The following is a 63,515-nucleotide window of genomic DNA, read 5'->3' as shown; positions in this document are numbered from 1 at the left end:
TGTGAGGGTGAGGGGTCCTTTTATAGAATAAGGACTATTCACTTATTACATATTTGCCCATTTCTTTATCACATAATTACATTTAAGTCCCCAAGTATTTGTACGAGATCTAAATACGAGGCCCTAAATATGATATAAACAGTAGTCCCCCAAGTCTTTAGTCAAAAGAGTCTTTTGGCTGGAGACTTGAAATTCAGTCCATGTGTGGGCCGAAGTAACTAGATGTTGTCTTGAACTGATGCTCGATATGAGGCAGTGCTCAATCTAAAATGATGCTTAATTAGAAGTAGCACATGCTGCAAGGCTGCTTAGCTCGTGGCTTATGTTACCTTGGTTGGCTCGGCTTGTGGCATTGAAGGTGAGGGAGTCCCTTTTTATAGAATAAGGGCTCGCTCCTCAGTACATAAGTGATGGGCTAGAGTTGATGCTCGCAGCGAGGCGGTTGCTCAGTAGGCGGCGATGCTCTCTAATGGTGGTGAGGAAGTCCCTTTTATAGAATAAGGGCTCGCTCCTCAATACATAAATAATGGGCTAAGTCCCCCAAGTATTTTTCATGAGGCCCAGTTGAGGCCCAATAGATGGTGTATAGTGTAGTCCCCCAAGTCTTCGGTCAATAGAGTCTGTTGGCTGGAGACTTCAAATTAAATCCGTGTATGGGCCGAAGTGGCGGTTGTTCGGAGGTGGTATTTGTATACCTTGTATTGAAGCTTTGTAGGTGAAGCTTTGCAAGTGAAGCTTTGAAGCTGGAGCTTTGTAAATGAAGCTTTTGAAGCTTTTGAAGCTGTAGTTCTGTGAATGAAGCTTTCGAAGCTAGAGCTTTTGTAAATGAAGCTTTTGAAGTTGATTGACATGAGTGATGCTCATGAATGTTTGATTGACATGAGTAATGTTCATGGATGTTGACATGAGTGATGCTTATGAATGTTGACATGAGTGATGCTCATGAATGTTTATGTATGATTGATATGAGTGATGCTCATAAATGTTTATGTATGAATGACATGAGTCATGCTCATGTATAATTTGGAGTATTGGGCGTACTTTTGATCACCTGGTTGGTGGCATGAAGGAGAGTACGGGTTGTACATTTCATCACCTGGTTGGTGGCATGAATGGCTAGTTGCCACATGATATTTAGAGTATGGGTTGTACATTTCATCACCTGGTTGGTGGTAATAGCGACGGGTTGCCGAATAATTGTGGAGTACTGGGCGTACTTTTGATCACCTGGTTGGTGACATGAAGATGAGTTCCTTCTTTACCTGGTTGGTGGCATGAGTGGCAAGTTGCCAAATGATATTAGAGTACGGGTTGTACATTTCATCACCTGGTTGGCAATAATAGCGGCGGGGTGCCGAATAATTTTTTGTGTTACTGGACGTACTTTGGTTCACTTGGTTGGTGCTATTTTGGGCTTATAAGCATTCGCTCTTTACACAACATTCCAGCCTATTTATTTTGGGCTTTGCCTTTTTCTTTTTTTTACCCTCTGATGGGGTTTATACAGATATCTCCAAAAGATAAGAAAAATAAATTACATCATACAAAAACAAGAAAAGCAAACCACATCACTCTGGTGGGGTGTTTATTCCTTGTTTTTGCAGTGCGGGTGTTTATTGCTTGTGTTTTTCTACTACACTCTCTTTGTCTCTTCATTTGGCAGACAAAAGGAATCGTAATAATAAGAACATTATAATTTTGCCCTTTTTCTTCTTTTCTCTTTTCCTTTTCTGCTTTACTTTCTCTTTTTCTTTTGCATTGTCCGCCATGTGCTCCCCCATGATTCTCCCTCTACTCCAGAGAGATAAGTCATACAATTATAGGACCCACCAGACTCTTCCAAAACCCATCAATTTCAATTCTTATCTGCGGCAGATTTCGAAAAACCCAGAAAACCACTAACAAAACCGGAGGTCCTTCCTGATTTCCAAAACCACTAACAAAGTCGAATCAATTTCCTGATTTTGAAAACCCAGAAGACCACAACGTCGTCGTCCAGGCTGATTGATTTGCGATCGCATTGAAGAGCAAGCTTCGTGACCTGTCTCCGGCACCAAACTGCTGAACCACTTAATTCCTGCCTAGTTTTGCAACGATAAACCTTGAACAAAATCTTCCTCAGACGGGAAATCTTCAGTATCGTCGTCAACATTACGACACGAAGTCGCTGGCGTAGGTTCCCGCTTCTCAGCCACCCCTCTCTTGAGCCGCTTGAGTGGTCGGCCGGGTTGGGACTCAGGATCTGGATTCGGTCCGTGATTTGAGGCTCGAACTCCTCATCTACCTCCACGGGTGTATGGGCATTGGAACCCTGCGAATAGTTTGGAGTTACGACAGGTATGGAGTGGTTCGCGGCAGCTGGTTGGAGTCTTGTTTGAGTAGACAAGGTTGAGCCTCCGTCTGAGCCTCGTGGGAAGTCTCGGAGGCGAAGAGAAGGACGACGCCGTCTCTTCGGTCAGAAAATCCATACCTATACCGCTGCCCCCACCATGTCTCGTCGTCGTCGTGAAAGTCGTTGATCAGTCAGCATGACGTCGTATAGATTATGAATTTCGATTTCGCGCGAATCAATCAATCAATCAATAATTTGATTAAATGAATGAATCCAATTATTGAGCCCATGAGAACAGCACATTAGTTTGTGGAGGAACCGATGAAGTAGGCCTGAAGTTAGAGGCATTTGGTCCAACCACAAGCTCAGATGATGAAAAAATGTGTCTGTTGCGTGACAGGTGGAGGTTTAAAACCGTATGCCTCCTGTCCACCCATGGGACCTGAAGATGAAAAAGGCATTATGTTTTGAGGAGGAGCCGCAAAAGGTGCAGTGGCAGGTCTTGCAATAAAATTTGGACGACTAGGGTTTTCAGTACCCATAACTTTGGTTACAAACACCTTTGCTTCCGCACATTTGTTCCTCTCTCTGAGGGTGTTGTTGCCGTGGCTTTTGCTGCTTCGGTGGAGAAGGTGCGGTGGAAGGCGGATGACTGGGCTGAGCTGGAGAAAGAGGTTAAGGCTCTCCTGGAGACGCGAGTTATGGCTGCCATTGGAAATGAGCAGAAAGAGATTGATCCAATCTTGAAGAAGAGCCGCCACCAGGCCATCCATGCTTCCTCATTTTTTCAGTTGGAATCCCTGTGTATGTGTCTCTATGTGGGTTTTGCAGATCCACGGCGGAGGTGAAAAAACGAAAGAGAACCGACATAGTTTTTCGTGTCGATTCCCACAGACGGCGCCAAATGTTGATACACAAAACCGGAGGTCTTGGAACAACGTAAATCCGACTGTGAATCTGCATGAAATGTAAATAACACAAGATGTATCGTGATTCACCCCAAGGTTTGGGCTACGTCCACACTGATTATTTATTTATCTGAGGGAGAGAGAGCTTTGAGAGTGAGAGCTTTGAGAGGGGGTGAAAGGGCTAGGAATTGGCCTCCTCTAATTGTGAGGGTGAGGGTGAGGGGTCCTTTTATAGAATAAGGACTCCTCACTTATTACATATTTGCCTTTTTCTTTATCACATAATTACATTTAAGTCCCCCGAGTATTTGTACGAGATCTAAATACGAGGCCTTAAATATGGTATAAACATAAGTCATTTTTTCTCACAAATGATCCTTAAAATTGACCTACGACATCAAAATGGTCTTTGAAATTGAAAATCGATCAATCTAGTTCCATAAGTGTCCCAAATCAATGTAGTCCATCAATCACAATTCTGTAAAAAAATTTGTTATGTGTTGATGTGACACATAAATGGATCACACAAGTCTAATTAAATTTAAAAAAAATTACAAATAGGTTTAATAATTTAATAGTATAAAATGTTGTGAATCCCAAAAACCTAGTCTTGCAATCACTTCCAATCTCAGTCCACATTCCTGTACCTCCTTTGTTGTCTATTCTCTAAAAAAAAATCTCAATACACTCATCTTTACACACATTGACACCTTCATCGAATTGAACCTAGATTGAGATCACCTTTGTTGACGGTTTGGCTGATTGGCAACGATTTTTGTGACATCATCGTTAGGCCTTGGTTAATGAGGTTATAATCGAGATGCGTCTATTGTTGGTTGAAAACTATTTCCAAACCCCTCTTAGGCTTGGTTAAGCTCTATTTAGACAACTTTTTAAATTAATTATTAAACCCACATCAGCACATAACAATATTTTTTTTTACAGAATTGTAGCGAAATGATCATATTGATTTGTGACACCTATTTTCAATGACTACATTCATCGATTTTCAATTTCAGGGATCATCTTGATGATGTGGGTCAATTTCAGGGACCGTCTTAATGGTGTGAGTCAATTTCAGGGACTATTTGTGATAAAAACTCGTAAATCTTGTGGGGCTCATTTATGTACCACATCAGCACTTAACATAATTGTGACGGAATGACTATATTGATTTGCAACACCTATTTTCAGAAAACCCTACGTTTTAAATAGTGTGTTATCTTCTCTTCACCCTTACCAATCTTACGATGAACGGTAATGCAAATATAAAAAAATAGGGATACTTTGGATGTGGTTCCTAGTCTCGAACACTCTTTGACTAAAACCTTAATGGTACAAATTAAAAATGGGTACACCTAAAAATAAAAATATATGATAAAAAATTTAGCCATAAATATAAATATACTAATTGTAACATTTTTAACACTAAATGAATATTTTTAGGTAAAAATACTTTATTATTGAAATAATTAATGATGTTATTAATACCCAAAAACCTTGATAAAAAATTAAAAAAAAAAGATTTTAATCAATAGAGTAGTAAAAGAAATGATGAGAAGCTAATTTCTCATAAAAAATAATACTATAGAGTACGTAAGTAGCACTCAATTTGAGCGCTGATACACCCACCATAAAATGTTAAGAAAACCGAACATTCTCTTATCACCCCATCACGTAAATTATCCTATCGCATGCAATGAATGAATGTTTATTAACGCACAAACCAACCCTAAGATTGCTAACATGGATGATGTGATGTGTAAATGCAGATACTAGTATGATATATATAGTTAAAAGAGAGGATGATATGTTAAGTTCTAACCCTAACCCTAAACCTAATCATCATCATCATCATCACCATCATGTTTTCGCCATTACTCCCGCAAAACACTGATACATGGGGGGCGCAATATAAGCGCTGAAATCGAGCGCCTCCGCCTCTCCCTCTGCCTTTCCACAACCGGCAGCAGCAGCAGTAACGCGGCAGCTTTTATGTGTTATAAATTTTAAATTGTCCTTGAGGCTGGCGACGGTTGTGGTGGAGCTCAGCAGTAAAAACCTTGCTTTTCTTTTCTTTTCTTTTTTCTATTTCTTCAAATTTAATTGTGTTATTTTAGGGAAATTAAATTTCCTAAATATGATAAAATAAAAAGGACGTCATGGGGCTGCTTTTGCCTCCTTGGCTCTCCATTCGCGTGCCCTTCTTTTACGCTCTCTGTCAGATTTCTCCCCTCCTCTTGTTCCGTCACATCCCATCTCTCTCTCTCTCTACACATATAAGTCTAGTCGCTTCTGTCCTTTTTTCTTCACTTCTCTCTCTAGCCAGGGATTTTTTTCTCTCTCTAGGTTGTTTTTGGAGTTTGAGCGCTCTCTCTCTCCCTTTTCTCTGTCTGCTTCATAAACACAGAAAGATCACATCTTTCTCTGTTTTATCATCCTCCCAATTCTCTCCGTTATCAGTTTTGGGCGGAGATGCGTCGTGGACGAAGGTTGGTTCCGTCGTACACTTAAGCAGATATGTAAGTCCCTCTCTCTCATCCTCCTAATTTCCACATTTCGTATAACTGTGCAAATATTTAAGAAAAAAAAAGCAAAAAGTTTCGTACTTTATAGCTTAAAAGTTCTGATTTTCACCAATTCTACAATTTAGGTTGTGGGTTTATGGGGAAAAACATAATCTTTTTTCAAAACAAGATTTTGGGTTGTTCTTAGTTTTGTCTGCAATTCCAGTCTCTGTTTTCTGCGGATAAGAATCTGCTGTATTAGAGTGATTTAGTGACGATTGGTTTGCATGGTTGGTTGTTGATTATAATTTACTAATTTCTATGCGTGTTGTCTCAATTCTGATATCGATTGTTGTACTTTGTTTTGTTAATTAGTTTAATGGTGTCGGTGAAAGTAAATGTGTGGTAAGATCTTATAATCTTTAGAGATGAAATTTTCATGTGAGTAAATTAGAAAATAGACCCCATAGCCCCACAAACCAAATTGCAGAGTAAGAGATGATCAAAACATTTAAAGCTATAAAGTACGGATTTTTTTACTTTTTTCTTAACTATGATAGTAAATTAGAAAACAAAATTACACTCGGACAATTATAAGTTTTGCTGCACTAAGTGATAATTAGTTGTCAAGTTAATTTGGTGTCATTCTTCCACAGTAACGTCAATCGTTTTTGAAGTGTTTTTCTCGAAAATGTGATATATTCCAAGGCTTGGTGTCTCTCTAGCATTACTCATTGTTAAATCATGGCGGTTGGTTGGCCTTTTTATTTGGTTCTTAATTGGTTGATCATTGACAATTTTTGGTTTATTAGTGGGCCGTTAATTAAGCATTGGAGCATATTTGTAAACATATTGGTAATCTGGCAGTGTTCTGTCACTTTTGAGTGTTTTTTGTTGTTGGCATTTTGGAAAGAAAAAAATAATGTACCATAAGATCAAAATTGGATAGCTAAGAAGGTCTATCCGCAGCCCAAACGTGAATATCAGTTTTATTTTCCACCTTGTTTTGTGACCAATCGGGTGTCTCGAATTAATTTCTGTATCCTAAGATGAACTTTTGAGCGTTTGTTGGTGAGATCAGTTTTCATTTTTCACCTTGTTTTGTGATCCTCGATTGAATTACCGTACCTAAAATCAATCAGTTGCTTCGATTAATTTCGGTATCTGATGTTTTTGTGTTTAATGTAATATTTTTACCTTTGTTGTGAGAAAGATAACTTTAGTTTATATAGGGGAGTGACTTCTGCACTCCGTTTTGACCTTACGCACTCCCTTCTTTCGTTATGGTTCTTTCTTTTTGGTCATTTAATGAAACGGAACAAAAAAAATCAAGGAACAAAATTAAGGGGTGAGTGCAAGAGGTGCAATGGAGAGTGGAAATCACACCCTATATAAAATTAAATCATCATATTATGCTGGCTATTCTGAATCATTACATATACCCTGAAGTAGGGAGTATTTAAGTTTATATTTTAATAAATACCTATTAGTTAATTACCAAATTAAAAATAAATAATACATATGTAAATAATTGAATTATTCAAACTTTGTGAAATATATTATGTGCTTGTTTGTTATCTTCCATTTACTGTATATAAGTACACCAGTTAATAAGTACAATGTATATTAAATTATGGAAATAATTGAATTATTCATCTCGAAATGTATCATGTTATAGTTTGTCATCGTCCCTTTTCCTGTCTAAAGTTAATAAGTTTGTATGGAAAGGATTTCTTACAAAGAGCTGCCCTGTTCTCAACTTTTTTATACGCATGCCAGACCCGATATGCTCTCTAAGTTTAATGATTTGGCTGAAGAAATAGCCATTGTGTTCGTTGTATGCCAATTGGAATATATTTGACCAGTTTTCAGGATTAAGCATTTCTCCTTTTGTTCATCAAAACTCTAACATAATCCTAGTTAAATCCAGCATTACTTGTCAGTTTGTTATTTTGCTGATGTCTCGACTGTTGAACTACAATGAGAATGCTCATCTTCTTAAATTTTTTCCGTTTCTGTATTTGACTATTAGTGGTTGAATGGCTGGTGAAGGCACCAGGAATTTATGGAGGTTCCTTTATTTTCTTGTCTTAAATGCATGCATGGGCGATGAAATTGTTATCCTGGTTTCAAAACAAGCATGCAACTGGTGGCCGCAATTTCATTCCATTAGAGGAAATTTACCGTTTGATGCACATATTAGCCTCATTGTTTCTATCATCTGGTAGCTGTATCTGCTTCTTTTGGTTTTCATAGTCTTAGCTAGTTAGTTCCTTCCTATCCAGTTGTTTATTTCCTTTTTGACATTAACATATCATAAAATCACAGTAGGAGATCGACTAATATAATGGCGTCTGGATCCCAGATACATTATGAAGAGTTTCGGTTTGAGGCAATGGACAATTGTGCGTGCTCCTGGAGATGAAGGAGAGACAGCGTTGGAGTGCTGAAGAGGACGCTTTGTTACGTGCATATGTGAAGCAATATGGACCAAGGGAGTGGAACCTTGTATCGCAGCGCATGAACACACCCCTAGACAGGGATGCTAAATCTTGCTTAGAAAGGTGGAAGAATTATCTCAAACCCGGCATTAAGAAAGGATCCCTAACTGAAGAGGAGCAGCGCCTTGTCATTTGTCTTCAAGCCAAACACGGTAATAAGTGGAAGAAAATTGCTGCTGAAGTCCCTGGTCGTACGGCTAAGAGATTGGGAAAGTGGTGGGAAGTGTTCAAAGAGAAGCAGCAAAGAGAACAGAAGAACAAGAAGATAACTGACCCTATTGTGGAGGGTAAATACGATACAATACTTGAAACTTTTGCCGAGAAGTTGGTGAAGGAGCGTGCGCCAACCTATCTCATGGCTACTTCAAACGGGGCCTATCTTCATACGGAAACATCTTCTCCAGCGCCAACGATTCTTCCTCCTTGGCTTTCTAATTCCAGTGTGTCCCCCAATGTGAGGCCACCATCTCCTTCTGTTACCCTGAGTCTGTCCCCGACAGTGGCACCCTCTCCGCCAATCCCTTGGCTGCAGCAGGATCGAGGATCAGATGGTAGTTTTGTTGTGGGAAATTTGCCACATCATGGTGTAGTTCCCGCTTGTGGGGAGAACCTAGTGATATCTGAGTTGGTGGAGTGCTCCAGAGAGTTGGAGGAAATGCACCGTGCTTGGGCAGTGCATAAGAAGGAAGCTTCGTGGAGGTTAAGAAGGGTGGAGTTGCAACTGGATTCGGAGAAGGCTTGTCGGAGGAGGGAGAAGATGGAAGAGATTGAAGCCAAGGTGAAGGCTCTAAGGGAAGAGCAGAAGGCTGCTCTAGACAGGATCGAAGCAGAATACAGGGAACAGTTAGCAGGGCTAAGGAGGGATGCAGAAGCAAAGGAGCAGAAGTTGGCTGAGCAATGGGCCGCGAAGCATTTGCGTCTCTCCCAGTTTCTCGAGCAGATGGGAGGCAGACCAAGGATTGTTGAGCCTAACGGCCGGTGAGAAATATGTGTTTTACATGGTCATTGTAGACGCATGAGGTCCGAATTTCTATTTCTATTTCTGTTTTCTGCTTTGTTTCTTTCCTTGCTTTTGATCTCGTGTGCATTCTGATCTGAAATGCTGTCATAGGTGTTTTATTACGTATACCGTCTGGCTATTGGCCTGGACCGAATGACTGTATTATCTTTTCGCAGTTCTTACAATTATATTTTTACCTGTTTCTGGAAAACTTATGCTTCCGTATTTGAACCTACTGAAAAATGATCCAACTCTTTGTTTTAAACTAATCTGACTACGAGGAAGGGGATTCGAACTCTTTGTATTACAAGTGCTAGTCCAATCCGGCATTGAGTATCCTTTTTTGGGCTCGAAACTGAGTAGGTTTCCACAAGTGACAGTTGCAAATGTTTGGACTCCACAGAGTCTAGCCTAGCCTGGAGTCCTACTCTTCTTTTGAATGTCTAATTAGAGGAGGGTTTTGATATATCTGAAGCTTGAATGGACATACAATTGCATCAATGATATTGAGGAATGTTAACGTTTTGCATGCAATCACCTAAAAAGTTCACATACATTAACGACGGATAACCATTCATGCAATCACTATTGCTCTTTTAGTCATCACATCGTGACATGCAACAAAAAACTTTCATCAACTTCCGGTAGATCGAAAACTCTACCATTTAGCGGCTCGAGTCCTTCGAACAAACCCTCATCAACCATTAGTTCCTCCTCATCGACCATTAGTTCCTCGGCATTTACTTGCGCCTCCCTTTTTGATGGTCTATCAGATGGGTATGCTTCATACAGTATGAAGGTAACCACTTCAACTGCCGATCTAAAGTTGACAGAGTTCTTGTGTGTACGTAACTGCAAAATAAACATTCATTTTCAGAAAAAACTACTCATAGAATTCTTTCTTTTCAACTTGCAAGATTTTACAGATACAAACAATTTATATCTTGCAAACACCACGTACATCTGGTGTTTGCTTTCCTATCTCTATCCATTTATATACTTATCCACACTAATGACCGGAGCAATCTAACGACGATCACAAAAAGCGACCGTTTTCGCTACCTAGGATCTATCTTGCAAGAGAACGGAGAATTAGATGGAGATCTCAACCATAGAATACAAGCTGGATGGATGAAGTGTAAGAGTGCATCCGGCGTGTTGTGTGATCGTCGTAGGTCACTGAAGCTCAAGGGAAAATTTTATAGGACGGCAATAAGGCCAGCGATGTTGTATGGCACAGAATGTTGGGCGGTGAAGCATCAACACGTACACAAAATGGGTGTAGCGGAGATAAGGATGCTTTGTGGGATGCTTTGTGGGATGTGTGGGCACACGAGAAAGGAGAAGATTGTGAATGAGGATATCCGAGGTAAAGTAGGAGTAGCCGAAGTTGAAGGAAATATGAGAGAAAATCGGTTACGGTGGTTTGGACATGTGCAAAGAAGGCCTACTGACGCTCCGGTTCGAAGATGTGACTACGGAACAGAGGTTCGGGGCCGAAGGGGTAGAGGAAGACCTAGGAAAACTTTGGAAGAGACCCTAAGAAAAGACTTAGAGTACTTGGATCTAACGGAAGACATGACACAAAACCGAGCGCAATGGCGTTCTAGGATTCATATAGCCGACCCCACTTAGTGGGAAAAGGCTTTGTTGTTGTTGTTGTTGTTGTTGTTGTTAAACAATTTATATATATGGAGTTCTCTAAGAAAAGATCACGGAGTTATGGTTCCATAATCACATAAAGGGACTTTGGGTAATTAGGGTTATTAGGATCTTCAACACTTTCTAAAAGAGTTCAGTGAGATCCAAACAAGAAACAAATTCAAAATCAAATTACCGTGTCTGTACGACTTCCTGATTTTCTTTTTGTGCACTTGATCTTCCAACCCTTGAGTCTTTCTGCAAAAGAAAATCTGCAAACTCTTCCAGCTATACTTTCACGGATCCCATTGTCCGTGGGCACTAACTGCAGCAATGAACAAAATACACAATGAGTCCCTCATCACATAACGTCCTACAGGAAATAGCATATATAAAGGTTTTTGCAGTTGACAAGTACAATTAGTTGGGGGAAAAATATGCATGTCATGGTACAGATCACTGTTTATAGGAATGGTACTTTACATTCTCAATGTCAAGACCAGCCCGAGGGAGATCTCCCGGAAGCTTGAACGAGTCGACAATATTTATCCCATCCAAATTGTGTTGGCTTTCTTTCCTTCCTTTAACATGAAAGGCAATGAAAGTTATGTGATAGTCACGAGAACATTTCTATACGAATCCTATATGTATATATATGTGTATGTATGTATATGTGCGCACAATGTGTCAACTGATAAAAAGATCAATTAAGTGGACAAGCCACCTCGCATGCAGGTTCAAATTCTTGTTTAATTCATAGAATTTTAATGTACAAAGCAGATCCTCTAAAACTCCACAGAGTCTGGCCTGGCCTGGAGTCTTAAATCTTCATTTGAATGTCTAATTAGAGGACGGTTTTGATATATCTTAAGCTTGAATGGACATACAATTGCATCAATGATATTGAAGAATGTTAGCGTTTTGCATGCAATCACCTAAAAAGTGAGTGTGGTGAACAAATAAGATAAAAAAAACCGAAAAGTTATATTTTAATCCTTGTCTAAGATTACTTTTTGAATAAAACCTTGTCTAAGATTACTTTTTGAATAAAACCTTGTCTAAGATTAAAAACTAATTCTAATCATTGACATTTAATTTTAATTTTTGAATATTAAATAGGTTGTAATAATTATTGAGTTTTTTGTTTGTAGTTTATACATTGATTTCTCATAAAAATTAAAAATGTTATTTATCATATATTTTTCATTGTGCGTAAATTTCTCCATATTTATGTATATGCATATTACGTATATATGTATGTTTAGATACCATAGTTACATATCAATACATTTGTACCGACACATTTATATCGATATATACATTCGTACCGAAAGTTATGTAGTGATACATTTGTACCGAAACTTACGTACTAATACTTCTACATCTATGAGTAAAATAAGGTACCTAAAGTTATGTATTGATACATTCGTACCGAAACTTATGTACCAATACTTCCGTACCTATGAATAAAATAAGGTACCGAAAATGTATAAATTGTTTTTGTTTTGTTGTTGTTTTTTTTTAATAATAAGAATATGAATTTATTAAATTTTTATCTATTAATATGATTGGAGAACAAAAAATATTCATTTATTATGGATGGGTAAAGAATTTCGAAGGGTAACATAAATAAAAAATGTGCTATAATTACTTATATGGTAAGTTTTAAAAATAAGGACTTATATTAGATTTTGAAAACCATTCATGTTAAAATCTAAAAACAATCTTATTGAAGCCCTAAAATCTAAAAACCCCATAAAAAAATGAAAAGGACCAAATGAATCTCCTTAAGGCCATCTCCAATTGGGCCATCATAGGGCCATAGGCCAAAGGATAGCCTTTTTGATACAAAACCCATCTTCAATGAAGGTCTGGGGCAAAAAATCTTGGGATCCATCGGGCCCAAATCCAGCGATATGGCCAATGGGCTGGCCATCTTTAACTAGTCAGCCATCCTTTTTAGTTGGGCCTAGCTGGATTTTTTTAAGAGAAATTAAAAAAAAAATCTATTTTTTTCCTATAAATACCTAAAACATTTCTACACCATTTCTCACATCCTTTTTCACTCTTCTATACTATCTTACCTCATTTTATTTGAATTCTTCACATTCTATTTACCTTAAACGCTCTTTTCATACAAACCCCTCTTTTACCTCTTCCAATAATTTTTCCTTTATTTTTTTTGATAAATTTCAAATGGCCACATCTTCAAGTGGCACTCAAAATATGTTCGGAGACTTATTCATTTAGTGACAAGTGACACTTAAAATATGTCCAGAGGCAAAAGAGATCCCAATTCCGTTTGTCCGGTTAAGCAATAACCTTATTTTAATATGATAGTTTAATTTAATTAACCAATAAAATTAAAGAACAAACTTAAAATAATAAATATTGAGGGGCTTAAAAACAGTTTCCTTCAGTTGGAGATGGTATATAAATATGGTCTAGCATTGTTAATTAAAAAATCATTTCTCGCAGGACTATAATCTGAACGGCGACTAAACATAGCTTTTTCATTTGGAGATGGCCTAAGTTTCATATGCAGTAAGCTTTCAGTATCACTATCCTTAAGTTTCATATGCAATAAGCTTTCAGTATCACTATAATACTTCTCTACTTTTTAATAATTTTTTAAGGAATTAATGCAATAATTAAAAAAAGAAAAAAAACTCTAAAAATACAAAATAAAATTACCTCAAGTACAAGAGGAAGAGGAAGTAGTTACTGACAATAAATACCTTTATTTTATTCTCTTAAACACATGTAAATTCAGTTCATTAAATAATAGAATAGTATGCAAAAGAGCAAAAAGAAACTGAAATAAAAAGAAAAACACTAATATCTCGGGAGTTTGCTCTCCATGAAACACCACCTGCTTGCTAAGCTCAAGAAAGAGGCCAAATTTTTTTCGTGATCCTTGTGGTGATATCCTACTTTTAAATAGACCCTTGTGGTGAAAAAGTTATTAATTGTAATCCTGTGATGAAATTCGTTATCAATCATAGTCCAAATTGGATTTTTCCTCATTCTTCCATCATTTGTAGGGGTAAAATTGTTATTTTCGTTTTTATTGATTCTATGAACCAATCATAAAGCATCATATGAACACAATTTTTTTTTTAAAAAACTTTTAGAACTACAATAAAAGAATAAATAAACAATAAAATGACAAGGTTCATATTATTAGATTTTCTCATTTCAAGAGAGCCAAGAGTCCAAATTCAAGATTTAAAAAATCACAAAGTACCTCACTGCGTTTATGTTAGAATATAAGTTATTATGCAAACATTGAATTTAGTTTTATTTTAATAACAATAGTGGATGGGATGGCTAGGGTTATGTGAGAGAGAGGGGGGAAGGTGGTGGGTGGTCGTCGTGGCTATGGCTGACAAGAGTAGGGATTGGGGAGGAATTTTTGTTTTCCTTTTATTTTTGTTGATTATAAAAAAAAGTGGAATTACCAAAAAGAAAAGAAAAAAGAATGGAATGACTTTTACCCCTTCATGTGGATGAGATTTTAACAGAAATTTCAATTTGGACTACAATTGATAACGAACTTCACCACAGGGTTAAGATTAACACTTTTTTCACTGTAGAGGTCGATTTAAAAGTAGTATCTCACTACAAGGATCAAGAAAAAAAATTTGCCCAAGAAAGATTCTTCCCAACTCAACCCACTCTACCCTTAAAATATAGCTCAATATCATGCGTTGTCGAGATCATCGGGCTATGACAGAGGCCGGATGGGGGTTATCCCGACTTCCTCCAACTTAGGGCACTCCCTTTGATTAATCAGCTCGGATAACTCAATATCGCCTGTTAAGTCCTGAAATATCTCAGTTGTAGCTATTGCTCCTGCTTTTACACTACCGCCGACATACAAAGAAGGAGCGGAGTGACTGTCAGCATCTCCTTCTCGAGAAGAACAAAAAGTGCGCAGAGGAGATTGGTTTTCCTTCGGAATATTTTGAAGTTCTGGTTTTGGTCCTGAGAAAATTCAACGGATTAAAGGAGAGTAAATCAGCCCATTAGAAATATCAAGAGATTTGATGTGCACTAGAAGGAAAGAGTAATGTAGATACACACACACACATACGTATACATATATATATATATATATAGGTACAAGGAGCAGGGAATAGGAAGAGTACTTTCGGTCTCCGTTTTATCAACAAATTTCAGGTTCACCAATCTTTCGTAGGCCGACTTAAAGAATTCTGTCACCCTTTCTTCCGTATAGGGTTCCCCATCAAAACCTTGCATATTTTCCTCCGAGATATCATTGCTGCTACAGCCAACATCCGAAGCTTTTCTCTTTCTTGGTGCTGATCTTGTCTTTCTTTCATCCTAAACATAAACCAAAAAATGTTGTATGGTGAACAAAATCAAATGCGTATTTATATATTTCAAAGTTTTACATGCCAAAGATATATGTACAGTATAGTGAACAAAATCAATTGCGTATATGAAATTGATTGATGTAACTCACCTCATCATTTAAGCTTGGGTATGTCTCATACATCATGAATCTAATTGCTTCGATAATCGATCTCATCAAACAGGAGTTTGATTTCTCATGTCTATAGTACTTCATGAAACATTTCAACTTTAGAAAATATATATATGTGATGAAATTACTTTACTCCAATGCATTTTAAAGATTTTAACGAAAAGTTTATAAATCTAGAATTTTGAGGGCAAAAAGAAACGAAAACTAGGTTTTCAAAATTGCTTAATCAATTTCTCCACCAAAAATCTCTATTATATATATTTGTATATAAATGACTGAGTTTGGCAAGGACCCTATAACCTGCACCACCTATCCTTACTAAGGCCTTTAGAAAAAGATGCCAGTTAGATGCTTAACACCGGTAGATTCATTTGGTTGTTTTTCCTTGGCTTATCGAACCAGCGTATGGAGCTTTCGATCAAGATGTTCTCGCCGACAGAGACGTTGTTGAGTATGTGGCTTTACTCCAAGACGACTCAAATCTCGATTCAATGACGATTTTAAAATATAACAACTGAACTAACGAGGGTTAGAAATTGATGTTTGTTTGCATCAAACCCACTACCCACACACATTTATTTCCAATTTTTTGCTTTTATTTTCTTTCTTTACTAGTTAAAACAATAAAATAAATAATGAAAAGTTAATATTAAAAAGTACAAAATTATAAAAATCAAATAATTTCCACGTAATTAATTAAAAAAAAAACTAGCTCGCGCATTAGCGGGTGCCAACAGACTAGCGAATAATTACCATGTCCTTCCCTCCATCGGATCGTTGTCTTCGACTAATCCTCCAGCCATCTAGTCTCTCAGAGAAGGAAAATCGGCGAGGAGGCCCTTCCGGTATCAGCTGTAGTCATTCACAAACACATGATATTAATATGAGACCTTTCACACTACATATAACTAGTACATAAAGTAGTAAAGCTATGTATATACCGTCTTTAAATCCTCAGAAAAATCTTCCGGTAATTCAAATGACACTATGTCATCTCCGATCAATACAGTTGTCGGCGATCTTGCTGGCTTTTCTTGAACTTGTGCGACCTCTGGCTGGATATGCAAAACAAATTAGGTGAGAATGAAAATCATATAACACTTCGCTAGAAAACCTAAAACCCATTACATATATACATATATATATGGTTAATTAAGCGAATGAAACTATACATGGATGTTCGCTGCCATATTCATGTAGTCAGCATGTTGAGGTGGTTGGTACACTACGATCTGCATATTTTCAGGGTTTCCCCACCTGGCCTTCAACTCTGCGGTTTTTTCCTGTGTTAAATGAAAATGTTCTGACAATTAACCATATAATCAAATTCCAAGTATACAAAGTACATTTTAATTGGAGATTGAGGGGCCGAAATATTAGTTAAGAGGCAGAGACTCACCCTAATCATTCTCCGAAGCAAGATTTTGATTTGTCGCAACTTTTCCTCTTGTATTGTACTACTCGAGCCAACAGTGGTTTGTATCTCATGGCTTTCCATGAAATCTGCTTCTGGGAATTCAGGGAAGTCATATTTAGATTCTGCCTCCTCGGAAGAGGCTAAGGCCACTACAGCCAATACATCAAGGGATGAGGGTTTAGAGGACATAGACATCATAATGAACAAAGAGCGAGAGCGAGAGAGAGAGAGAGAGAGAGAGAGAGAGAGCTTCAAAGAGACTGAGAGACAGAGAGATATAGGAGGCAGCAAAGCACAAGGGATGGGATGTGGAAGAGAAAGTGTTGCAGTTTTATAGGGATGAGAGAAGGTCGACTTTCATGTACCTTCGCCAAGCAGTGCCTGCAAAAAAGGTTAGGTGAGAGCTTTCAATTCGTTACCAATTACGAAAGGTGGTATTTGCAAATGGAGGGAAAGTGCCTGATAAAATCTGAACCAGATTCTCTCATCACACATTTACATTCATTGTCCCAAATCCAAATATGATAATTTTGCCATGCATACACCATATTACTCTTGACGGGATTTTCCTAAAGATTTTAACCCTAATCTAATTAAACCATTTATCGTTTGGGTGCGGCCACTACCAACAACCTAGACGGCACTAAACCTGCAAACCTTTAAATTTAAATTACCAAAATTATGTCTGAAAGTTGGTAGCATTTTTTTTAGAGCTAGGGTCAATTGAAAGTCAAAACTCATAAATTCACTACCTGATTAGGGCCATTACATATCATACATTAAGGGCAAATGAATCCAACAACTGACATTATAATTCATGAGATTTTCGTGGTCTCAAACGGTATCCTTCCGGGGTTTATCATAGGCCTCACATAAAGTCCAGTTGTGTACGGTTGTGCCTTATAGTCTCCCAAGTAAAATAAACAGAGAAAAAACTCTAAACTTAAAAATTTAAACTAAATTTCAATCCCACAGAATATTAGTCATATATGATCATTAATCTTATAACCAAATAAGCCCTTCCACAGTGGGTCGAAAAGTTCTGTGATGTTAATAATGGAGGAATTACACTTCTATAATGGCCTGAAAATCTTAGTCCAATAAGAGCGGTTTTTTTTTTTATAATTCAATATATTGAAGTCATATGTTCCTATATGATAAATAGCCAATTATCTGAGAGTGAGAAAAGAGAACAATCGATCATAAATTAGAGAAAAAGAAAAAATTAACGGGTCCAGAAATTAAAATAAAGAACTCACTTTTATTGAATTCATATCACTGTAGCAATAATGTCATAAGAATTCAACTCATTAGACCAATATAAAATTACAAGTGTATCCAAGGGTCTGTTATTGACATAGAGTTTACTATATAGTTTTTTTTTCCTGAGGACTGAGTAAAGATTCAGTAATATATATATATCCTCTAATTTTACTTTTCTTGGATTAATATCCTCTAGTTATATTTTTGTTAGGTTTATAGTATTTTTCCCAAGTGGTTTAATGGTAGTTTAACAGTACGAAGCGCATCGTTTATATTTTTGTTGGGTACTTGGGCGTTTTTTCTGTTTATATTTTATTTTGCAGTATTTTCTGCTTATTTTTCCACTGAAGTGCATCATTTTTAAGATGTTTTTTGTAGATCTGGCATTCATGTCGTGTTTCTCGTGTTTGTGTTGTTTTTGTGTCATACCCAATAGCTTAATGGAGCGTGTCGTGTAATACCCGTTAAAGTAAACGGGTAATATGACCTGACCCAAAATCAATCCGTTAATATTATCAGGTATTATGACCCGACCCTTTACCCATTAAGAAAAAAATATTTTAAATCAATAAAAATGAAAATGAAAAACATAATTTGACCCAAAAAAATGTAAAACATAATACTAAATTAGTATATACATACTAAATTTCAGAGTTGACTCCTTCATGAAAGTTGTAAAGTTTTTTCATTACGAGTGATTACATTTTTCACACTTCTACAATAATTATTATTAATTTTATTAATTTTGCACTCAAATAAAAAACAATGTTCATGAGATTTGGAGGGTTTTAAAAATCTAAACGACCATGTAACTATCGTCTAAGCGTTGAGGATGAAATTATGAATGTTTATTATGCTTTCACATCTTTCAAACTTATACATTAATGATTATGAATTTTGTTTATTTTAAACTCCTTTAAAAATACTGTTCATGAGAGTTTGTATGGTTTAAAAATTCAAACAATCATATACCCATCCTCAAAGCGTAGAGGATGCGACTACGAGCATTTGCATATTTTTTTCATATTTTTCGTACATGTAAATTAATTATTATAATTTTTTTTAATGTGTATGGTATTTTTAAATTACTTGATATTTTTATTTTTAAAGTGTTTTATGATTTTTAATCTCAATACTATAAAAATAAATAAATAAATAAAAACGTAAATTTTAAAATTTATATAGAATAATAATTAATAAACAATATATACATATTCATTATATCTATTGTATTTTATAGTAAGTTTTTTTAGTAGTTTAAAAAATTAAAATTATAAAAATAACTTTTTTCTTATCGTGTCAAAACAGGTTACGCGCGTGTCACTTTCGTATAAACCTGGTAAGGACCCGTTATTAACGGGTTATTATCATGTGACCCGATAATGATCCGATTAGTTATTGTGTTGATTCGAACCCCGTTATTTTCGTATTGTTTACGTGTCGTGTTAACGGGCCATATAAAAAATTGCCATATCTATGTTTTTGTTCGTCAAAATCATTTTGTTTACAATAAAACATCTTTTCCAAAAACAAAAGCAAATTTACGACATAAAAAACAAAAAAAAATTACCAGATCTGTTTATATTTTATTTTGCATTATTTTTTTTCGAATAATAGCAAGATGCTTCATACATTTCCAAAACTTGCAGATGAAAATCTATCGGCCCAAACATTCTTTACCAGATCAGGAACCATGGTATCTCCCACATACAGCCTCCATCCATCAGTCTCAGTGTCAGTTAAGACCCATGTTATGTTTTCTGGTGGGTGTGCAAAGTCAAAGTGCATATGTTTAGTTGCTTTCTTCCTTCTACTGCTACATGAGGAGGTTCTGAACTCTGTGAAGCCTGCAAGAGAACAATATACAAAAACATCAACCGTTCATGACTTGGTGAATGTCATCATGTCAACAATAACAGCCTTCGATCTTTAAAAATTTAAGGTTTCGTTGAATAAAATTATTTCTTCATATGTAAATAAACTTATGAGCTCACCTTGGAAACACCAACTTGGAATGCCTCATGTGGCAGCTCACCTTGATTTTCCTTGATCCATTTCTTAGCACCTGTTGGAAATTTGAATAGTTTGAGTTGAAATTTCTTTGTCCCATATTGGCCATTCCCAAAAGATTTTATCACTTTACAAGGCTTTGTCCTTTATAGAAAATGATTGGAGTAATAGGCCTGGAGACTAAAATTGGGCTCACCTTTAGGGTTGGGCTTTCGGGTGTACTAATTAATTGGTAATTAATATATATAATTAATTATAATTAATATATAATTAATATATATTTAATTGTCAAAAGATGGGCCTTGGGCTCTAATAATTAAATTAATTAATTATTTTTGGAATTAATTAATTATTTTTAATTTCGAATTTAAATTAATTAATTATTTATTTTTACCAACAGACTCATCTTTTCAGATGAAGTCTGAAGTGTGAAAACGCAGAAACAAAAACACCCTTTTCAGCAGATGTCTCCCAACAGATGCATCCCTTCCTCATACCTGTTGCGAACAGGTATAATCACATTATATATACATCTATCTGCATGGCATTTAGAATATAGAAAAATCATAAATCTTCTCATGCAATCATAAACATCCTTTCTGAGAGAACCACATTAATATTCGCCAGAAGTCAATTTTCCGGTGCTGGAATTTCTGACTTAGATCGTTGAATCCTGGTGAAGTAGACGTCCGTAGAACTACAAGCACTGAGTATGGACGAAATTTCTGTTTCAAGGACATTGCGGTACGCAAGCCTCGATCTTCAAGTTGTCTGTTTTTATAATTCGTATTCTAGTTTATATTCTGTTAATTCCTATTGCATTTATTGTTTATTAGCATATATATTTAAATCACAGATTGTTGACTTATATCCAACAGCACCTACTAGCGATCAGAATTGTTTTCCGGTTTGAGGATGAAGGAAAGTCTGCACTTAACCTATGTTAATTGGCTACCATTGACTAAATAGGATTTGAATATGATTGTGGTACATAAAATTCAAGACTAACTATTGCAAACACCAACTATTTTTTACACACTTCAATCTCGGGATGGCATTTATTAATATATTCTGAAGCAAAAGAATAAAAGGGTCATACAAATAAACAGAGCAAAAGTAAGATCTGAAACCAAAAAATTGTAGTTCATAAAGAAAAATTAGAATTAATAATCGAACTAACCATGTCTTTTATTCCCAAATATTTTAGAGAGGTCCGCGACTTTTGTTCCTCAGTCCATCCATCGGGCAATCCATAGTTTGTTCCATCAACATGATTAACCACTTGGGGTACCCTTTGTAAGGATATTTGTATCTTATCATTTCAGTTATGTAGAAGGTGCCACTTGTATTGATATTAGTGGAGGGTGTTATGAGAGTGTGAGTATAAATAGTAGGAGTGTCTTGTAATAATTAAGTTAAAATAGAAAATACAGTTGGAAAATATTCTTCTCTCTGACTTATTCTCTCTTCCTTCGTAGCTAAGATTTCTTCGTTTTCTGCAATGTTGACATGGTATCTTCGCCAGTGTGGTTAACACCATCGGTTGACGATCCTTCTTGCTTCTGCTCTCTCTCTCTCTATCTCGGAGTATTGCTGTGATTTCTTGCTCCTCGTTGTCTCGTAGGTGTTTTGGTTGTGGTTCTGATTTCAGTCGTTGTTGTTCGAAGTCGGTGGCTTGTGAAACCCTAGAATTTTGGGGATTTTTGGCCATCTTGTGTTGTTGCTCATCATAATTGGTTGTCGAGGTGATGTTACTTATGCATTAACGTTGTGTAGTTGATAATTTTGCGATATTTGTCTTCTCTTCTGAAACCCTAATCTATGGGTTTGTTGCTGAGGATTCTTGATTATGTTCGTAATCTTTCTACTATGACATTAAGATCGTTCTGGATCTTGATCTGTTTTTTGGAATTATCTGTGGTATAATTTGTCACTTCTATGGAGTTTTGCTTGTGATTCAAGATTTGTAGTGTGTTAATTGTGTAAACATGGTTACCACTGCACAATTGGCTCTTACACAATTTTTAATTTCTTCATTGATTCCGAGCGTGAGTAACATTGTCACAGTCAAACTTTATGACTCCAATTATGTTACTTGGAATTTTCAATTGGAATTGTTGTTGGAAGGCAATGGAATTTGTGGCTTTCTTGATGGATCCATTCCTTGTCCTGCACGTTTTGCTGATTTTGATTTGGATAATGACACAATAGAAAATGAACAAATGTTAACTAATGGATATAATTTTGGAAGATTCATGATAAGGCTTTGATGACACTCATCACTGCCACTTTGTCCACTACTGCTCTGTCTTGTGTGATTGATTGCAAAAGCTCGAAAGAAATGTGGACTTGTCTTCATGAAAGGTTTGCCAATATGACCACAACCAGCATTGTTCAGATGAAAATTGATCTTCAAAACATTAAGAAGGGATCTGAGACTATTGATGCATACTTGCAAAGAATCAAAGATGCTAGGGATCAATTGGCTGCAGTTGGGGTATTCATATCTGATGAGGACATTGTTATTTTAGCATTGCGAGGTTTACCCCTTGAGTTTAACACCATTAAAGCTGTGATACGTGGTCGTGAGAATCTAGTCTCGCTTAAAGAACTTCGATCACAACTGAGGGTTGAAGAATCTATACTAGATGAGACCACTAGATAGATTCCTCTTATGTTTGCCATGCATGCTCAAAGTACTGGCTCTCCATTTGATGTTGGTGGTTCTTCAGGTACAAAACCTTATGCTTCAGGATCTAATCTTGGTCAATCATCTGGACATGTGTTGCCTTTTTCTACAACTCCAATTCTATAACAATTTGCTCCAATGCCATTCATGCCTCAACTTTCACAGCTTCCATTTCCTGGACCTCAGGCATTTGTCTCTTAATATGGCTCGGGTACTTATAATAATTTCAGGGGGAACAACTTTAAATCCAAAGGAAAAGGAAAAAAATTCTTCTCTGGGAATTAGTCTCACTATAATCATCAGTCATCTTATAATGCCAGTCAATTCTCACAGCCCTCATTTTAGTCTCAAGGATCCCAGTCTTCTCAGAATCCTCAACAAGTGTGCCAAATATATGATAGAAAAGGTCACTCTGCACTCACTTGTTTTTAGCGTGGATGTTAAATTTGTCATCGAGTGGGACACACTACAGCTACTTGTTTTGATAGGAATCAAGCTGTCAGTCCACCATTCAATTCCTCACAGTTTTTTTCCATCTCATCCACAGCAAAACCAACATTCCATGCGTTCTCAAGTTCCAAATACAGGTATCGCTAATGTTTCATACAATTCAGTGCCTGCAATGTCTTCTCATTACCTTCCTCATACTGGCAGTTCATCCCTCAACCCTCACATTGTTGTGCGGAAGCGTCAAATATGAAACCAATAAGCTAATACGGTAAAATATGACAAGACAAATAATCCAAAGAACACAAGGATTTATACTGGTTCGGCGTAAGCCTACGTCCAGTTCCGAGACGGCGAGGAAATTCCACTAATATCAAAGAAGATTACAAATAGAGTTTTAACTCTCAAACCCAAATCCCACATACACCCAATAGCTCTCACTCAAACAAAGAAACAAATGGAGAAGAAGAAACACATATCAAATTCCTTCTCTCCCAAAAGCCACAACATGTAGCACAAATATCTTTGATTGAGTGATCACTAACAAAGGGGATTACAAACAAAGGAAGAATAGAAAACAGCAACCTTTCTCTTACTTCTCTCTAATATGCCGTTTTTCTTCTCTCGGCTTCTCCTCAAACATATAGCAGCTGCTGCCTTGAAAATACCAAAAGAAAAGCTCTTGACTTTTCTTCCCTGAGCCAACATCCTAACAAATTTCATCATTGCTGCCTTTTCTCTTTTTTGCTTGCTTTCGGCTGCACTTTCTTTTCTGCTACCTTTCTGCTGCTTTTCTGCAGCTTGTCTTCTGACCAAAAGGCATGAATTTCCTTATATAAGGCTGGTGCCTTTTTAATTAAACCCTAGCTGCCATGTGGCTTTCAAATGGGTAACAAAAGGCCAAACCTATTTGGGCTTGAGACAAAAAACTAAAGGCCCAAAAAGTATTGAGCCACAAAATCCAACAATCTCCACCTTGGCGAAATTCCCGAAAGCAACTCAGAGTTGACTCAACAATCATCATAAGCACCCAAAATACGAACTACAGACAACGGAAGCTAAATCAAATTCACCAAACTTTCCGGTACTCATAACAATTTCCACCTCGACTCAAACTGTACCAAAGCCAACGAAAGTGAACATTTCTCTACCGTCTTCTCCAAATTTGCAAACCATAAGTGCCTTGATCAAAACAAAAGTGATTCAAACGAAGAACTGAAATTCTTCAATATCACCAACAAAAGATCAAGCACATCATACCAAAGTTGGACACACAACGAACTCCACCTGCTCACAAACACCATGGTCTGAAACTGCACCAATAGACTCATTCACATAGTATGGCATATTCTCCAAGTCAAAACTGATTACAAATTTGGCAACAAAGTCTCACATACCACATACAAAAATATGCCTCTTCTCTCAAGTTTACCATCATCACATGAGCACCAACAGGACAACCAAAATTTCAAATTCAAATAATCAGCAGGAGATCCAAAACCATACCTCAACTGAAGTCTTCAAGAAAACTAATTGCAGATGATGGAGACCAACAGACCAAATAGCAGTGGCAAACAAATCCAACCAAATGTCCATAGACCAAACAAAGTTAGAAAACATATAACTTGCCTTCTACAAGAGGGTTCCACACAAATGTTCTGCAGTGCATGTGGTGTCTCCAAAATAGTGTGGTGTCTCACTATCCAAACTTGCAGAACTTAACAAATTGGCCCTCACTGAATTCAACTTTACCAAAAAAAGAAAAACCATACCAATATCCAAAACAATAAAAACACCGATGAAGAGCAACTGACATAACACAAAACATACATAGAGGCTACTAAGCAACTTTCTCAAATCATAACAAAGAATCCTTACAAACTCTTAAATCTCCATATGTAGTAGAGAGATTTAAGAGTACCCACAACACCAGATTCCTTTTTTTATTTTTTTTATTTTTTTATTTTTATTTTTATTTCAAATCTGGTGTAGCCAACTGTCATCATAGAACAAAGTCGAAGTCGTCATCGACGACATTCGCACTCACACCAACATTATCTTTCAGTTTTGGGCAATCAACTTTCCAATGCCCTTCCTTGCGACAATAGTTGCATGTGTTGTTTCTGGTCTTAGACTTCGATCTCAAATTTCCTTTATTACTCCCTGAACCATATTCCCTATCTCTGCCTCTTGCTATCAAAGCCTCAGAATGAGAATCATTCAAATTTCCAAATACTTTGTTCTTTAACTCTCTTGAATTCAAAGCGGCTTTTACATTCTCCATACAAATAGAATCTCTCCCATATAACAAAGTTTCAACAAAATTCGCATACGACGGAGGTAAAGAACACAACAAAATCAAAGATTGATCCTCATCATTAATTTTATTATCCATACTTTTCAAATCCATAATAACCTTATTAAACTCATCAAGATGGTTTTGAATAGGTGTACCTTCAGTCATACGGAGAGTGTACAAACGTTGCTTCAAATACAGACGATTGGTGAGGGATTTGGTCATGTATATACTCTCCAACTTAAGCCACAAACCAGCTGCAGTAGTTTCATTTTCCATCTCACGAAGAACTTCATCAGATAGTGATAACATAATTGCACTATGTGCTCGATTCAAAGCGTCTTCTTTTTCTTCAGCAGACCAATCTTGTGGCAAGGCTTCCACACCCTGTAGCGCCTTAAGCAACCCTTGTTGAACTAGCACAGCTCGCATCTTAACCCGCCACAGGCTAAAATCATTCCTCCCATTGAATTTTTCAATATCATATTTCACCGACATATTCGAAGGTTTCATAGACATATTAGTACAAAGCCCCAAGTCGAAACCCGGAGCTCTGATACCACTTGTTGTGCGGAAGCGTCAAATATGAAACCAATAAGCTAATACGGTAAAATATGACAAGACAAATAATCCAAAGAACACAAGGATTTATACTGGTTCGGCGTAAGCCTACGTCCAGTTCCGAGACGGCGAGGAAATTCCACTAATATCAAAGGAGATTACAAACAAAGGAAGAATAGAAAACATCAACCTTTCTCTTACTTCTCTCTAATCTGCCGTTTTTCTTCTCTCGGCTTCTCCTCAAACATATAGCAGCTGCTGCCTTGAAAATACCAAAAGAAAAGCTCTTGACTTTTCTTCCCTGAGCCAACATCCTAACAAATTTCATCATTGCTGCCTTTTCTCTTTTTTGCTTGCTTTCGGCTGCACTTTCTTTTCTGCTACCTTTCTGCTGCTTTTCTGCAGCTTGTCTTCTGACCAAAAGGCATGAATTTCCTTATATAAGGCTGGTGCCTTTTTAATTAAACCCTAGCTGCCATGTGGCTTTCAAATGGGTAACAAAAGGCCAAACCTATTTGGGCTTGAGACAAAAAACTAAAGGCCCAAGAAGTATTGAGCCACAAAATCCAACACACATTGCCATGAATGCTAGAACTCAAGCATCACCTTCTGCACCTTAATAGGAGTATTTCCTTATATATCAAAATTCAAACAAAACATTGATTAACGGTAATTTAGTCATGTTAAGATCAAGCGGTAAACTGTTAATTACAAAGGATTTTTTTCATAAACAATATGCTTCGCATACGAACTAACAAGATTTAATTCATAGGCTCTTTCGTAGTAGTCTAAATTCTCAATTAATCCATCTTTTTGTATCAACATCCATATTAAAAGAAATATCGACTCTGAGGGGTGCTTGGAAAACATTTCCCTGAATCGATGGATACAGTCTGGGGCTATCTCAAATGTACAAAGCAAGCAAAATAAGTTTATTATGTTACATTCAAGACGTAAAATGTAACATCTTGATCACTTTCACGCATTTACTAACTAACCTCCAAGACGTAAAATGTAACATCCTTATATATACATATATATGTTACATTCAATTTTCATCCACAATTTTGTTAAATTTGCTTACACATCAACTGCTCGAACGGACTTTTTGATGTCAATTTCATCAATTCACAAGCAGAAGGAGAGTGGAAAACTAAACGACTCATTTCAACAATTCACAAGTATACATTTACATCATGTTTATCACAATCTAATCGATCAAATGAGATTGGTAAAGCATCATTCTTGAACAGAACCAAAATCTTCAGGGGAAATGATTGGAATAATAAAGTATGCAATAGGACATGGCCTCTAATTTATGCAATTGGCAAGAAATTAATGACATCCTTTCGGGGAGGAGGGTATCTGATATGTTACGAGACTTAAGTTGACGAAATGAGCATAAAAATTGGCTGAAAATTTTGATGTGGCTATTGGCAAAATGTTTCAAGTACGAGTGACTAATTGTAATTCATTTTAGTTTAGGTAGTAAATTCACAAAAGTAGAAAACTTCAGATGCCATTTTGCTCAATATAAATATATATCTCAAATTTCTTGTTAGCTCTATGGAAGATCATGGACTGGTGAAAACGCCCAACACAAACTAATAAACCCAATTTACCCCCTTTTTGTTTTTCGGTTGGATTTTGTCATAGGTATTTTGTCACATCCTGGCCCAGGCTCCATCACATCTCTGGCTCGACTCCGTTGTAGCACAATATTATCTCTTTTGGGCCCCAACCACGCCCTCATAGTTTTGTTTCTGGGAACTTAGACGAGAACTTCCCAGTGGGTCACCCATCATGGGATTGCTCTCGCGCGAACTCGCTTGACTTCAGAGTTCTGATGGAACCCAAAGCTAGTGAGCTTTCAAAATGCCTCGAGCTAGGTAGAGATGAAAATATACATATAAGGCTTACAGAATCTACTCCCCTGGACGATGTGGGATGTTACATATTTGGCATTGAAATGCATGAATAATTTATTTTTATAGCAAATTTGAAAAATTTACTGAAGTATAAAAAATTAAAACACTCATAGAATCATTTTTTTAAATTAAAAAAAAAACACAAGCAAACATATATATTTTTTTTTCCGGTCCATGCGCATGGTTTGATGATTAAATGATTTGGCTTTAATAATCTTTTTTTATGTTTTTTTAAAAAGGGCTAAAAGCAAAGTCCAAACAAACCTACTCAATAATAAGTCTAGACCAAGACATCTCAACTCGATTCTTGCGAAAAAAATTAGGATTAACAAAATAAAAATTGCCTAAATCCAAACCAAGACTAAATGTTGCTAAATTGTCTGCCACAAAATATTTTTCTCTATGACATACCGAAACTCACATTGCCAAGATTTTGAAAGCAATTCTAGGCAAAGCAAAATAAGGGGATTCAAATGATGATATTGCTAGTAGCTTGCAACACCAAATGAATTGTGATTGCAGAGTCTAATTCCACAAATTTGTCAATCCATAATTTCCATGCCACTTGTAAGCCCAAGTAAAAACTCCATAGCTCAGCATTGAGAATCTCACATGTGCCCAAATTGGCATAAAACCAAGAAAATCCATTTACTATCGGAATCTCTTAAAGCATCATCTGCTCCAATAAAATTATTATTTCTCTTCTGGCAGCCATCAGCATAAAATTTAGAGCAATCCGAAAAGGAATTTCCCAATAGAGCAAATAGGGTTTATCAATCCAATGGATTTTAATCATCTTTGAGATGCAGGTTTACGGAGTTCTATCTACCTTCACAAGGCAGGAATCCACACAACAAACTGATTGGTTTCAAATCCTGACTAATAACTATAAAATGTGGCTTAAAGAATAGAAAGCTTTTGAAGGAAAAAGTTCATCAGTTTTATAGATGATTTTTATGAAAGTCACTATTGAACAATAACTTTAGTTAACCAGGTTCAACATACAGGCTATATTATGTGGATCAGACACTCCAAAATTTTTAGACTTGGACCTTTTAATTGTTCTTTTTAAACATTTGGCTCGTTAGAAAAAAAAAACTTGTTGAAAGAAACAAACAAATTTCACTGTATTAAGTACTCATTAGTCGTGAATAGGCATTCTATATTCGTCTTTCCAATTAGTTATTTAATCCTCGACAGTTCAACACAAATCTTCATTATTTATCAAAGTAACGATAATAATACTCTTCTTCTTAATGTCCAATTGTTAGAACATCATCAATGCTAAAGTATTTTGCATTGACAATACTTGTGTTACCATCTAATTCCGAAAGGTTCACATTTTTGTTGGCTTAAGGGTAAGTAAAATTTATCAATTTCTTTCCATCGGTTGTAAATTCCAAATTTAGTAAACAAATTATCCTTATTCCTCTGTTCATACGCACTTCATACATTCCATGTATTATATGCTCTATATTTATATGGAATGTATCATTTGTTTCAGTGGCGGAACTAGAAATTTATGTTATGAGAGTCTTTAAATCATATGAAAGAAACTAGACAAAAATAGCAATATAATTAATGGGAGAAATTACCTTTTTTTTATGAAAATTTTAAATCAAACAAGGGCGGTGGGGCTTTAAATTTTATATGAAAAACTCCATATTAAACTGATTATATCATAAGAACAAAACTTGTTTATAATCTTGGAGAAATTAGAATCCCCTGCAGTTTTCTAATACTCTTTAGATCAAACATTGGTTCTATTTTGAGATTTGATTAAAACGCCTAAACGATAGTCATGTCAGCATTTTTATATTTATTTAGATTACATGTCATTATAGTGTTTTTTTTTTAATTTAAAATGTTCATTATTAAATTCTATATATATCCTTTTAGGCTAATATATTTCTGTACGTGGCCTTTTCCGTAGGAAGCCATATAGTTTGCTGGTAATGTTTCCAAAATTCTTCTCCCACGTTTGAATTATGTGATCCTCATTTTTGAATTTTGAATGAACTTATCTATGGAGCCTAAAATAATCCCCAAAATCCTAGAGGCGAAACCTGGACTTTTGCACAAGAAAGACAAGATTGCCCTCATTAAATGGGTAGGCTCCTCAGATACTCTGACGTGCAACTCACACCCTGAATGTCTCAGCAGCTGAAATACGACTGCCCACAACTTACTTGCCCTTAGGAAGGAAAAGTCAAAGCATTAAAGATAATGATTAATTACCCAAATACTATCTTTAATACATTCCCAATCGAAGATTGACTACAATCAAGTAAGTAATCCCAATTTAAATCAATTAGGGATAATTACTCCATTATCTCAAAATATTATTTCCTATTTAATATCTTAAGAATATTTATCCATAAACATTGGCCAATAGGATGCCGCCATGTGCAGGTTAAAACCTTAACACTATGGCAACCCTCTTCCCTATATATACCCCATATTCTACCCTAAAAAAGTCCTAAACACTTTACTCTCCTCAGAGAAATTGACTTAGGCATCGGAGATCCATTGGCCTAACCCCCCACCTCATGGGTGCATAAGGCTTAGGTCTTTGATCAGAGGTGTTGATTTTTTTGCAGGTGCTGTTTCGTTACGACTGAAGACAGCAGAAAATTTGCATAGATAAATTGGTGCTTTCATTGAGAGCTAATTCAAATACTCGAAGAACCCTCTTGCATTTGTTTCTTGAATTTTCTGTTACGTTGAATTTCTCACACGTCATATCAATTAATTTTTCCTAGAAAAGTTTCTTGATCAATCCCTAAAGAAAGGATACAATGGTAGGAAATTCGAAACCACGACAAACGGAACGTCGTATGTACAAGAATTTGAGCCGAAGAGTGAAAACGATGACATAGCCCCGTGACGGTGATCCTCGAGGCTCAATGCAACGGCAGGAGGGGCCTCACCACCATGGAGCTGTACCACCACCGTTGCTGGGACCCAGCAGCCACGACAAGGCCGCCAAGCCACAACCCAAGTATCGGCATTGCTGCCCTTGTAGTGCCCTACCCCCAAAACCCTGGGCAGGAGGCCCAGGTCCATTCCATGGCTCACGAGCATGAGCCACATGACCTCTAAGCCTCAAGCAGAGCCCAAGAGGCCCAAGCCGCAGCAACTCAAAATGCCAGCCAGGCAGCATAAGCTGCAGCAGCCGAAGCCTAGCCAGGCAGCCTAAGCTGTAGCAACCGGAGCCCAGCCAGCAGCCCAAGCTGTCACAGCCCAAGCCCAATGCCGAGCTCTACTTGATGCAGATGTGGCCCAGGCCCAACACGAGGAGCATGTGCCGGCCGGGCGCACAGCGCAAGCCCAAGACCAACTGTCATACACACGAGCCCCCACACGCATAGCCTAGCCACCGAGCTGGGTAAGCCCGCCTCACGACCCCGTCAGCAGCGCAGTCCAATCTGAGGCTACCTCCGGTGATCTAGATTTCAACCACTAGTCCTACAATCGATTCATGGTTATTTTCACCTCACATTTCTGCATGAATGCCTGCTCTGGGCTCAAGTTTTGTACCTGCAATCCCCTACACATGGAGACGCCCATTATCCAGACTCTTCCAATCCAAATGACGAACATCACCTGCCCCAACAGGTTAGCATACCACCTTGGTGAACTAGCTTCTTGAGTGCATTGAGATGCAACGTGCCCTCGACGAGGTGTCTCGAAATAAGACGAGGGTAGATGAATGTGACTCATTCCAGCAACGTACCAGCAAATGGCCGCTTAGTCCACCACGAACTGTGCGTTCGGATAGTGTGTACTCTCGTTTGGGCCCTCGAGGAAACGTTTTCTCCCACTTAGATGCGCAAAGAAACATTCATTCTTGACTCGGCTCACGAGTAAGTGCGCATTCGAGGTTGGGTCCACACTCCGACGAACACTCAGGACATTACAGTCGAAGCATCCACATGAGGCTAGGCCCACAAGAGGATCCTCAAAAGAGGCATTGGAGTAGGCAGCCACATGGCGGACCGAGGAGAGCACGAGAGCAGTTTAGCTCAAGTTCCGCTGACAGCCCACACCAAACGTAAAAATGAGCAACATAAAATGAACCACGTGCACCATAACCGCATCACAAACGAGCAAAACATGCCGAAGAGCAAAATGGACTAACAAGTCAGCATCGAGGGTAGCTGGAGGCTCTGCTGCCCCACCAGGCCCAAATCTAGGATGAGGTACAAATGCTCGTAACAGAGCAGCTGTGCGAATTCTAGCACATTTATACTACCGATGATACCCTTCGTAGAGACGTGGCCAACATAAGTAGGTCACCATTTACAGACGAGATCGAGCAGAGAAAGCTGCCATAAAAGTTCAGCCTGCCGCATTTCACCATTTTCTAGGGACATGAAGATCCGGGCATGCACTTAAAGCGCTACTGCAGTGCGATGATTCTTTACAGCAAAAATAACACTCTCATGTGCAAGGTTTTCGCCACAACATTGTGGGGCAAAGCCTAAAACTGGTTTCATGCCTTACCACTGCGCTCAGTCAGGAACTTCAACTAACTTTCTTTGGTTTTCACCAAGGAATATTCGTCGTACCGTTCAATCAAAAAGACGTCCAACCACATCTTCAACATTATGTAGGGCCTAAATTAGTCAATTCGTAACTATGTCAAGAGGTTCAAGGTGGAGAAGGCTAAAATTGTCGGTTGCAACGAGAGCATAGCAATGGCAGCATTCAAGAATGGGCTTCCCACCAAACACCCTTTATTTGGAAAATTGATTATAGGCGGGGAGCTGACCTTGGCAGCTTTGTATGCTTTGGCAGAGAAGCACGCGTTATGGGACGAGTATAAGCAGTCTTGCAAGAACAAGTAAAGAAATAAGTGAAAGGACCATTCCCCAAACAGATATGACTCAACGCCTAAAGCATTCACCAAGTTCACAGTTTCGATTGGCCAGATTCTCTGTAAGCTCAAGAATGAACCATGGTTTGAACTGCCGCCACCCATGAAGGGTGATCTTACCAAGATGGATCAGACAAAGTATTACGCATTCCACCAAGGGCAAGGTCACACTACTAACGGTTGCCTGAAATGAAAGCAATACCTCGAGGAGCTGACGCTGAACCCCTATTGAAGACAATGCAGATTAATGGCATCTTTGCCAGGCCAGAGCACTCTCGGTCCATATTTAGGATTGTGAAGGAATGCTTTGGAAAATCTCCCATCATTTCCTGAACTCCATTTTGGCTTATCTAAATAAGTTAGAAGCTTTAGGCAGTTCGACGAACAAGACCTCGTAGGCCGAGGATTATCTCAGTTGTTATGCAGTTTCTACCTTCCAGCATAGTTGATACATTTCTTTATTCTCAATGAAGATCCAAGAAGTTATTCACAAACCTGCCTCAACTTCTGCCTACAACAACTGCTCAAAGCCTCATCTGGGCATGCTCTCCAGTGCGAGAGGTAAACTAATCCCCCGACACCCATATGGGTATGCTTTTTAGTGCGATAGGGTAAACTAATCCCCCGACACCCATCGGGGTAAGCTCTCGAGCGCGAAAGGGTAAACTAATTCCTTGACACCCATCTAGGTATACCCAAACGTGGATGAGTTGTACGACTTCCCCCTGAATGCATCAACTAAAAGATTCAATTCCGCGGGAACCCAGGTCTCTAACCGGAAGAGGCACTAAGTGTAGGATTCCTGCCCATGAAAAAATTCACGAGACCAGATGACTTGTCCTTAACGTGCAAATCTTCATAAACGTAGCTTGGCTCAAAAGTGTTACAATACTAGTTAAGCAACATGTGAAATCAAGTTACAACTCAGAAGGATATGGCCTTTGAGGTGCGATTCTACGTATACCTTAAGAGCAACTCCAGCGTGGGCTGGTGCTTGAGGGATGGGGAACGAAATAGGGCCAGATGGCCTTGAAGCTCCAGCGTGGACAGCCCGAGGGAGAGTGGAGGCCCGAGCTTTGGGCCTATGAGGAATTGCCAGCTCGAGTGGATGTGACGCTAGGGCTGATGTCATCCTGGCGTCGGCCCAATTTTTTATTTTTTTTCTTTCAGGCGCGTGCGACTCACTCGCGTGTGGGGGTGCGTCAGCAGACGGCTTTTCAGACTTTGAGCCGCATCGCAATCTGTCAATGTTACCGTTGGGAAGTCACGTGGCTTCCCACGGTCCGTTCGATCTCAACGGCTCTTTAAATTGGACCGTCCGATTTGCAACGAAATTAAAAAAAATCTTATTTAATATCAACTGTTGGATCTGAGATCAACGGTCGATATTATTCTGTTTTATAAATAAATAAATAAATAAAAAGAAAAAATAGTTTTAAAATTAAGAAAAGTTACCGTTGTGACACGTGGCACAATCTGGAGTGTTGGAATTTTTTTTTTTTAATCCAACCACAGAGATTAATTAGTTCAATAAAAATTTAAAAAAATTGTAAAAAATCTGAAAAAGAAATATGAAATTTTTTTAAAAATATTGTTTTTACTTTTCTATAAATACATTCTCATTATCATCTACCTTACACCACAATTTCATATTTTCTCAACTACTTTCAATCAAATTCCTATATTTCTCTCAAAGTTTCAATCCAATTTTTTTTTCAACAAAATGACTACTGATGCAGGTATGAATTGGTCGCTTCTTGAAGATGTTGCGTTGTGTACTAGCTGGGTTGAAGTTACCCATAGTTCGCTTACAGGTAATGAGATGCAGTTGCGAGAAATGTGGAGTCTTATTCATACCAATTATGTTGAGAAAATGGGTGGGAAAAGAACCAAAGAATCGATGTCCAGTCGTTGGAAATTACTTAGCCAATCGTTTAGTACGTGGAGAGACGCCTTGGCACAAGCTAATACTAATATTCGAAGTGGGGAAAATTACACGGATCAGGTAACAATATATTATTTATTTGTTTGTACTATACCCAAATTTAGAATATAATTATTTGTTTGTATTATTTATTTACTACCTACTTTCATTTATAATTATTTGTTTGTATTATTTATTTGTTACCTACTTTCATTATAATTATTTGTTTGTATTATTTATTTGTTACCTACTGTCATTATAATTATTTGTTTGTATTATTTATTTTTTACCTACTTTCATTATAATTATTTCTTCTCCCACATTGTGTAGCAACTTCAAGCACAAGCTTGGTATGGTGCCAAAACCAAAACCAAAAATAAATCATTCAACCGGTGGGAATGTTGGAATATTGTAAAAGATTGTCCTAAATTCAGAGTTGTGCCTGTCGGTCCAAAAGGTTTTATGAACAACACCCCTCTACACTCTACACCCGATCATGGCTCGCATGTTCATGAAGATGATGCAAAAGAAGTGCCCGAAACGCCCCTCCCTGAACAAGCGTCAAGGTCGACCCGTTATCCAATTAGGATTCAAGATAAGAAGGCTTCAAAGAGAAAAATGAGTGCTTCAAAGAATGATTATGCAAAGTACATGGAAGAACTTGCTCGCCAAGGTGAATTGACTTTGGCGCGGGAAATGGCGAAGTTTAAGGCTGATAAGGCTAAAGATGAGGCAAAAACTGCAGCTGTTGAGAGAGAATTTTAAGCTAATGAGGGGGAAAGAGAGCTACTTAGGCAAGAAACGGAACATGTTAGAGAAGAAAGAATGGCTCAATCATTACGAACACGCCTTTAGAAGGGAAGTCTCCAAATTCTAAATATTTTTGGAAGTCAGAGAAAGAGGATGTGGTGCGAATGAGGCGTGCAAGAAAAGCGAGAGCAAGAGGAGATGGTCCTAGCACGACAAGAGCAGATCATCCTAGCACCACAAATTGGTTAAGTGATGATGAATAGAGTAATTTTTCTAATCGGACCCCATAATTTTCCAATCACTTTGGGTTGTAATATATTATTTATTGAACAGTGTACTTTATGTTGTTTCCAATTTATTGAATTTAATACTTTATTTATAGTGAGAGTAAATTTATGTAATTTGGTAAGTTATTTATACTATAAGAGAATGTTTATTCAAATGACAAAAACACACCAAATAAAATTACATAAACATACCAAATAATTAAAAACTCACTAAAACTGAACTAAAAAAACACACCAAATAATTAAAAACTCATTAAAAATGAACTAAAAAAAACACACCAAATAAAAACAAACACACTAGATGAACTTAATTATCTTCAGCTTATTTCAATGCCCATTGGTGCTCTATCAAGTCATTTTGCTAGGAATTGTCCATATATGGCCTTTGAAATGCAGCATATCGTTGAATGACCAGTTCATTGTAACGTTCATCCCTTTCTAATGGCTCATGTTGCATGAGTTCTTTGGTGGCGTCATGAACACAATATATATGTGTTCTTGAATTGTTCATCGTGTCTGGCTCATATTCATTAACGAAATCATAATCGTATTCATCTTTCACAATCATGTTGTGAAGAATGATGCACATCATCATGATGGATCGAAGCGACTCTACATCAAACAATCTAGCAGCACCCTTGACGATCGCCCAGTGAGCTTGGAGGATACCAAAACAACGGTCAACATCCTTCCTGCACCCCTTTTAACGACTTGCAAAGTGTTTTTCCTTTGCACTTCGCGGACATGGCACTGTTTTGACAAATGTTGACCACTTTGGGTAATTGCCATCTGCTAGGTAGTATGGCCCGTCGTACTTAAGTCTGTTGACCCAGTACGTGACTTTTGGTGCCTTTCCTTGCAGAACATAGTTGAACATTGGGAATTGGGCAAGGATGTTGAGGTCATTTTGAGCTCCCGGAACCCCGAAAAAGGCTTGCCAAATCCATGTATCAAAAGATGCCACCACCTCCAAAATGATACCTTTTGATCATTTTCTGTCCCCATAAGCGCCTTGCCATGCACTTGGACAGTTTTTCTAGATCCAGTGCATACAATCGATGCTTCCAATCATCCCAGGAAAACCTCGCATCTCGCCATTCTTCAGAAGTCTTTGCAAGTCCATTTCAGTAGGTTTTCGGAGATACTCCGCGATGTAGATAGATTCGATTGCTCTGTAAAACCTCATTAAGGAATCAAGAATGGTTGATTTCCCCATCCACTTGGTCTGCAGATGCTCTATATGCAAGCATCTGCAAGGCAACACTAATTTTTTTTGTTGAGGAAAGAGGCCCATAGCACCAAAAGTATCATTCTTTTGAACAAAGTAAGAATCATGGTTGCAAACAGCAATCATGATTTTGTTGAACAAATGTCATTCCACTCTAAAAAGACGTCTAAAGTACGTATCAGGGAATGCACTATTACAGACAAAATAATCGTCCAAGACTTCTATACCTCATCGTTGCCTGCTTCTATCAAGGTTTCCGGAACAGCTAGGCCTGTAGATCTAACCCACAACTTGGATGACTCGACGAGAATGTGAGGCTCTACCCCGCTCTTCATCATCTTCCCTCTCAGTTTAGACCACCTGGAGATTGAACATTCTTTTCTATTGGTTAAACAATTATTCCTCTTGCTGATCGATTTCCCACATTATCCATGAAGAAGAAGACATTGTAAAAATGAAGCAAAAACTATGAATAATGATAGAGAATTTGGTAAAGAAGGAAGCAGAAACTATGAATAATGATAGAGATCTTGAGAAAATTGGTGTGAGATTTGTGAGGATAGATGGTGGATTATATGGAGGATTCAGAAAGGATTAGATTGTAAATAATGCCACGTGGCATGCCGTCATTCGTTAAAAATATGATGGGAATCTATCCTCAAAGATTGTAAATAGATTATGACACGTGGTGTGACGTGATTGGTTAATAATCTTATCGGAAATCCATCACTAATAATTGTATTTTCGGATAATGACATGTGGTGCAACGAGAACGATTAAAAATCTTATCGGAAATCCATCACCAATAATTATCTTTTTCGGATTATGACACGTGACGCAATGAAAACGAATTAAAACGAATTAAAATCTTATCCGAAATTACAAATAAAATTATTTTGTATTATTTTATAACTTTTCGGATAATGACATGTGGCACAACGAGAACGATTAAAAATCTTATCCGAAATTACAAATAAAATTATTTTGTACTATTTTATAAATAAATAAAATACTAATATTTTATTGCCTATTGCCATGGCTAATGAAGTGCAACGGTGGAGATGCAAAATGCGGTTACTGTTCATTAAGGGCAATTACTGTTCACTAGGTGAATAGCATAGTGTATTGCCTGGGGGGTTCCCATGCTGGAACTGCTCTAAGCTTAAAACACCTCTGAGAGCCAGGGATCACGCCTAAAGTGGTCACGCAAGTCGTCTTCTTTTATAAGTAAGACGCCCGACCGAAGACCCAACAGGCAGGCAGCCCTAGGCAATCTGTAAGCTGATACTTATACCTAATATGACTACGTGGACTTGTTTGCTTATTTAAAAGTAGCACTTCTGGCCGACGGTCTACGATTTAAGTTTTGCAAAAACTAAAGCCGAAATATACAACTATAAGAGACACACAAATTTCCTCTGCTTTCTACTAGAAGTAAGTGTCTAGTAGCCGGCTCCATAAGTTAAAAATTTCGCAACAAGCCTCAGGAGAGCTAAGGCTTGAGCAGCTGTTAAAGCTGAAGTACGACTATAGCAGCTACATGGATTTTCTCTGCTTTCTACGAGAAGCAAGTGTCCGACCGTCGACTCTATAAGTTAAAAACTTCACGACACACCCTGAGAGGTCCAAGGCTCGTGAAGCTACTAAAGCCGAAGTACGAATATATCAATTACGTGAATTTCCTCTGATTTTTATAAGAAGTAAGTGTTTGACTGCCGGCTCAATAAGTTAAGCACTTCGCAGCATGCTCCTGGAGGGCCAAGGCTCGTGAAGCCTCTAGAGTTGAGATTCACGACTATAATAGCTATGCGAACTTGCTAGCTTCCTTTGGAGGCTATGAGTTTAGCTGCTGGCTCTATAAGTTAGAAATCTCGTATTTTTTCCTTTTGCAAGTAAAACTCCTTGAGCATTAGAGCCGAAACTAACACCTAAGTGACGACGTAGGATCAACTGCTTCATTGAAGCAGCTCGCCCAGGCACTCATCCTATGGTGAAGTTTTGCAAAAGACATGGCGAAATAGAATGGTGAAAAACAAAGCAAGGAAAGTTGTTTATTAAATTTCTAGCAAATTGATAAACCGGCTCGAAGGCCAACAAAGTTCGAATAAAGCAGAGCGAAAAGGAAAATAAGAAAATTCGTAAGTCTAAGTAAAAAGACTACTTATTGGTGGCCTACGCAACCATTGGTCCCTCGACTGCCACGTTTCAGCAGGCCCATCGCTCTTAGTAGCCAAAGCTTCCATCAACTCATCCTCAACCACCCTTACCTAGACTGCTTGACCCTCAGTTGTTCCACCAAATGCAGCCTTAAACAAGAAATCAAGCAGATCAATTGGAGAAATAGAAAAAGTCTCGAAGTCATTCTTGGAAAACTCATAATCCGACGACCTACCCTGAAAATGGTCTACATAGCCAAGCTTGTAGAAATCGGCCTGACAATAAGCAAGCGCCACTTCGTGACCGACTTTGTCATTCTTCAGCTGCACATTCTCCTCAATAAGCCCAATGTGAGCACCCTATAGTTTATCCAGTTCTTTTTTTTCTTCAAGTTCTTGCTAGTAGACAGCGCACCTTGCAGATCTACTTCCTTGGACTCAAGCTTACTGGCAACATCATTGAGACGAGACATTTCAGCATGCATGAAGATAAGCTGATGGTCTTTGGCAAAACAAGTAGATCGTAAATCTGAATTGACACGCTCAAGGTCCTTAAGCACCGATGAAACACAACTGAATTCCTTCTTTGCAGCTTCCAACATCGCTTAAATCGCATTAAGCTTAGCCTTCAAATGGACAACTTCCTGATGAGTGGTCTCCAGCTACACAAAAGTGGGGGCAGAGACATCAGACCCCTTTAAAATGGCGAGTTTAGATTCGAGCTTCTCGATATTTTCAGCAGCCGAGCAAAGCTGAGCCGTCAATGCCACTTCAGCCTCCTTAGCATACTTGACAGCATCATGATCAATGCACATAGACTTAGCTGCTAGGATCAAGGTCTTATGCATTGTAACAATTAGGGAGGACTTCCTCGAGTAGGCAGGGTCCTTCGTAGAAGAGTCTAAGCAGATGACAACTTTCCCAACACTGTTAACAAACTTGGCGCATACATCATCATCCTCAAGTAAGTCAACCTTCAGCAGCACAAGAACCTCAGGAAACTCCCCGGCCTCAGACTCGGTGGATCTTTCACAACTGCCCGTGCGAGTAGATTTCCTTTTCTCAACAGATGAATCAGTCGCAACAGAATGAGGAACAAGCCCATGCGCCACCTTAGCAGCAGAATCCACATTTTCGCTCTTCATAGCGGTGAGCCTCTTAAAAGTCGAACCGGACTTAACTCAGACACACACTTCGACACAAACCTAAATACTGAGGGCACCACTAAACCTTTCTGCTGGGCAATTCTTTTAGCAATGGATGTGGCTACCTTTAGAGTAGCAAGTTTCATAGGCTCAAGCTCAACGAACTTTTTTGTCCCATTTGGAGAAGTCAAATTAATGACAAGCTTCTCAGTAGCTGACGAGCCCCGCGGGCAGCAGAAGAAGTCATTGGTTTCTTCTCTATCAAAGGCTCATATATAGGTAAGGAAGATCTCTTCTTTCCATCTTCATTAGCAGCAGGCTTTACAACAGCAATAGGATGAGTAAGCGTCTCATCTTTTATCCGTTTTATCTCTTCCTTCGGAGGCAGCCCATCTTTCTCCCGACGAAAAAGACTAAGTAGCCAACACCACTCATGGTACTCAGCAGGAATACCCAAAGCGATGTGTACTTTCTTCATATTTGTTGAAGTTCTTAGAGTTGAGCCAAATTCCGAACCTCAGTTGCCCCACGTTTTCTTTTTGGCTAATTTCGAAGAAGTACTAGAACTCATTTATGGTCAAGTCAAGATCAAAGAACCTGCTCAAGTTCGAGAACCCCGCCATCGCACGGACTACATTCGGGAAGCATTGAGTAGACGCGCATTTCATGTAGCAGATCACCTCCTGGAAAAGGCACGGTATGCGAAAAGTAAATCCCAACACGAAGTACTACGGATGGAATTTGATAGCCCTTTTTCTTAGCAGTGGCACCTTCGTCGCACAGTTCATGGCAGCTATCATCCTTCACCCTCTTGACGCAAACCCCTTATGAAATCGTATACTTGTACATCTTAGGAAAATCCCCAAACAACTCGTCAGAATTGATCTTGACATGTGCAGCCTTGAAGTAGCCTACCAGTACAAAGGTCAAGAATACTCGTCACCTTTGCTATCATAATAAGACATCTCAAAATACCTGCAAGAAGTGCGAAGAAAAAAATATTTAGACGACACCTCACAAAAAAAAATAAAATAAAATAAAAAAGAATGACCGTAAAGCCCAGTGCCCCAGCGCCAAGCCCTATGGGCCAGCTCTTCCTTTTTTAGCGCTGGCCTAAATAGCAGGAACCCAGCACAAGCCAAGCCCCACAGCCCGGACCCGGCTCTTTCTCTCTCTCACACCTAGCACACACAACTGGCCTAATGGCCTCTCGACCTAGTCCACCAGCAAGGAAGGCGAGCGCCCTGCACCTCTCTTTTCTTTGCCGAAAAAATCTCCGTTGGCAGATTTTAAACTCTCAATCTTCCGGAAGATATAAATAAAAACCTAACTTTACATTCTTTTACATATTTTGATGAAGTGTCTCACTAATCAACAACAACAACAACAAAGTCTTTTCCCACTAAGTGGGGTCGGCTATATGAATCCTAGAACGCCATTGCGCTCGGTTTTGTGTCATGTCTTCCGTTAGATCCAAGTACTCAAGTCTTTTCTTAGGGTCTCTTCCAAAGTTTTCCTACGTCTTCCTCTACCCCTTCGACCCTGAACCTCTGTCCCGTAGTCACATTTTCGAACCGGAGCGTCAGTAGGCTTTCTTTGCACATGTCCAAACCACCGGAACCGATTTTCTCTCATATTTCCTTCAATTTTGGCTACTCCTACTTTACCTCGGATATCCTCATTCCCAATCTTATCCTTTCTCGTGTGCCCATACATCCCATGAAGCATCCTCATCTCCGCTACACCCATTTTGTGTACGTGTTGATGCTTCACCGCCCAACATTCTGTGCCATAAAACATCGCTGGCCTTATTGCCGTCCTATAAAATTTTCCCTTGAGCTTCAGTGGCCTACGACGGTCACACAACACGCCGGATGCACTCTTACACTTCATCCATCCAGCTTGTATTCTATGGTTGAGATCTCCATCTAATTCTCCGTTCTCTTGCAAGATAGATCCTAGGTAGCGAAAACGGTCACTTTTTGTGATCTTCGCTAGATTGCTCCGGTCATTAGTGTGGATAAGTATATAAATGGATAGAGATAGGAAAGCAATCACAAGATGTACGTGGTTCACCCAGATTGGCTACGTCCACGGAATAGAGGAGTTCTCATTAATTGTGAAGGGTTTACACAAGTACATAGGTTCAAGCTCTCCTTTAGTGAGTACAAGTGAATGATTTAGTACAAATGACATTAGGAAATATTGTGGGAGAATGATCTCGTAACCACGAAACTTCTAAGTACTGGAGTGTGGTATCGTCTTGACTTTCCTTATCTGCCTCATAGGTAGATATGGCATCTTCTTTGGAAGTACTCTTCCTCCATCCAGGGGTGGTATCTGTAACTGGTGGAGATGCACAAGGTAATGTATCAATGTCACTTGAAGCTTACTTGTAGTTTCAGGCTTGGTCAAGCGCGATACAAACCATGTAGTAGGAGTCCCCCAAGTCGCCGAGCTAGGGGATCTGCTGAAAGAGGTGACAGACAAGGTAAGCAATTAGAGCTCCGACTGATTGTTCACATTCTCCATATCTTGCAGACAGCATGAAAGATAAAGAGAAGAAAAATGAGAAGAGATGATATGGGATACTTTTGCTTTTGAAGAAGTAACTTTCCACAGGCTTATTCTTGAACTGGGCTGGAGGATTTTCTGGTTTCCTCCAGAGATAAGGCCGACTGAAGAATTTGAGGGTCAAAACAAGTCCATCAAATCTAGAGTACGTTCGACCCTGCTGATATGGGATACTTTTGCTTTTGACAGAGTAATGGATGTATCGACACGTGTGCTGTTACGCTTGTCTCCACATGCTTCCTTGTATCCTTCTCACTTGCCCTATCTGTTCCTCAGGCAGATGCGGGATCTTCCCTGAAAGCATAAGATGTTGAAGATGAGTACTCGAGAGCAATGCCAGGTAAGTAATCAAGTAAGGGGTTCCAGGCAGTCAGTTCCTGGCTGGAAGCTTGATTCCAAGTGCTGACTGATTGCTCTCTTTCTCCTTGTCTTGCAGGTAAGAATAAGGCCAAAGGAAAAGACAGGGAAAAAGCATGATATGGGATACTCTTGCTTTTAACCCTGATGATATGAGATATTCTTGCTCTAGTATAGCTTGTTTACAGAGGTATTATCGGGGGGAAAGAAAGCTGAATATTTCGAAAGGCTTCGTTGGGAGTGCCCTCTCGGATAAGAGGAAGGGTAGAGCATTTTTGCAGGTCTGCATGTCCGTTGGGGATGGAGGTCGACATATATAGGAGTCTCCCTAACATCAAGTAATAATGCTATTCCTTTACCCTGCTTGGTCATAGCACGGTAGTGGGAGCTGCCAGCTTCACAAGTTTTAACTCTGTCAGAGCACTTTGAAAAAGTGGTCTGTGGTATCTGGAAAGCTGATGTTGCGTGTGAAGATTACAGACAAACTTTATCCAAGGAGATCCAGCTCTTGAAGTTGGGAAAGTGGTGCCTCTTCGGTTTTCGAACAAGCAATCCTGTCGGGGATCTGGCTCTCGAGATTCGGAGAACGATGCCTCTTTGATTTTTGAGAAAGCAATCCTACTGGGGGTCTGGCTCTCGAGATTCGGAGAGCGGTGTCTTCGATTTTTGAGAAAGTAATCATGTTGGGAGTCTGGCTCTCGAGATTCAGAAGGCGGTGCCTCTTCGATTTTGGAGCAAGCAATCTTGTTGGGAGTGTTTTCTCGAATGTGAGTAAAGGTTGGGCATGTTTGCTAGTCTACCTTGCCACGAAGCATAGAGGTTGACACACAGGGACTTTCCAATTATCCAGCAGTGGTACTGTTCCTTTACCCTCTCTTCGATTTTTGAGAAAGTAATCATGTTAGGATTCTGGCTCTCGAGATTCGGAGGGCGGTGCCTCTTTGATTTTGGAGCAAGCAATCTTGTTGGGAGTGTTTTCTCGAATGTGAGTAAAGGTTGGGCATGTTTGCTAGTCTACCTTGCCACGAAGCACAGAGGTTGACACACCGGGACTTTCCAATTATCCAGCAGTGGTACTGTTCCTTTACCCTTGTGGGTAATAATATGGTAGCTAGACCTTCAAAATTTATGTGTCTAAACTTTGTTAGTGTTGTTTCTTTGCTAATCTTTTACCCTTATTGGTCAGAGTGATGTAGTGGGAGCTGCAAGCTTCACGTGTCTCAACTTTGTCAGAGAACTTTGGCAGAGTTATATGTGGTACCCATGAGCTACTGTTGTGTGTGGGAAGTGGGTGATTGAACAGTACGATTCATGTGCCTTCTACTTCGCCAGGAATCTTCGACAGAATGCCCATAATTTCCGCAAAGCTGAGTGTGCGTGTGACAGGTGCTGACAGGGCTGGAAAAGTAGGTGCCTCTTCGATTTCTAAGATCGGCCCTCGTGGTCTCTAAGCAGCCCAGCTTTTGAGAAAGCAAGCCTCTTCGATTTCTGAGATCGGCCTTCATGGTCTTTGAGCAGCCCAGCTTTTGAGAAAGCACACGACTCTTCGATTTCTGAGATCGACCCTCGTGGTCTCTGAGCAGCCCAGCTTTTGAGAAAGTAAACGCCTCTTCGATTTCTGAGCAGGCGCCTCTTCGATTTCTGAAGCTTCATCGAGTGCAGATTTTTATAGGGGCTGACATTAAGTTCCAAAGCACACTTGAATATCCACCAGTAGAAGCTCCATTCTTGCACTTCTAAGATCTTGATTTGTCCGACCTCTTCTCTCTTCAACACCTTTGAAAATGTCTGGCCCCTCCGACCGTCGTTTTGACTTGAACCTTGTTGAAGAGGCAGCCCCGCCTTCTCCAGACAACATATGGCGCCCATCCTTCGTCTCCCCTACTGGTCCTCTTACCGTTGGGGATTCCGTGATGAAGAATGATATGACCGCTGCGGTAGTGGCCAGGAACCTTCTCACTCCCAAAGATAACAGACTACTTTCCAAACGGTCTGATGAGTTGGCTGTTAAGGATTCTCTGGCTCTTAGTGTTCAGTGTGCAGGTTCTGTGTCTAATATGGCCCAACGCCTATTTGCTCGAACCCGCCAAGTTGAATCATTGGCGACTGAAGTGATGAGTCTTAAACAGGAGATTAGAGGGCTCAAGCATGAGAATAAACAGTTGCACCGGCTCGCACATGACTATGCTACAAACATGAAGAGGAAGCTTGACCAGATGAAGGAATCTAATGGTCAGGTTTTACTTGATCATCAGAGATTTGTGGGTTTGTTCCGAAGGCATTTATTGCCTTCGTCTTCTGGGGCTGTACCGCGTAATGAAGCTCCAAATGATCAACCTCTGATGCCTCCTCCTTCTAGGGTTCTGTCCAGTATTGAGGCTCCGAATGATCCCCCTCCGGTGCCTTCTCTTTCTGGGGCTCTACCGACTGCTGAGACTTCTCCTAAGCAACCTTTGTGAAGGCTCCCTCTTGTTTGTTTATTTTGACTCAAGTATATGTACATATTTGTAGCTTATCGGGGATATCAATAAATAAGCTTTCCTTCATTTCAACGTATTGTGTTAAATACACCAAAGCCTTCTTCGCTAAGTTCTTTGAATTTTCTTTTGTTGAAGCTTGTATGTTGAAGCTTTGTGAGTGGAGCATGTAGGTTGAGGTAGTGTTCCCTTAATTTCCCGAGTGAGGAAAACTTCTCGGTTGGAGACTTGGAAAATCCAAGTCACTGAGTGAGATCGGCTATATGAATCTTAGAACGCCATTGTGTTCTGTCCTGTGTCATGTCCTCCGTTAGATCCAAGTACTCTAAGTCTTTTCTTAGGGTCTCTTCCAAAGTTTTCCTAGGTCTTCCTCTACCCTTTCGGCCCTGAACCTCTGTCCCATAGTCGCATCTTCTAATCGGAGCGTCAGTAGGCCTTCTTTGCACATGTCCAAACCACCGTAACCGATTTTCTCTCATCTTTCCTTCAATTTCGGCTACTCCTACTTTACCCCGGATATCCTCATTCCTAATCTTATCCTTTCTCGTGTGCCCACACATCCAACGGAGCATCCTCATCTCCGCTACACCCATTTTGTGTACGTGTTGATGCTTCACCGCCCAACATTCTGTGCCATACAGCATCGCCGGCCTTATTGCCGTCCTATAAAATTTTCCCTTGAGCTTCAGTGGCATACGACGGTCACACAACACGCCGGATGCACTCTTCCACTTCATCCATCCAGCTTGTATTCTATGGTTGAGATCTCCATCTAATTCTCCGTTCTTTTGCAAGATAGATCCTAGGTAACGAAAACGGTCGCTCTTTGGTATTTCTTGATCTCCGATCCTCACCCCTAACTCGTTTTGGCCTCCATTTGCACTGAACTTGCACTCCATATATTCTGTCTTTGATCGGCTTAAGCGAAGACCTTTATATTCCAACACTTCTCTCCAAAGGTTAAGCTTTGCATTTACCCCTTCCTGAGTTTCATCTATCAACACTATATCGTTTGCGAAAAGCATACACCAAGGAATATCATCTTGAATATGTCCTGTTAACTCATCCATTACCAACGCAAAAAGGTAAGGACTTAAGGATGAGCCTTGATGTAATCCTACAGTTATGGGGAAGCTTTCGGTTTGTCCTTCATGAGTTCTTACGGCAGTCTTTGCTCCTTCATACATATCCTGTATAGCTTGGATATATGCTACTCGTACTCATTTCTTCTCTAAAATCCTCCAAAGGATGTCTCTTGGGACCCTATCATACGCTTTTTCCAAATCTATAAAGACCATGTGTAAATCCTTTTTCCCATCTCTATATCTTTCCATCAATCTTCGTAAGAGATAGATTGCCTCCATGGTTGAGCGCCCTGGCATGAACCCGAATTGGTTGTCCGAAACCCGTGTCTCTTGCCTCAATCTATGCTCAATGACTCTCTCCCAGAGTTTCATTGTATGACTCATTAGCTTAATACCCCTATAGTTCATGCAATTTTGTACATCGCCCTTATTCTTGTAGATAGGCACCAAAGTGCTCGTTCGCCACTCATTTGGCATCTTCTTCGTTTTCAAAATCCTATTGAAAAGGTCAGTGAGCCATGTTATACCTGTCTCTCCCAAAACTTTCCACACTTCGATTGGTATATCGTCTGGGCCTACTGCTTTTCTATGCTTCATCTTCTTCAAAGCTACAACCACTTCTTCCTTCCGGATTCTACGATAAAAAGAGTAGTTTCGACACTCTTCTGAGTTACTCAACTCCCCTAAAGAAGCACTCCTTTCATGTCCTTCATTGAAAAGATTATGAAAATAACCTTTCCATCTGTCTTTAACCGCGTTCTCTGTAGCAAGAACCTTTCCATCCTCATCCTTGATGCACCTCACTTGGTTTAGGTCCCTTGTCTTCTTTTCCCTTGCTCTAGCTAGTTTATAGATATCCAACTCTCCTTCTTTGGTATCTAGTCGCTTATACATATCGTCATAAGCCGCTAACTTAGCTTCTCTCACAGCTTTCTTTGCCTCTTGCTTCGCTTTTCTATACCTTTCACCATTTTCATTGGTCCTATCCTTGTATAAGGCTTTACAACATTCCTTCTTAGCCTTCACCTTTGTTTGTACCTCCTCATTCCACCACCAAGATTCCTTTTGGTGTGGGGCAAAGCCCTTGGACTCTCCTAATACCTCTTTTGCTACTTTTCGGATACAACTAGCCATGGAATCCCACATTTGGTTAGCTTCCCCCTCTCTATCCCACACACACTGGGTGATTACTTTCTCTTTGAAAATAGCTTGTTTTTCTTCTTTTAGATTCCACCATCTAGTCCTTGGGCAGTTCCAAGTCTTGTTCTTTTTTCTCACTCGTTTGATATGTACATCCATCACCAACAAGCGATGTTGATTAGCCACGCTCTCTCCTGGTATAACTTTGCAATCCTTACAAGTTATACGATCCCCTTTCCTCATTAGAAGAAAATCTATTTGTGTTTTTGACGACCCACTCTTGTAGGTGATCACATGTTCTTCTCTCTTCTTAAAGAAGGTGTTGGCTAAGAAGAGATCATATGCCATTGCAAAATCCAAGATAGCTTCCCCATCCTCGTTTCTCTCCCCAAAACCATGGCCACCATGAAAACCTCCATAGTTGCCTGTCTCCCTGCCCACGTGTCCATTTAAATCTCCTCCTATAAATAACTTCTCCGTCTGAGCAATTCCTTGCACCAAGTCTCCAAGGTCTTCCCAAAATTTCTCCTTCGAACTCGTATCCAACCCTACTTGAGGTGCGTACGCACTAATCACATTGATAAGTTCTTGTCCTATTACAATCTTGATTGCCATGATTCTATCTCCTACCCTCTTGACATCTACAACATCTTGTGTCAAGGTCTTGTCCACGATGATACCAACACCGTTTCTTGTTCTATTTGTGCCCGAATACCATAGTTTAAACCCTGAGTTTTCTAGATCATTTGCCTTACGCCCAACCCACTTAGTTTCTTGTAGGCACATAATATTTATCCTTCTCCTCACCATAACTTCTACTACTTCCATAGATTTTCCTGTCAAGGTTCCTATATTCCACGTTCCTAAACGCATTTTGCTCTCTTGAACTCTACCCTTCTGTCCTAACTTCTTCACCCTTCCCCGTCTAATAGGATCAAAGTACTTCTTTTGTGTGTCCCGTGTAAAGTTGATAGGAGCATATGCTCCCAAACAACTTTGAGTGGAGTCGTTCGAAAAGAAGTTTCTATAGCCCCCTTGCTCATTTAACACTGCATCCGGGTGCCGATGGAGATAAAATTAAATGGGATCTCAAATTCCATCCCTCCCATTGAAATAAAACTTCCATTTACATTTGCCGGAAATATAAAAAGCGATATAAATATAACTTTTGCATCTCAAATTTACAATTTTCTGTTAAAAATAAAATGCTCTTTTAACCAATATTAGTGGAGTGAGGAACGAAAAGATAATATTGTGTGCATGGGCGAATGCTCTTCACGCCACCGACGCCCTAGAACGAAGTTGGGCTGACCTGTTAGTGTTATCCACTACACTCCGTTGCCTCCCCATTCCCTCAAATTGGGCTGGCCTGCAACTCCACAGCCCATCAACAAGTTGAAGATCATCCAAACACAAATTATATGAATTTGTGAACATCCACAGCAACCGCTGCATAGTATAAAAAACAATTAAATATCCAGCCGAACAAACACCAAAACTTAACCGCGAAGAACAAAATTTTACACGCAATCTGGACAAATATCCAATGTTATATTCCCAAATCCTCTTTCTCTCTCCCCGTATAGATTCTTCGACTTCCTCTGCATAAACCGCCAAGAGAGAGAGAATTGAATACAATTATTTGTATGTATTCAACTGTCAGATGGTGAATTAGGGCTTGCGAAATTCAATTTGGCAGTCGAATAAGGAAGAATTATTAGAGTTTAATGCACTAATTATTGTGGTTGTTGAGTAATCCTGGGGAGTGAAAGCTCTGGGATTAAGCGTTGTTTGTGCTGCGTGGATTGGCTTGCTCGGTGCTGGAGTTCTGATACTATGGAAGCCGATTTGCCTCCTGAATACGCCCACATCAAGCATCGTGATCGAATCGTGCGGGTATGAATTTTCTTCTTTTGATTATCCAATTTTTGATTATTTTCTGTATTTTTTTTTCAGCAGTTAATTTGTTGAATTATAGAGGTTGGGATGCAATTAATTGTTTAGGTGTAGTTGAAAATTTTCTTCTTTTTATTTTTATTTAAATTTTTTGGAATTATTGATCATTTCCTAGAGCTGATATCGTAATACTTGTTTGAGTAATTGAGTGAAATTTCTGGGAAAAATATTATGTTTTAATGTATATGTACTTTTTGACTTTCGTTTCATATCGTAATTTTACTGATATGGGTCAGAAAAAAGGTTCACATTTATGTTTTTGTTGTTAATTTATGCAGAGGCTAGCTCAACTGGGAGTGCCAAACGAGTTTCTTGGTGAATACCAAAGTGGGTTAGTTGCTTTTATTAAGAATAACAAGCAACGGATACCAGAACTGGTTTCCGCTATACTACCTGCTGATGACGAAGTGGCTCTAAGTGAAGCAAAACCAGGGACTAAGAAACAAGGTGTAAGCATGAAAAGTCGATTCCACGAAAGCATGTTGTGGTTGCAGTGGTTAATGTTTGAGGGTGAACCTATGTCAGCCCTGAAGAGTCTCTCCAAAATGAGTGTTGGGCAGCGTGGTATTTGTGGAGCTGTTTGGGGACATAACGATATAGCTTACAGATGCCGAACATGTGCAAATGATCCAACATGTGCAATTTGTTTTCCTTGCTTTCAGAATGGGAACCACAAGGATCATGACTATTCAATTATTTATACTGGTGGCGGTTGTTGTGATTGTGGTGATGTTACAGCATGGAAGCGTGAAGGCTTTTGCTCAAATCATAAAGGTGCGGAACAGATACAACCTCTTCCAAAGGAGATTGCAAACATTGTAGGGCCTGTTCTTGATTGCCTCTTTGATATATGGAAAACCAAGCTGGTTCTTGGTGAAACTATCTGGCGGGAAAATGCTAGAGCAAGTGACCAAGTTGGAGAACGTAGAAAGGTTGAAAATGAGTTAACTTTTTTCGTGGTTGAGATGCTTCTAGAATTCTGTAAGTACAGTGAGAGTTTGCTAAGTTTTGTATCCAAGACGGTTTTAGCATCAGGGGATCTATTGGGGATTCTTGTGAGGGCAGAAAGGTTTTTGAATGACACTGTTACAAAAAGGCTGCATGAGTTGCTACTGAAACTGCTGGGAGAACCTGTTTTCAAATATGAGTTTGCCAAAGTATTTTTGAGTTATTACCCAGCTGTTGTAAGTGAAGCGGAAGCCAGAAAGGAATTAAGCGACCTTTCTGTGAAAAAGTATCCACTGCTCTTTGCATTCTCTGTTCAAATCTTCACGGTGCCAACTTTAACACCTCGTCTTGTGAAAGAAATGAACCTGCTGTCTATGCTGATGGGATGCTTGGAAGATATTTTCAGTTCCTGTGCTGGGGATGACGGTCGTTTACAGGTAATGCGTTGATTTTTTTCCTATACTAACCCCTTGGCACACGCCCACGTGTGTGCCAATTGGATCTTCGTATTTAATTTTTTTTTTTTTTGAAAAGTTGAATTTACAATTTGTTATTTTCTAAAAAAATTCAAAGATTAATACGTTGGGTTCTTCAATTTGTAGAGTTTTTACTTAATTTTTTTTTTCAGTTCCAAATGTGATCTTTTACTAATTTACCACTAATTAAATTGTTTTCTTTTAAAAATCTAGTTAGGGAAGGACAATTGTTGGTATTTTGAATGCTTCACCGATCCCACTTAATATTATATAATATTTATGTATCTCTATAGGTTGCGAAATTATCATTATTCCTCTGCACATTGCCTCCTTGTCCCTGCCACCTTCTTTATGGAATTGATAACTTGGCAATTTAGGTTGTATAGTTATGTTATAATCTAAAGTCATGCTGTGCTTATATGGTGTTCTAACTAGGTTACTTTTTATGCTCCCGTTTTGGAATTCTTTCAGTTTGTTTTTTTTATTCTGGTTATTTTTTTCCTTTCTTTGTTTTTCCAGATCATTGTGGTTGAGTATCTGATGCGCTTTCTTTTGTTTGATAAAAGTTCCTATTTTCCCATTTGTTTTGGTCTCATGTAGTAAAATGGTTGGTTATTCCTTGTAGGTTACCAATTTGTCAAATTTGTATGAGATCACGATTCGTGTGATTGAAGATATTAGATTTGTTATGAGCCATGCTACAGTGCCCAAATATGTAACTCATGACCAGCAAAATATTTCAAGAACTTGGATGAGACTCTTGGCGTTCGTGCAAGGCATGAACCCTCAAAAAAGGGAAACAGGCCTGCACATTGAAGAAGAAAATGAGAATATGCATCTGCTGTTTGTTCTAGGTCATTCAATTACCAACATTCATTCTTTATTGGTGGATGGGGCATTTTCTGTAGCTATTGACAAGATGGATGAAGACTCTCTTTTCAGAACATATAAGCAGGATACGGATGACAGGGATAGCCTAAGACATTCAAAAGTAGGACGGCTGTCTCAGGAAAGTTCTGCATGTAGTGCAGTGGGGAGTAGTTCATTTGCGTGTGAGTCGAAGGTTCCTGAAGATAAATCAGATGCTCTTTCTGATTTGTTGATTCCACCATCTGTGATGTGGCTAACATATGAGTGCTTGAGGGCAATTGAGAATTGGCTGGGAGGTGATAATACCTCCAGGACTCTTCTTGATGCATCTTCTCCAAGTACTAGCAATTTATCTCCTAGCAATTTTTCAGCATTGAAGAGAACATTATCCAAGATCAGGAAAGGAAAATATATTTTTGGTAGACTTGCCAGTTCTAGTGAAGATCATGGCAAGCAGTGTTCATCACATTTACATAGTGATTGCAATATGAGTGTTGACACCCAAAAAGGCAAAATTGCAGGGCAGGAGAGTAATTTGATGGTTACTGACAACATTGATTCAGTTAATGCCTGCAATCCTGCAGGATTTGATGATAGTGCTATGGAAGTAGATGGTGCCATGGACTTAGATGCTCTACGTGTATTGAGTTTGTCTGATTGGCCTGACATAACATATGATGTTAGTTCACAGGATATATCTGTTCACATTCCTTTACATCGCTTACTTTCCTTGCTTTTGCAGAAAGCATTAAGAAGATGTTTTGGTGAAGTGCCAGATCTGGCTAGCGTTACTTCTGCAAATTCATCATCAGCTATTTTAACTGACTTCTTTGGAAATATTCTGGGAGGCTGCCACCCATATGGATTTTCTGCCTTTGTTATGGAGCATCCCCTTCGGATCAGAGTATTTTGTGCGGAGGTTCATGCGGGAATGTGGCGGAAAAATGGGGATGCCGCCCTATTATCTTGTGAGTGGTATCGTTCAGTTCGCTGGTAAGTGATTTATGCTTCATCTGTGGCATGCATTTTAGGGGGAAAACATCTCTTGTAATGATTGATTTTTCTTTTCACTCTTTTTTTCCTCCTTTTATTTTCAGGATTGACTCTTTATCATATGGTTAATATTGTAGGTCTGAACAGGGTTTGGAGCTTGATCTGTTTCTGCTTCAATGCTGTGCTGCCTTGGCTCCAGCTGATCCTTATGTTAACAGAATTATTGAACGCTTTGGCCTGTCCAGTTACCTTTCTTTGAACCTTGAGCACTCTAGTGAATATGAGACTGTTCTAGTGCAAGAAATGCTCACTCTTATTATACAAATAGTCAAAGAAAGGCGATTTTGTGGTCTAACTAAAGCTGAAAGTTTGAAAAGAGAGTTGGTTCATAAATTAGCCATTGCAGATGGCACTCATAGTCAATTGGTTAAATCTCTTCCTCGTGATCTGTCCAAGTCTGATCAGCTACATGGAATTTTGGAATCCATTGCCGTGTACTCCAATCCCTCTGGCTTTAATCAGGGGACTTATTCACTACAATGGACATTTTGGAAAGAACTGGATTTGTACTACCCTCGTTGGAACTCGAGGGATCTGCAAGCTGCTGAAGAAAGATACTTGCGTTTTCGTAGTGTTTCTGCATTGACCACTCAGCTACCCAGATGGACTAAGATTTATTCTCCTTTCAAAGGGGTAGCTAGAATAGCTACATGTAAAGCAGTCCTTAAAATTATCCGTGCTGTGCTGTTTTATGCTGTTTCTTCTGATAAATCAAGTGATTCACGAGCTCCTGATAGTGTTCTGTTAAATGCGTTGCACTTACTTTCGTTAGCATTAGACATTTGTTCTCAACATAAGGAAGCTGGTGATAAGTCTTGTTATGATGGAGATGCAATTCCCATGCTAGCTTTTGCTGGGGAAGAAATTAATGAAGGACGATACTTTGGTGCTGGTCAACAAAGCTTGCTGTCACTTCTTGTTATCTTGATGAGGATGTATAAGAAACAGAATGTCAACAATTGTTTGGAAGCTGGAAGTTGCGACCTGTCTTCTTTAATTGGAAGTTTATTAAAGAAGTTTGTAGAGATTGATTCCGGATGTTTGACCATATTACAACAACTTGCACCTGAAGTGGTTGGTCTTGTGTCGCAATCTTCTCCAAATGTTGACGCTAAGACCTCAGGTTCAATTTCTGACTCTGAGAAGCGCAAGGCAAAAGCCAGAGAGAGACAGGCTGCCATATTGGAAAAAATGAGAGCCGAACAATCCAAGTTTATGGCCAGTGTTAAATCCACTGTGGACAAGGGTTCAAAATCGGAGCAAGAGGTTTGTGAACTTAATGTTGAAGATGATTTGGAAGAGTCTGAACAAGTTGTTTGCTCTCTTTGTCATGATCCCAGTTCCAGAAATCCAATATCCTACTTGGTTTTACTTCAGAAATCTAGACTTTTGAGTTTCATAGAAAGAGGTCCCCTGTCATGGGAGCAACCACGTTGGATAGACAAGGAGCACATCTCTATTACCACAAACGAGGTGAATGATCAATCCGGATTAAGCACTTTATCAAGTGGTTCAGGACCACAACTGGTGCCATCTGATCCTTGTAGACATTTGGTTCAGAATGCAGTCACCGAATTTGCCTGTCATGGACAACCTAGGGATGTTGACGCTCTTATAGATTTTCTCAAGGGCCGGTTCCATGAGTTAAGGAATATCCAAGTGCAACGTGAATCAAATGATGAAAGGGAAAAGACTTTACATACATTTGAGACAATGGAAGATGATATGTACATCTGCATCCAAAAGGAAATGCATGATAAGATGCTTCATTCTAATCCTTTAGAGGATAAAGGATTTTCAACTCCTGAAGGGGATCAAGAAGAAACTAAGCATGCTGAATTTATGTTACTTGGAAAATATATAGCTTCTCTTTCTAGAGAGACAACAGAGAATCCTTCATCTTCCGAAAGTGCTCCTAATGAAAGGGTGACAGTAGATTCTTCTCGTCTTTCAGCACATGACGGATTTGGCCCAACAGATTGTGATGGAATTTATCTTTCTTCCTGTGGACATGCTGTACATCAGGGATGCCTTGATCGTTATTTATCTTCGTTGAAGGAAAGGTAAACCCCTTTTTGTTAAGAAGGAGAAACAAATTTTTATTGCAAAGAAACAATAAAAATACAAGAGCGGACAAGAAGTCCGCAAAAGCACAAACAAAACAGGATACATAGCAACATCACCCTGACACTTAGAAACTGTGAAACAACACAAAACTAACTAATAGCAGCAACCAGTTACACCAAATTTCTCAAAAAGACAAATCCCTAAATTTTGTAGTAACCGATGCCCAAAGAGATAACCAAACTTCATCCCAAAGATCCTCCCTTCAACTGAGTTCGTTGTCCTAAAAAATCAGCTTGTTTCTTTTCATCCAAATGACCCTAAGGATAGCTGAAACTATACAACCCCATAAGACCTTGATTTTCTTCCCCTTACCTGATAATTTATGTTTCTCTACCATAGATTTAAGGCCACCGGACAGTGAAGAAACAAATGATCATGCATAAAATGTACCAAGCAGGTTGTAGACATGAACTAGGTCTCCGTTACGGGAGTATGTCACAAGTGTTAACCTTCCCATGAGCCACTAACCAAGTAAAAACCTTCACTTTATTAAGAACTTTAGATTTCCAAACCAGGCCATAAGCCTGAAAAAACCCTATCTGCATTGTTTTTGAGAAGGAAATTGCAATAAATTTAACAGAGAAGCTTCCTGAAGAATAAAGTATCCAATTTCTTGCATCAGCCCTTGAAGGGAGAAAGCAAGCCTGATCCAAACTTGTGAAGAAAGATGACAACTCGTCTAATTCCACATCATGCAAATTCCTTTGAAAGCCAAAGTCCCAATTCAAAGAATGTTCAGCAAAACTCGCCACACTAGAAATATTATGAAACCTGGATATGTTGAACAGTCTAGGAAATGAGAATTGTAAATATCTATCACGCAGCCAAATGTCCTCCCTTTCAATAAGAGAAATCTTCAATCCTTAGTAATTTTGGTTGGGAATTCTTGATCACTTTTTAATCTTAATTATGGATTTGTATATATATATTTTTTATTATTCGCATGAACAGTGGAAGTTGTACTTTTTAAAATGAGAAATTCTATTAAGATATTTTGTTAAGAGGGAATGCCTTCTCTGTTGTTTTATTGACTACTAGTGAAAGTAGTTACACCTTGTTCAATGAACTTGGAAGGGCAGTAGCAGAAACTTTGGAAAAGACGGTTTCAGAATACATTTTTCTTAATCTCTTTGGCCTTGCTTTTAACCTTGCAATTGGAATTGCCTTGTTCTTTAAGAAGCCTGCATGAACCTTTAATCTTGCCTTGATGATTTTTCATTCAGTTTTATTTTATTTTATTTTATTTTTTAGTTTTCTTTATATGGTGTGTTCTACAAGGGGGAATGGTGTAGTTTTCCAAATCGATGGTTGCTAAAAAAATGAAATCTCCTGCTTTTGTGGTTATGATGCATTGCAACAACTAAAGGAAAAATAGTCAGATATATCATATATGTTGCTCTGGAAGATTGTTGATATTTTACTATTTTAGTGAAAATGGCCTAACTTTTCCCATCTTATCTGTTCGTGCAGGTATCTCAGAAGAATTGTTTTTGAAGGGGGACATATTGCAGATCCCGACAAGGTACATGGATTCCCTGCATATTTTTCTTTTCGTCGGCAATGAATAGATGAGGGTTCTATTACTAACCTTTTGCATGTTTATTCTTTTACCCATAGGGGGAGTTTCTCTGTCCTGTATGCCGTCGACTTGCAAATTCTGTCTTGCCCGCATTGCCAGAGTTTCTCCAAGTCACTAAGGAGCCTCCGTATTCAGGTGTTAGTTCATCGCATGCTACTGGTCAATTGGTCAAATCAGGTGACGAAATTAATTCTCTTCAGCTTCAACAAGGGTTGGCTCTCTTGCAATCTGCAGCAGAGGCATCTGGGAAGGTTGGAAGTCTTAAAGGTTTCCCCCTTCGGAGATGTGGAAGAATGACCTCAGACCTTGAACCAATTTTTCAATCGCTCTGTAAGATGTATTTTCTGACTAAACAGGATAAGTTATCAGGATCTGCCAGGGTCAACCACCCAATGCTTATGTGGGACACAATTAAGTACTCTCTACTATCAACAGAAATTGCTGCTCGTTCTGGTGGGAAATATGCAACTCTAAGCTGTGGCCTTAGTACACTGTATAAGGAACTTGAATCAAGTAGATTTATTTTGTCCTTGTTGCTGAAAATAGTCCAAAGCAGAAGAAAGAATTCTCTTCATGTCCTTCAGAGATTTATAGGAATTCAAAGCTTTACAGAATCTATTCTATTTGGAGTTTCCATAGACGTTGGCGATGAAACATGTGGACAAGGTATTGTTGCTACCAGTAAAAGCCATTTATTTCATATGTTTCAAGTGACTTTCTGTGACTATTTGTTTCTTGCTATCTGATTCGCTAGTCACAGGCCATTCAAAATTACAAATAGCGTGCCTACTGTAAGAAGACAGTTAGATTTCAGAGTTATTGTCCTTTCTTGTTTTTTCTTTCAAAAGATGAATTTTACTAAAGTGATTTTTAGATGATTAATACTGCTATTGAGCCCAACTTTTTACATGGCATTCGCACATTGGATTCTAAAACATTTCTGCATTTCTTAATGCAATGATCTGGTGTATATATCATGTCTGATTGGGAAAAAAAAAAAGTTGAGAGAAATCTGGGATAAGTAGCATTATTCATTTGTATAATGGAGAATGCTGCGGCTGGTTGAATTCTTGGACCCTATTGAAAGCCATGAAAGAACTATTAAGCATTCAAGTTTCACATGTGCAAAATTTTAGGTGTTATGCTTTACCAAACATTGAAGCATTTTGCTTTATTCAGTTAAATCCTCATCAATGCAATGTTTCGCAGGTGCCATGCTGCGTATCTTGGAACATGTTGATCTAGCGGTATCATATCCTGATATTCAGTTCTGGAATCGAGCTTCTGATCCTGTCCTTGCTCGTGATCCTTTTTCATCATTGATGTGGGTTCTTTTTTGTCTTCCAAACCAATTTTTATCATGTGAAGATTCATTGTTATCCCTAGTGCACTTATTTTATGTTGTCTCTGTAGTTCAGGTATGTTAGCGGTACTTCTCCCTTTTTTCTCATAATTCTTAGATGGCATTAAAAACATCTAGTGGCCTAATTCATTATGGTGAAATGTGAATGCAGGGCATAATGACATATTGTGGGGAAAATCAATGTGACATTAGTGGATTAGGTATTGATGATTGCCTGGTTACTGACATCTCTAAACTTATGGAAGAATCTGGAGCCACCCAGCAATATTTCGTTTCAAACTATATTGGCTCTTCTTGTAATATTAAGAACATAGTTTGCAGCCTGAGTTTCCCGTATTTGCGGAGGTGCGCATTGCTGTTGAAGCTGCTGAACTCTTGTTCCCGAGTACCATTCCATGAAAGGTTTAATGTCTTGGATAGATCTCATGCCATTGGTGACATGATGGACACCACTTATGGGGCACTAGTGAATCTAAATGATGTTCAAGAAATTGAAAGCATGTTCAAGGTTCCTACACTGGATGTTATCTTTAAGGATAAAGTGGTACGTTCAATAGCTCAGAAATGGTTCCATCATTTTCGGAAGGAGTTGGAGGTCCTAAGATTTCAAGGAAGCATGCACTGTAGCCCTGCAGTTCCCTTCCAATTGATGCGTCTGCCCCGAGTTTACCAAGACTTATTGCAGAGGTTAGTTGAATTGCTTCTTGGTTTGTTACTGGAGTTCTTGTCTTCTAAAAGGATCTCTCCAGAATTAAAGTTTACTCAGAAAGATTGTGTTTTTGCAGATATATAAAACAGCGTTGTCCTGATTGCGAGATTATTCTTGATGACCCTGCATTGTGCTTGCTTTGTGGGAGATTATGCTCTCCAAGCTGGAAGTCATGTTGCAAGTATATATTCACCAATATATGTCATTATTATTGGATTGATTATCCATTTAATACATGTTTATGCCCCATTGCTCCATCATTGCTAAATTTGACAATTTATCTTAGGGAAAGTGGATGCCAAACTCATGCAGTGTCCTGTGGTTCTGGTACTGGGGTATTTCTGTTGATCAGGGTATGCATTGTGGTTACTTTTTTTAATAATTATGTTTGGAAGCCCATCTGTTAGATCTTTAAATTTTGTTTTTACCTCTATTCTTGTTTGCGGAGATGATTAATTTTCTTTGGTGTGAATGTAGAGGACAACAATTCTGCTGCAAAGATCTGCACGGCAAGCTCCCTGGCCATCACCCTACTTGGATGCTTTTGGAGAAGAGGTAATTGGTTTCTGCTATTGTAAATCTGCAGCAATTTTATTCCTCTATTTCTTTCATCGTCTTCCCTTGTAAACAATTTGAAATGACAAATCATACCATATTCTGGTGAGCCCTTGTACATCCATCTTACTCCACTTGATTTTCTCAGTTTGAAGCAAATGAGAAGATAATGGTGGGTAATAATTTTTCGATACTTATTTGTATTTCTCAAAAGGATAGTGCATTTTTATGATAATTTCTGGAAAACCCTGCAAGGAAAGCAATGCTAGTGAACATCTCCAGAAGGGTAGACAAATTAGTTGCTCTGATCCCAGAGGTCATACAGGTTTGATCCTAGGGTACTTCGGATATTTTGCGTTATAGGAGCTTTTAGCTAGTCATTGATCCTTTTTATGCTATCAAGGGCATACTTGTGAAATGCCCTTTATTTTTATTGCTTTGGCAAGAGGAGGAATGAGCTATGGGTATTTAGAGGATGTTCTCACTATGCCATCCACCCACTACAGTTGCATATCTCCTCTTTCAGTTTGGAGTTTCACATGTATAGAATGAAGCAAAAGATTATTTGATACTGCATTTCATAGAGCTCCTTTCAAGCAGTTTGGAATTTTCCCCTTCTGCCACTTGAACTGGAGTTTAGCGGTATTCCTCTCCACTTGTAAGTGAGTCTTAGGTTCAACTCCTATGGGAAATACCTAATTATGGCTACCCCAAAGTGTGGCTTAGCCCAAATCTCCAACCCTGCAATATTATTGTGTCAATAAAGAAGAGAGATTTCCCCCTTTCTTCATCGCATACAGTTTTGCTGAATAAAATGCAGAAAGTCGCTTTGCAGTTTTACTCTACCCTCAGCCCAAAACCCTAAAAAGGAAAATGTAAAATGGTTACAAAAAGATGAAGATGTTGGAAGTAGCACTTGTGGACACTCCTGTTCTTATTTGTTCTTTTAGTGCATTCGTTGATTTATAGGGATTTATGCTTCTGTGTATGATAATGTAAGTTTTGTTATTGCAGGATATTGAAATGCAGAGAGGAAAGCCGCTGTACTTGAACGAGGAACGTTATGCAGCTTTAACTTACTTGGTGAGAACATTTTGCTGCGTTGTAGTATATGTTGAAGAAACCCATTGTCACTAAAAGTTTGTGGTAATCTTGTTATCCCCATTGTACCCTTATTACTAAAGTGAGAAATAAATCTGAAAAAATTTGGCCCGATCTCACGCTCTGTCCTACCCTCCACTTGGAGCCCTTTGCCTCACTCCACCATCCATGATTCGTGGCTGTACCTTGTGTTGAAATTTCTCTAGTGAAGGGGATGTGTTGAGCCTTGTCTGCGAGTTCATATAGAAGCATCCTTAATTTATATGTTCCAAACTTCCAATTGAAAATATTTCTTGTTTCGGTTCTAAGTTTTATGATAAGTGGTTTGTGATTTGCATGGTAGGTTGCTTCTCATGGCCTTGATCGAAGCTCCAAGGTTCTTGGACAAACTACTATTGGTTCTTTCTTCATGGTTTAGTTTGGATTTCAAGGTAAAAAACAATCATGCACTTCATGGATGTTAGTTCATCATGTTACCAAGTTTGATGTTAATCAGATTTTATTCACGATGCTGAATGTTCGAATTTTGGCATCTCAGGTGGCATATATGTTGACACAGATTGATGGCAAAGGATTCTTGATAGCAGCAGATAATATCGACTTCCGACAATAAATTTGGACCTAGGATCAACGGTTCAGTTTACTGCACATTGAGGTTGGTGGCTACTGGCGATGCTATAAGTTAACTATTACAATTCTGAAAAGTATGGAACACTCTTTGTTCTCTTTATCATCACCGCTATGCACGCCGTTGCTCTTAGTTTGCTAGCTAAATCGTACTGTTACTAAATATCTTGTTACCTACAGTGGCAGATGCTTGGGTATCCCTCTCCACGGGTTGAAAATTTGGTCCCAAGGGAAGACCAGTTTGTTGGCCTCAGGTTGTTCCTTCCGTTTTTTATGCATGTACAGTTCGATATGACGCTTAAGTCTGAAGACTACTGCAAACTATCTTCACCGGGGGTTGTCCATCAAACGGTTGTACATAAAAGTTTAACCATAATTCATGAGCCACTGATTTATGGGTAGTGGCATTTGCATGCTTTGCTTTAGCAGTTGAGGAGAGAAGCCCCCGCTGCTGCCGGGTCGATCACTCTCTCTCAGTTTGTGGTGTTATTTATTTATTTGTTTTATTAGCATTCTTTTTATCTCCAAAAAGCTGAGGGGGGGAGGGAGAGTTGCTTGTGGAGCTGTTAATAGAGATTTCTAATAGTTCCGGTCCGGCGTGTCGATAAATCCTTTGATCCGTTAAAAGTTTCCATAGCTAAAAGTTTGAAAATACAAAGAAGTGCTCATGGCCCCTTGCGCTTTCACCGAAAGACACGGAAAAGAAGTTATAAAAGCACTTTTCCAGGCGTTTGCTTAATAAAAGCACTTCCTAACATTTTTAGGTAGTTATATGTCGAATGTGCCAATGTTAATCAGAGCTTTTAGTTGTCGATTGTATTTGCCTTTGAACCAAAAAGAAGTTCCAACACTACCCGCTGAAAAAGAAACGTATTCGTGGTATGACCGGCTCATGTAACATTTTATTTTATTTTTCAAGATGAAACGTAGCATTTTGTTAACGATTAAATAGTACAATCCTCGAACAAAGCATCACGGATTAAATATGGAGCTCCGTAAAAAAAAATTTTATTGAGGAATTTATAGTGGGTTCAAAGGGACATAAACTTAGGTCGGGAGAAAATGTAGCCCTAAATCGAAAGCAAAATACTACCTCTTACGATATACCATCAAGACAAAACGAAGAAGCAATTTATAAAGTGAGAAGGTTAGCGAGATTTCTTCCACTTCATTAGAATAAGATAAGGTAGCACAAGCAAGAGCATTCGCCATGCGAGTAATGTAGTGCTTGACGTGAGCACATTGGGAGGAAAGAGGGCCGTTGCTTCCGCCGTACATGAGGTCAACGTCAGTCAACCACACGTTTACACGGTATTTTTCTACTATTGTTTTCAATTATTTATATATGAAAACTGAAAACTAAATTTTAATTGACCAAAAAATACAGTGCATATCAAACGGAATCCTTAATAAAAAATAATTGGCGCAATAAAGAGCAACCCTAAGATTTCCAAGAGCGTACTTTGACCACTAAATATAGAAGATTTTTAACTGTAAATATTGGTAAAGAATGACAGGAGCTAAGCTTTCATTAAGAAATTCTTCAAGCATGAAGCATCATGGCTCCTTTGATGAGGGGTTTTCTGTACAATCCTGATATAATCAATATATTTTCACAAGTATTTGGGGCCTATCATTTTTATTTCTACACATAAAAGAAGCCTGCCCACTGTGTTTTGTCAAGTTGGAGTGCCGAAAAACCGCTCTCGTGTAACTAATAACAAGGGGTGTATTTGCAAGTTAATGGCTTGTAAGGCATTGAAGATGTCAGACCAGAGAATGGTCGGATAAATCGATGTATCACTCTGTTCAGAAGCTCTGTAGACTTGGAAATATCACCAGTTCAACAGTGTCAGCCAACGTCAAAAGAATCGCCCTTCTTTGTCCCTGAATTGAAACAGAGGGAGATCAAATCAGAAACACATTTCAGAAAGGCTAAAAGTAAGGGTATATTTAGAGTGGATACAATGAGAAAACAAAAAGGATTGCAAAAACAATAGTTCTTTAACCAGCTTGCTTATCGCTTATGGAAACAAAAGAATATTACAGATTTCCACATATATTTCCGAAATGATTAACTGTTTCAATACAGTAGTTCTTTAACGTGCTTACTTATTGCTTATGGAAACAAAAGAATAT

The 63,515-nt window shown here is 38.8% G+C and overlaps 3 protein-coding genes and 1 long non-coding RNA gene across 8 annotated transcripts in view; 2 read left to right on the top strand and 2 right to left on the bottom strand.

Annotated features, from left to right (window-relative positions):
* The first annotated feature begins 5,428 nt into the window (after positions 1-5,428).
* On the top strand, positions 5,429-9,494 carry LOC103433420 (transcription factor AS1). Of its 2 annotated transcripts, none has more exons than XM_008371684.4 (2): positions 5,429-5,762; positions 8,076-9,459. In XM_008371684.4, exon 2 carries the CDS (start codon positions 8,169-8,171, stop codon positions 9,228-9,230), a length of 1,062 nt encoding a protein of 353 aa, XP_008369906.2. In that variant the 5' UTR covers positions 5,429-5,762; positions 8,076-8,168; the 3' UTR covers positions 9,231-9,459.
* Positions 9,495-24,343: 14,849 nt separating this feature from the next.
* Positions 24,344-24,596, bottom strand: LOC139195178 (uncharacterized). The gene is made up of 2 exons (XR_011579813.1): positions 24,486-24,596; positions 24,344-24,407 (listed from the first exon to the last, which is right to left on the bottom strand). It is a non-coding gene; the product is annotated as an uncharacterized lncRNA (long non-coding RNA).
* A 24,864-nt stretch (positions 24,597-49,460) lies between these two features.
* LOC103433415 (E3 ubiquitin-protein ligase PRT6) lies at positions 49,461-61,789 on the top strand. Of its 2 annotated transcripts, none has more exons than XM_070819960.1 (15): positions 49,461-49,908; positions 50,247-51,353; positions 52,018-53,255; positions 53,393-55,378; positions 56,913-56,964; positions 57,060-57,687; positions 58,231-58,439; positions 58,536-59,071; positions 59,170-59,274; positions 59,380-59,446; positions 59,571-59,648; positions 60,663-60,731; positions 61,093-61,180; positions 61,288-61,404; positions 61,557-61,789. In XM_070819960.1, exons 1-13 carry the CDS (start codon positions 49,849-49,851, stop codon positions 61,165-61,167), a joined length of 6,210 nt encoding a protein of 2,069 aa, XP_070676061.1. In that variant the 5' UTR covers positions 49,461-49,848; the 3' UTR covers positions 61,168-61,180; positions 61,288-61,404; positions 61,557-61,789. The 2 variants fall into 2 exon arrangements, with proteins under 2 accessions (XP_070676061.1, XP_028957015.2); XM_029101182.2 differs by having other exon boundaries at positions 61,288-61,453.
* Positions 61,790-62,876: 1,087 nt separating this feature from the next.
* LOC103433416 (transcription factor MYB3R-3) overlaps positions 62,877-63,515 on the bottom strand; it is a 5,246-nt gene continuing 4,607 nt past the window's right edge. For all 3 annotated transcript variants that reach the window (XM_008371679.4, XM_008371678.4, XM_017331627.3), the window contains exon 9: positions 62,877-63,263. The gene's annotated coding sequence lies outside the window, so the exon portion shown is untranslated. The remainder of the gene's footprint in view (positions 63,264-63,515) is intronic.

This window comes from Malus domestica, chromosome 04, assembly GCF_042453785.1.
Source record: "Malus domestica chromosome 04, GDT2T_hap1".
Classification (NCBI taxonomy): domain Eukaryota; kingdom Viridiplantae; phylum Streptophyta; class Magnoliopsida; order Rosales; family Rosaceae; genus Malus; species Malus domestica.
The sequence above is the reverse complement of the archived record's forward strand: the minus strand, read 5'-3'. Positions and strand labels throughout refer to the sequence as shown.

Coding starts and splice junctions, on each gene's coding strand:
- LOC103433420 (XM_008371684.4), top strand. CDS start 8,169: ATGAAGGAGAGACAGCGTTGGAGTGCTGAAGAGGACGCTTTGTTACGT.
- LOC103433415 (XM_070819960.1), top strand. CDS start 49,849: ATGGAAGCCGATTTGCCTCCTGAATACGCCCACATCAAGCATCGTGAT. Junction 49,909..50,246: donor ATCGTGATCGAATCGTGCGG/GTATGAATTTTC, acceptor TAATTTATGCAG/AGGCTAGCTCAACTGGGAGT. Junction 53,256..53,392: donor TGGTATCGTTCAGTTCGCTG/GTAAGTGATTTA, acceptor TTAATATTGTAG/GTCTGAACAGGGTTTGGAGC.